This window comes from Cannabis sativa, chromosome 6, assembly GCF_029168945.1.
Source record: "Cannabis sativa cultivar Pink pepper isolate KNU-18-1 chromosome 6, ASM2916894v1, whole genome shotgun sequence".
Classification (NCBI taxonomy): Eukaryota; Viridiplantae; Streptophyta; class Magnoliopsida; order Rosales; family Cannabaceae; genus Cannabis; species Cannabis sativa.
Genome location: NC_083606.1, coordinates 71031506 through 71102597, shown reverse-complemented (window position 1 = coordinate 71102597; position 71092 = coordinate 71031506). Strand labels below are relative to the sequence as shown.

The 71092-nt window shown below is 31.9% G+C and overlaps 9 protein-coding genes across 9 annotated transcripts; 5 read left to right on the top strand and 4 right to left on the bottom strand.

Annotated features, from left to right (window-relative positions):
• Positions 1 to 20297: 20297 nt before the first annotated feature.
• On the top strand, positions 20298 to 21716 carry LOC115695759 (uncharacterized). The gene has a single exon (XM_030622842.2). It carries the CDS (start codon positions 20811 to 20813, stop codon positions 21540 to 21542), a length of 732 nt encoding a protein of 243 aa, XP_030478702.2. The 5' UTR covers positions 20298 to 20810; the 3' UTR covers positions 21543 to 21716.
• A 7941-nt stretch (positions 21717 to 29657) lies between these two features.
• On the top strand, positions 29658 to 32869 carry LOC133039397 (uncharacterized). The gene is made up of 4 exons (XM_061118287.1): positions 29658 to 29837; positions 30036 to 30113; positions 30223 to 32146; positions 32275 to 32869. Exons 1-3 carry the CDS (start codon positions 29658 to 29660, stop codon positions 31123 to 31125), a joined length of 1161 nt encoding a protein of 386 aa, XP_060974270.1. The 3' UTR covers positions 31126 to 32146; positions 32275 to 32869.
• Positions 31125 to 32610, top strand: LOC133039396 (nonsense-mediated mRNA decay protein 2-like). Its single transcript, XM_061118286.1, has 5 exons — positions 31125 to 31145; positions 31231 to 31521; positions 31624 to 31965; positions 32066 to 32146; positions 32275 to 32610. The coding sequence occupies exons 1-5, from the start codon at positions 31125 to 31127 to the stop codon at positions 32608 to 32610; spliced, it is 1071 nt and encodes a 356-aa protein (XP_060974269.1).
• Positions 32870 to 32979: 110 nt separating the features above from the next.
• LOC133039520 (uncharacterized) lies at positions 32980 to 33997 on the top strand. The gene is made up of 2 exons (XM_061118420.1): positions 32980 to 33485; positions 33617 to 33997. Exons 1-2 carry the CDS (start codon positions 33028 to 33030, stop codon positions 33804 to 33806), a joined length of 648 nt encoding a protein of 215 aa, XP_060974403.1. The 5' UTR covers positions 32980 to 33027; the 3' UTR covers positions 33807 to 33997.
• Positions 33998 to 34275: 278 nt separating this feature from the next.
• Positions 34276 to 36481, bottom strand: LOC115695506 (uncharacterized). The gene is made up of 4 exons (XM_061118285.1): positions 36219 to 36481; positions 36065 to 36127; positions 34919 to 35994; positions 34276 to 34430 (listed from the first exon to the last, which is right to left on the bottom strand). Exons 1-4 carry the CDS (start codon positions 36479 to 36481, stop codon positions 34276 to 34278), a joined length of 1557 nt encoding a protein of 518 aa, XP_060974268.1.
• A 6419-nt stretch (positions 36482 to 42900) lies between these two features.
• Positions 42901 to 45718, top strand: LOC115695752 (probable caffeine synthase MTL2). Its single transcript, XM_030622833.2, has 4 exons — positions 42901 to 42996; positions 43369 to 43794; positions 44504 to 44764; positions 45135 to 45718. The coding sequence occupies exons 1-4, from the start codon at positions 42922 to 42924 to the stop codon at positions 45522 to 45524; spliced, it is 1152 nt and encodes a 383-aa protein (XP_030478693.2). The 5' UTR covers positions 42901 to 42921; the 3' UTR covers positions 45525 to 45718.
• LOC115695754 (putative cyclin-A3-1) lies at positions 45712 to 47877 on the bottom strand. Its single transcript, XM_030622835.2, has 7 exons — positions 47265 to 47877; positions 46937 to 47169; positions 46754 to 46829; positions 46582 to 46658; positions 46243 to 46453; positions 46018 to 46152; positions 45712 to 45897 (listed from the first exon to the last, which is right to left on the bottom strand). Exons 1-7 carry the CDS (start codon positions 47550 to 47552, stop codon positions 45829 to 45831), a joined length of 1089 nt encoding a protein of 362 aa, XP_030478695.1. The 5' UTR covers positions 47553 to 47877; the 3' UTR covers positions 45712 to 45828.
• A 1163-nt stretch (positions 47878 to 49040) lies between these two features.
• Positions 49041 to 51157, bottom strand: LOC115695755 (G2/mitotic-specific cyclin C13-1). The gene is made up of 7 exons (XM_030622836.2): positions 50583 to 51157; positions 50250 to 50482; positions 50076 to 50151; positions 49905 to 49981; positions 49604 to 49814; positions 49365 to 49499; positions 49041 to 49247 (listed from the first exon to the last, which is right to left on the bottom strand). Exons 1-7 carry the CDS (start codon positions 50841 to 50843, stop codon positions 49179 to 49181), a joined length of 1062 nt encoding a protein of 353 aa, XP_030478696.2. The 5' UTR covers positions 50844 to 51157; the 3' UTR covers positions 49041 to 49178.
• Positions 51158 to 51543: 386 nt separating this feature from the next.
• LOC133039395 (uncharacterized) lies at positions 51544 to 53064 on the bottom strand. The gene is made up of 2 exons (XM_061118284.1): positions 52522 to 53064; positions 51544 to 52365 (listed from the first exon to the last, which is right to left on the bottom strand). The coding sequence occupies exons 1-2, from the start codon at positions 53062 to 53064 to the stop codon at positions 51544 to 51546; spliced, it is 1365 nt and encodes a 454-aa protein (XP_060974267.1).
• Positions 53065 to 71092: the final 18028 nt, after the last annotated feature.

Here is a 71092-nt window from a genome sequence, read left to right as displayed (position 1 = left end):
CTAGGTGCGCTTGAAGATGAGGGTTACTGTTATAAGTCTATAAACGGAAGTTTGAGGATCATCAAAAGTTCGTTGATAGTGATGGAAGATGAATAGATCAATGGAGTGTATGTTCTCGAAGAAAAAATTGTTCCAACCAAAGAAGCGATTTTAGTGAAAGGGCTATAATTAGATATGCAGTTGTGATATCACATACTTGGGTATATCAGTGAACAAGGCCTCAAAAACTGTACAAACAATGTGTAATTGAAAATTTAAATTCTTGTACCTTACCATTTTGTGAAAATTGTGTTTTAAGGAAACAAAATAAGGTGAAATTCACATTAAAAGGGCATACAACGAAGAAGATACTCGAATATGTGCATGCTGATCTTTGGGGGCTATACAAATAACCTACTCACTCCGGTAAGAAATATTTTCTTTCTATAGTTGATGATTATAGTAGATGTCTTTGGACCTATTTGCTAACAACTAAGAATGAATGGCTAGAACAGTTTAAAACTTGGAAAACTCGGGTGGAAAACTAAACATATCTTAAAGTTAAGAACCTTAGGACAGGTAATGAGCTTGGAGTTTGTCAACTCCGAATTTGACAAGTTGTGTAAATATATGGGATTACTAGAATAGTAGTAAAGACCCCAAAGTAAAATGATATTGCTGAAAGGATGAACCGAACCTTTTTGAACAAAGTCAAGTGCCTGTTGTTTAGCTCAGGATTAGAAAAAAAAAATTGGGAGGGAAGCTCTAGGTACTGCAACCTACCTTATAAATAGGAGCCCAAAAAGAGTTATAAGCTTGAAAACTCCTTATGAAATGTGGTACAACAGAACCCCAAACCTAATGCATTTAAGAACCTTTAGATGTATTGTATATGTACATAAATTTATTGAAAAACTAGAACCTAGATCAGTTAAGGGAACTTTCCTAGGTTATGCCTTAGGTATCAAGGGTTATAGAATATGCATTCCGAAGAAGGGTAGACTAAATGTAGTAATTGTTAGAAATGTGATTTTTAATAATTTGGAATTTTCCCACTTGACAGCCAGAAAAGGTAGTGTGTCTCCATGTGATCCATGAAATTCTGAAAACGAGAACACTACTCACATAGAAATGGAGTACAGAATAAAACGTCTAGAAGAAGGTTCGCAGGTGAAAGCTATTGTGAAATTAAAAAATAATACTGTACAAAGAGAAGTTGTTGTAGAGCCGGAAGATAACATTGACCAAATGGAAGTTCTCGAAGGATCCAGACAGGCAAGTCTAGAAGGTTATCAATTGGCACGGAATAGAACCAGAATATAGATTCACCCTCCGGCAAGATTTACGGAAGCAGACTTGATAGAATTTGCACTGGCAGTGGTACAACAAGCTTAGATTGAAGAGCCCTAAGCGAAGAGACAATTTTAGGTGGAAATAAGTCAACATGGCTCCAGGCCATGGATTAAGAGATGAATTCACTCCGAAAGAACAAGACTTGGGTGGTTGTACAGAAATCAGAGAATAAAAAGATCGTAGAGTGCAAATAGATTCTCAAGGTGAAAGAGGGAATCAATGAGAATGAACCAGATCGGTTCAAAGCCATGTTAGTGGCTAAGGGTTTTACTTAGGTTCAAGGAGTCGACTACACTGAAATCTTCTCACATGTGGTAAAGTACAAAACGATAAGGTTGATGTTGTCTTTGTACCTATCTGGAACACACTTTAAGGAACATGATTTGTCTGCCTGGGACATTCGTCCAGGAAGCGTGCCTCTCATTTGGAGAAGCTTATTACTGAGTTGACGTGGAGATATTTTTACGAGGAGTTTGTTATGTTTGTTAAGTGTTAAGTCGTAACTGACTTAACAACTTAGTTGTTGCAGTCTCCAACTTTGGGAACCATATATCCCAGATTTATAAATACCACCATACTCATCATTTGTAAGAAGTGGTTTTTTGAGGTTGAAGAGAGAGAGAGAGAGAGAGAGAGAGAGAGAGAGAGAGAGAGAGAGAGAGAGAGAGAGAGAGAGAGAGAGAGAGAGAGAGAGAGAGAGAGAGAGAGAGAGAGAGAGAGAGAGAGAGAGAGAGAGAGGTACTGAGAAAATAGAGCGATTGAGTTTCGGGATTTGTATAAAGAATCTTTTGTAAATGAAGAGAATTCTTGGTAGTGTGAGAGATAAATGCTTTGAGAGAATCCACACAGAATCGATCTCGACTGTATTGTAATCCTGTTCTTGCTCAATCAATAAAGAGTTTTTTTGGTGGTGTTCGAGAACTACAGTAGAGTCATAGATCACATCGATTTATAAGATTTGAACTAATATATATTTTGGTGTTGATTTTATTAATTTCATGCTTTATTTTTTTCTAGTTTTGATTGTTCTGTTTTGTCCTGTTTTATCTCTGATTCCTAGTTCATGATTTGTTAATCTTGTTATTACTAATCTTTTCATAATTCAACTTAGTTGATTTAATTCTGCTTATTAGTTGTAATTTTCTAAGAAATTAATATAATATCAACTGTTTAAATTGATATTTCATATTGTGGGTATATTACTTGTAGCATTGTTAGTGATATTTGCTAATTAAGTTGTAAAAAGAAAAATTGAGATGTTGCTGTATTGAGGTTTGGGGAGTGGTATTGGTAAATGAAGAATGAAACTGATAAAGTCACTCCATAGTGTGTGTACATTTACATCTCTAGACTACTTTGTTCGTGAAAAGATATAAATGAGGCAATTAGGCAGGGCCTGAAATGAGATGAAAGCCCATGAGGTTGTTACTGTGTATTGGTTCGGGCCAAAAACTGTTGGTAGATACTTAAGATATCGGGGTAAGTTGAAAAATGCCTCTTTTATTCATCAATTAATTAAATTTACCTCTAATTTTATATTTATTTGAAACATACCTCTTTTTATATGTATTGTACCCAAAATACCCTTACATAAGAGAATCACATGGAGAGTATCTTGAAGTGACAGGGGCAAAATTGGTACAATGTTTAAAAAAAGAGGTAAAAATGATAGATTTTAAAAAAGAAGGTAAAAATAAAAAAGGACAATATAAAAAGGGTATAGAGTGTAATTTCCTCTAAGATATCAAGCTATTGGGCTTTGCTGAAATGTAATGTTGTGATGGCTGAAATGATGACTTTCGATAAACTGAACTGAAGACCTGGGCTGAGCTTTGTTTATAGCTCGATAGAGTTTGGGCTTCTTAAACATTTTAAGTTTAACACCATTTTGTCAAATTTCTAAAATGACACAAATTATCTTAAAACTAAGGTGGCGTTTTGTAAAAATTTTTATTTTTAACTTTTAAATCACAAAAGTGAAAAGAGAAATTTGTTTTTTATTTTGTTTTTTCAAAAAATAAAATTGTGTTCTCTAAATTTCATTTTCATTTTTATTTTTTGTTTTTATTTAAGTCGGATCTGAGTCAGGATCTATAGCCGAGGCAAGATCCGAGGTCCGGAGACCAGGTCCTAGGCTAGGTCTAAGTCTGGGCCAAGATCCGAGTCACGGATTTGGAGTCGAGATCTAGGTCCTAGATTTGGGGCCAAGTCCAGGTTCAGGTCCGATCCAGGGTTTGGGGCTAGAATTCGAGTCCTGATCAAGTTCGAGTCCTAGGTCTGGGGATGGGACTAAGGTCGAGTCTGGGTCTGGAACCTGGGTTTGGGACCAGGGTCTGGGTCCAGGGTTAGGGGTCGTGTATGAGGTGGGGGTCAAGGTCCGGGTCTAGGGCCAGATCCAAACCACAGTTCGGGTCTAGGGTCCAAGTTCGAGGCTATGGTCTGGCGCTGGGGTTCGTGTTTGAGTCTCGGGCTGGGGAGGAACAGTAGCTCTAATGACATGCCTTAAGTTACAGTAGTTGTCAGTCTAGTGTCCACGGCTCTGGTGATAATGGCATATCGCGCTTTGATCATTACTACGACAAGAATTACCTTGTACTTATCAGTTCAAACCGAGAGTACTTACAATAGCTCTAAAGCTAAATATATAGCTAAAATGTTATATTTTTGTGCTCCAAGAGATGAGCTAAATGTACATGTATAATAGCTCACCTCATTTCCTTAACCTATAAATGTGAGCTAAACATATTTTAATCATTTATTTATTTCTCACTTCAAATATATATATATATATTTATTCATTTATTTTGGTTTCTGTTATTTATATTTTATTATAAATAAAAAATTTTAAAGATATAATTTTTTTAATGATGTAGAGAAGTCGGTGTATGGTAAACGGTAAAAATTTGAAGTAAAATAAAGGTAAGATTTTGGTGATATAATTTAAAAGATTTAGGAGTGCTCTTAATAGCAATGAGGTTTGGGGAGTGATATTGGTAATTGGAGTTTGGAGATATCCAAGGACACTCCAATGTTTAGTGTGTATATTTTTATTTACATCTCTAGACTACTTGCTTCCAAAAACATATGGAAGGGGTAATTAGGCTGGGCCTGAAATGAGATGAGAGCCTATGAAGTATGAAGCTGTTACTGTGTATTGGCTCTTGGGCCAAAAGCTGTTAGCAGAAAGAGAAGATATTAAGCTATTGGGCTTGGGAGAGGTATTGGGCCGTATAGCTGCTCAAGAGTAATGGAGTTGGGCTGGGCTGAAACGATCTTTTGACAAACTGGACTGAAGGCTAAGCTTCGTTTCTAGCTAAACAGAGTTTGGGCTTCTTAAACATTTTCAGTTTAGCGCCATTTTGTCAAATTTGTGAAATAACACAAATTATCCAAAAAATAAATATTACCAATTGAGAATAAGTTATTCACTGTAAATTCATAAAAATATTTAATCAAAATCTAATTATAAAACAGAAACAAAAAAAAAATGTAGAATTTCGATTAAGAGATCATCAAAATTTGTGGAAAAGAATAATTATTCAATTATATATATGGTTTTTTTCATTTACACAGGAACTAGTTCACTTCAAGAGGAAGTGATTCCATTTGTTCCCCACTTTATAAAAGGGAATAATTATAACTAGGAATTTTTATTTTTTCTTTGGTCATGGCTTTAGATAATATATACACATATATATGTAAGTATATAATTCATTTTTAAGTATTAATTAGTATTTTTGTAAAACAAAAACAACAAAAGAAAGAACATAAATTGTGGAATCCAAGTCAATAATCCCGAATCCAACGTGTTCTGTATGTGGCAGTTTGATTTAATAGATTGAAAAGAAGTATATATAACTTTGTACAAATTAATTAATTACACTAAACTTTATGTCACACAAGAAAAAAAATATCAAATCGAATCAATTCCTCCAACATATATATACAGTCCTACTCAACTTGACATTGGAAAATCAAGTAATGAAAAATAAAATAAAAAGATATATAATTTATCAATATCCATATGAAAAAACTTAATCTACTTATAATTAGCAGCTTTAAGAGTTTATATTAATTAATTTCCAACAATATTAATTACCCTTTTATCTATCCAATCTACAAAATCTTTAGAAGAAAGAAAGAAAGAAAAAAGTTGGACTAACTAACAACAAAGAGCTTCCCATAAAGGATGAGGAGCTAAGCTATACTACTTTTGATGAATCAATACATTAGATTCCCAAATTATTGTAATGGGGTTAGGGTTTAATTACAAATTATTTTTGATAGGGGTAGTTTGGTCATTTCACAACTCATTATCTATCTCTTTCAACTTGATATAATAATGTTGTAGAGAGTAGAGAGTAGAGTGGGAAATGGAGCCCAAGAAATCTATTGCCCATTTTTAAGTGAAAATTGCCCACCATATATATAAAGCTCAATCATGCATAATGGAGGACCTAGCTAGTGCCCTTAAGTTTAATATTTATGCCCCACTCAATTTCATTTATTAATGTATATAAATATATCTAGGGTATTTTTATGATGTACCCATAAAAGAAGTGTACTATGTATAATTTTGAAAAAAAGTCTAATATATATAAAGAAGATGGAAAGTTTACAAAAACATTGAGGTGTTATATAAATTAACAATTAACCCAAGATCTATTTGTATATAACATAGAACACAATAGTAGTATATGATAATTGAGTATGTGTACCTGATTGATCCATAGCAATTATCTCTGTTTGATCCACAGCAGTTACTCCAATTTGATAGTGCAATACTATCAACTAAGTCTTCCTCCCTAGATCTCTAAATCAGAAGCAGTTTATTTTCTCTGATTATCAAAAGGTATACAATTGTGATGAGACAATATGTATTTATAGAGTTAGGGAGGGGACTTAGCTACAAAACCCTAGTTGGGCTGGGCCTGCTCATCAAAGGCTTCAGTCAACTAGAAAAGCCCACACTTCTGCTTCACCTAGACTTTACTCACAGATGCTAAGCCCATTATCAATTGATCACCAACAACATGGGCTAACTCAGCAAAGAACTATCCAATCAACCCAAGTTTTAATAAAACCAATAAAATTTAATGTAAGCCCAAATAAAAGTCTAACATTCTCCCACTTGGGCTACATTGATTTTAATACATATATATTATATATCAAAATAATTTTGTTTGAAAACGACTCATGGGTTGAACAACAGGAAAACATTTGTGGCCACTTTAAAAAATGATAGTTCTCTGATAGCATCTCAACATACCGGTCCAATTTAACCTTTGATAATGAACTATGACAGTCATATTGTTTTTAACTCAACAAAAGACATTCATAATTACAAATACCAAAGTATTAAATCGACATGGTCAATAAGTCTAGTAGTGTGGTAAGGAATTATGTTCAACATGTGATCAATTTAAAATAACATAATATCCTTATCAGTCCTCAATTTCACTGATACCGTGATGCTTAATAAATAAGCCAGTGAAATTAAACATACACCACTTAAAATAAGTAAGTGTCACTAAACTTGCTTAAAGAATTAAGCCAACAACATATCATTGTCAATAAGCAAATAAATTTAAAAGACAATGATCACAACAATATGAACCACATGCTTTCAATTCAATCATTCTCGAGAATATAACAAAACATAATTGAAAACATATCCATTCAATAATAAAAAATATTGAAACATAAAATGTAGTTCATAACTTTATTCGTAAAATTATAAATAATAATTTCTAAAAACAAACGAGAAAACAAAACTCCCACTAACCCAAAAGATCAAAAGATTCTAAAATGCCCATATGAACAACATGTTTATTAAACAACACGGCACTTAACCCTTTGGTTAGAGGATCAGCTAACATCGACTCGGTCTTGCAATTTTCAATGACAATGTCTCCTTTCTTGACCAAGTCTCTGACAGTGAGATACTTTATTTCCATGTGTTTAGAAGCACTACTAATCTTGTTATTCTTTGAAAAGAAAACAGTAGCATCATTATCACAATAGATTAGCATAGGTGTGGAAATAGAATCAACCACTCGTATCTCCGAAATAAAATTCTTCAGCCACAAAGCTTGCAAAGATGCCCCATAACATGCAACAAACTCAGCATACATAGTAGATGACGTGATCAAAGTACGTTTGACACTCTTCCAAGAAATAGCGGCACACTCGCCAAGGTGAAAATATAGCCAGAAGTTGACTTTAAATCATCTACACAACCACCAAAATCTGAATCTGAATAACCAACAACTTGAAGATTGTCAACATGCTTATACACAAGCATAAAACTCTTCGTTCTTTGCAAATATCTCAAAACTTTCTTGGCTGCAACCCAATGATCAAGGCCAGGATCAGATAAATATCTCCCAAGAACATTGACTACGAAAGCTATGTCAGGTCGAGTGCAAACCTGAGCATACATCAAACTCCCTACTACACTTGCATAAGGGATGTTCTTCATTGCTCCTCTTTCCAAGTCGTTCTTAGGACATTGCTGCTTAGTGAACTTGTCCCCTTTCAGAATAGGAACAGAACCAGCTTTACACAAATCCATGTTGAACCTTTTAAGCACACGATTAATGTAAGCTTCTTGAGATAAGCCAAGAACTTTTCGATTCCTGTCACGATGGATCTCAATCCCCAAAACATAGGATGCCTCTCCAAGATCTTTCATATCAAAATTGGAAGACAGAATATTTTTGGTCTCATTTAGTAGTGACAAATCACTGCTGGCAAGTAAAATGTCATCTACATAAAGAACAAGAAAAATATAACGACTCCCACTGATCTTCATATAAATACACTGATCAAACTTGTTCTCTACGAAACCAAACGATGTCACAACCTGGTCAAACTTCAAGTACCACTGGCGAGATGCCTGTTTGAGACCATAAATGGATCGTTTCAACTTGCAAACTAAGTGTTCTTTTCCTTTCTCCTTGTAGCCTTCAGGTTGAGACATATAGACTTTCTCATTCAATTCTCCATTCAGAAAAGCAGTTTTAACATCCATTTGATGCAACTCTAAATCAAAATGCGCAACTAAGGCCATAATAATTCTGAATGAATCTTTAGTGGAAACAGGTGAGAAAGTTTCAGTGTAATCAATACCTTCTCTTTGAGTAAAGCCTTTAGCCACTAAACGCGCTTTAAACCTTTCAATCTGTCCCTTTTTATCCCTTTTAGCCTTCAAAATCCACTTACAACCTATTGGTTTGAAACCATCAGGTAATAAAACTAGCTCCCATACACCATTTTTCTTCATGGAGTCGATCTCATCATCCGTAGCTGCTAACCATTTTGAAGATTGTGGACTATTAAGTGCTTCACTAAAAGTGACAGGATCCACAAAATGATCAATATCATATTCTCCTTCTCCAAGATAAACAAAATTATCATGACACTTTGTTGACTTCTTTTGTCTCTGAGATCTTCTTAGAGGAGGTACTTCGGAATAACTTCTCTTTGTTGATCATTGTTTTGAATAACATCTTCCACAACCGGAATTTCTTCAATAACGGGATTCTCATTAACAATAGGAGCTTCATCATTAATAGGCCCTTCATCAATAATAGGACCTTCATCATCTTCGATATCGGGAGCAATATATTCATCAACAATGGGAGCATTACCAAGCCGGAGTAGGATGGAGACTACTATTATCATCTCTTGAAAATGACATAGGAATACAAATTCCTTTAGAGGACTCCCCATTTCAAGAGATGTTGAAGGAATTTTTTCAAAGAACATCAAATTCCGAAATTTAGCGGTACGAGATTCAACAATTCGCGTACCACGAGTAGGACAGTAAAAGCGATATCCTTTCGAGCGCATTGGATAACCAATGAAATAACAGCGATTTGTTCTCGGATCTAACTTTTTCAAATTAGGATCATAAATCTTTACTTCAGCTGGACAACCCCATACTCGAAGATGATTAAGACTAGGCTTCCGCCTAGTCCATAACTCAAAAGGGGTCTTGGGAACAGATTTACTGGGAACACGATTTAAAATATAAGTTGCAGTCATAAGTGCTTCACCCCATAAAAACTCTGGAAGATTTGTTCTACTCATCATACTTCTAACCATATCCATGAGAGTGCGATTTCTCCTTTCGGCAACGCCATTTTGCTCAGTGAACCGGGCATAGTGTATTGAGCAACTATACCATTTTCTTGTAAGTACTGCTGCAAAAAGCCCCATGTGTTGTCCAGATTACGTATAACGACCATAATATTCTCCTCCACGATCAGGAATGAACAACTTTGATGACTCTTCCTAATTGTTTCTCAACCTCATTTCGAAAAATTTTGAGTTTATCAAGGGCGTCGATTTTTCTTTAATGAAATAGGTGAATCCATAACGAGAAAAAATATCGATAAAAGTGATAAAATACTTGTTTACGCACAACGTGGTGGAATAAGGACCATCCGATGTCCGTGTGGATAATTTCCAATAAAGATTGATTTGCGGTTTGCGGTCTTCTTTCTTGTTTTAGTCAATTTTCCACGAGTACAATCAACACAAGTATCCCAATCAGAAGCATCAAGTGGAGGAAGTATTTCAGATTTAATTAAACGATCAACCACTTTCTTCCGGAAATATGACCCAATCTTTTGTGCCATAACAATAAGGATGTTTCCTTAATATGAGGTCTTTTACCCACAGTATTCACAACATTAAAAGAGGAATCTAAAGGAGGCAATGACAACTTGTAAAGACCATCAGAATAAAAGCAATTTCCAATAATTCGAGAGTCAAGCATAATGTCAACATTATCATTTGCAAAATGAAAAGAATATCCTTGTTTAACCAAAAGCGGAAGCGAAACTAAATTCCTTTTAAAAGTAGGAACATAAAAAGTATTGTTCAGAATAATCTTATCACGAGACTGTAATTCAAGAATAAATGTTCCAACATAGATAACGTCAACTCCAACATCATTGCCCACTTTAAGCTTGGACTCCCTCTCACTTGGCTTCCTGAGATCCCTTAGCCCCTGTAAGGAAGCAGAAACATGAACAGTAGCACCACTGTCTAACCACCAAGAATCAATAGGAACATCAACTAGATTAGATTCAAAACAAACACATGCTAATGGATTACCTGATTGTGCTTGCTTCTTTTCTAACCAAGTCTTAAATTTGTGACAGTCCGTTCTCCGATGCCCCAATTTTTCACAAAAGTAACACTTCACATTAGAGTATTTCGACTTTCCATTGTTATTCTTCTGTTTATTCTTATGCTCCTTACCATTACCATTCTGTTTAGTAGCACCATCATTTTTATTCTTGAATTTTCCTTTTCCTTTGTTGGGCTTGAGGTGAGAAACATAGTTAGCAGATTCATTCTTTTCCCTTTTAAGCTTGCTTTCTTCAGCTACACACTGAGAAATTAGGTCACTGATAGTCCATGTTTGATTGTAAGTGTTGTAGGCTGTCTTGATAAGGCTGAAAGAGGCAGGAAGAGCATGAAGAACTCGATGAATTATGAAAGAGTCAGGAAGAGGAATATTATGATCTTTCAACTTGGACTGAACATTCACCAATTTCAGAATAAAATCTCGCACTCCTTTTAATTCATCATACTTAATGGTTGTCATTTCATCCATAAGATGTCCAGCTTCAGCGTTTTCACCAGTGTCGTATAATTTTTCTACAGCATTGAAAAACTCTTTGGCATTTGTAGTGTCTGGCAAACCACTCAATAGATGTTCAGGAATGGATCTTTTCATAGTAAGAAGACTAAGACGACTTGACTTTTCCCATTGTGCATGATGAGTTCTCTCGGCAGCTGTACTTGAGTCAGTAAGATCAGCTGGTTTTTCTTCTCGTAGGCAAAAGTCCAAATCCATTATGCCTAAAGTAAATTCCACATCTCGTTTCCATGTCTTGTAGTTGGAAGCATTCAAAATATGGATGGAAGCATTATTGTTGTTCACAGAAAAGGAGACTGAAAAAATTCAAAAATTAAAACTTGAATAAGCAATATGAGCAATGTATTAGAAAATATTGTAGAATCAACTGGTCATTATAAACTCCCCTTTGGGGTGAGAATATAACACACACATGATTTACCTTCATGAAGTTAACAACAAAGAAAAAAATACATATCATTTAAGAATTTTATTACCTTTGGGCAAATATGTATTAATTCAAGCAAAAAATAATAATAAATTTATATATTTAAATTATTACCTTTGGGCAAATAATTAAAATATATACATTTAATATTAACTCACTTCATGGAATGTGAACTAATATATGTAAATACTACCTTTGGGCAAGTAATTACACATATAGTCAACCAAAAATATAATATTTTCTTCAACATGTGAAATTTGGTGATAAAACAATCATTGAAAATTAATAATTTTCAACCAAATTTCCAAAAGAGATATATAATTGCTTTTATTATATTGATAATAAAAAAAAATAAAGTGTCCACCATAACACATTATTTTTATATCAAATAATCAAGTTTTATAACTTTAGAACAACAATTAATGGAAAAATGTGAAATAAAGAATATTGGTGGAGACTACATAGTCAAGATAAATCAAATAAGAGAGTGACTATGTCTAATGGAACGAGAAGAAACCCAAAAAATTTTCTATGATTGACAAATTTCGAAAAATTATCAAAAAATATTTTTAATAATTTTTTTTTAACTACATAATTATCATTAAAATAATAATAATTATTAAACGGAGTCAAAAAATTAATTAAAAATCATAGAAAAATCAGAAATTAAATTCTAAGCACGCTGGAAAAAAAAAACGTCGAAAAACGATGCCCCACGTGGCCGCACGCGCCCCCACGCGCCACCTGCGCGAGTGGGCTTCGCGGCCTGGCTGCTTCTTCTTCTTCTTTGGGCGGGTTCCAGTCGGGTCACGCGACCCGTTTGCCTCCAGTCGGGTCTGGTCGTGTTTTCCGGCCAAAAACTCGACGAAAACACCGGAATTTGGATGGGTTTTGCTCGGGATTGAATTTCTAATTGATCTATGCTACTAATTTCGGGTATTAAAGACTAAAAAACAATAGATCTAAAGAAAAGCGATCCAAAAAATAAAGAGCATAAAAAAAATTGATTTGGAATATCAATCTTAATTACAATACAAAATTAATCATTTAAGAACATTCATAAACAATTAATAATGAGATATCTATAATCAATTTTAGATTAAAAAACCATAAAATCAAAATACACAATTATAATTTCACATTATAATCATATAAACCCTAAAACTTTAAAATTAAAATTCTCTTAATATAGACTATGAATTCAAACATATAATATATCAATTGAAAGAGAATTTAACGATCAATAAAATCCCTAAAGTTTTAAGATTTATAAACAAAAAATTACACATAAAATAATAACGAAATTAATATGAAATTATGGATAATTAATATATGCAAATTAATTATACTAATTATAGGTTCTAAATCATATACAATAGGCAATCTGATACCACATGTTATATAAATTAACAATTAACCCAAGATCTATTTGTATATAACATAGAACACAATAGTAGTATATGATAATTGAGTATGTGTACCTGATTGATCCATAGCAATTATCTCTGTTTGATCCACAGCAGTTACTCCAATTTGATAGTGCAATACTATCAACTAAGTCTTCCTCCCTAGATCTCTAAATCAGAAGCAGTTTATTTTCTCTGATTATCAAAAGGTATACAATTGTGATGAGACAATATGTCTTTATAGAGTTAGGGAGGGGACTTAGCTACAAAACCCTAGTTGGGCTGGGCCTGCTCATCAAAGGCTTCAGTCAACTAGAAAAGCCCACACTTCTGCTTCACCTAGACTTTACTCACAGATGCTAAGCCCATTATCAATTGATCACCAACAACATGGGCTAACTCAGCAAAGAACTATCCAATCAACCCAAGTTTTAATAAAACCAATAAAATTTAATGTAAGCCCAAATAAAAGTCTAACATGAGGGGCATAGTCGTAAATACAAAGTTTATTTTTGTGTGAACAAAATTTATAAATTTGTAATAATACAAAATTTTTTTAAATGAAATACATATATAACTAAATTTTCAAGCTTTAATAACCGTACATGCATGTTACAACTTTGTAAACAATATTTTCAGAACAAATAAAAAATTGTTACAAGTTGTTATATAATTTTTCAATTTCTTTAATATAATTTACAGTGTTATTTAAAACATGATTTTGTAAAATTTCATAAAATTCTATAGAAATTATTATATAGTAGGAATCAATAAATTAGCTGTTTTAGTTGTTTTATGTACCTATAAAATAAATAACGGAAAATTTACAAAAATATTAGAATTTGAGTTAATTTTTACAAAAATACTGTCGCACAAAAATCTTTTCAAAAATACTGTGTTTTTGTAAAACACCGGTAAAACACGAAGCAGAACAACTCAAAACAACAGTAAAACACCAGTAAAACACCAGTGAAACCTTAACACAGTATACTGCAGTATGAAACTTATAAAAAAACACAGTAAAAAAGTAAAAAATTCCACCTGGCAGTATTTTTGTAAGAAAATAACAAAAGTTAGTATACCATGTAAATTTCCCTAAATAACAGTGTGTATTAAGAGATTTTTCACAATTTCTTTATTAAAAAAAAATTATAATACACCGTGATCAATATTGAAATAATAACTTGTTGCACATATGCTTATTTTTAGATATTTAAATGAGGGTGCAATAATAAGTTGTTTGATTAAATGAAGATTTTAACATCTTAAATTATTTAATTTTTATTTTTTAAAAATAATAATAAAATTATGGTAAATTAATCACCTACAACTACGTAAATTATCTAGTGTATATATCTACAACTTATCTATATACTAAAAAAAACTATAATATTTGTGATTAAAAACATTCACAAAAAATCTATTATAAAGTTTTGCTATTACATAAATTAAACATATATACACATTGTTATATATAAGAAATTTCTTTATGAAAAATAAAATAAAATTAGATTAATTGCTCTTCACTAAGTACTAGATTAATATATATATAATATTCATTAATCATCAATAATTTCCACTATACCTTGATCTCTATTAATTAAAATCTTAATATCTAACGTATTTATAAAAGTGATTTCTTAATGAGACAAAACACACTTGGTAGTTGTACAAAGACAAAAACATATTAATCAATGAAGGATAATGACTAGTGCTTTTATATTGTTTTGAGGGGTCCATTTCTAAAGTAAAAAGTTTTTGGTTTGTGGAATAGATTTTTGTGGGTCACTTTCATAATTAAGCTTATTTAGTAATTATATATATATGGCCTTTATTTTCTTAGTTTGGTTTGTAATACTAAGACAAGAACACTTTGCCAAGTGGCACTAATTTGGTCCAAAAGTTGGATAACTAAAGGGAGTGGCATTATAGTTATTATCAAGCCTTGAAAGACTAACTGAATTAATGAAGCTTTTTTTCAAATCAGAAAAGGGTTTTTTGATAGAGAAATAAATATATGAAATGATCTACCGTGCAAATATAATATTTTTTTATAAAAAAAAAAAAAAAGATAAAGAAAAAGATTATTTGCCAAACACTTAAAGAGTTTCAGAAAAAGAAGGAATTAGCCGTTACGTGGCATTTTCTTAGTAAGTAAGAAACTAGAGCTAAGACCAATAAAAGTCTAGAACATTTTCTAATATATGAATATTGATTGTGATTTGTGACTTTGTTTATGTTGGCCACTTGGCAATCAAATCAACCATATTAATTTGACTCTAATAATAAATTAAGACTATATAATTTAGTGTTTATATATTTGCTAACATTATTAAGATAAGGTTAATTTGGTAATTAAGTACTTTTTGGTTTTGCTGTACATGAGTGCAATTCTTATATAATCAACATATATAATTGATCAAAATTTATTAGTTTTTTTTTTTTTTGAAAATGAAAATTTATTAGTTAAATAAAATGATTTGTGATCTTCATATTCATAGTTCATACAATATAATCAATTATTCAGTCGATATCCAAACAAGTATTTATACGTACTTTTTTCTTTTTCTTTCCACACCCAATTTAAATAAGCTCCTCATTATAAATGTTTAAAAATTCTTCTCACATTCTAAAAAATATTTAATAGAAAAAATATCCTTAGTAAATAATTTTACTTTAATTTTCTTCATATCTATAATTTATATATTATTTAAAAATAAAATAATTATATAATATTTGGTGCTCTCAATTAAAAAGTAATATAATTTTTTAAGAATAAAAGAACATAATTATTTGTTCAAAAAAAATAAAACATAATAATAATCAAAATTCAAATTTTATTTTTAACTCAAAATAAAATGAAAAAAAAAATATATTAGCATAAATAATTACAAATTTGTTTCCTTAGTATCAAAAATTATAAGTACAAAAAAAATAGTTAATGAGAAGCTTATCCCACAATATTATTGTTGGGATACCATGTTGAGAATCATGGTGTTTCATTTTAAAATTAATTGGGGATAACTGGAGTAACTCATATTATATATATGGCTCAATATTTTATCATTTAGGCTAATTAGCAATTTTTCTTATCAAACTTTGACATATACCAAATCATGCTTCCTAAATTTTTCTGACCGTTAAAAATTCCCCATGAACTATTGAGATTGTTAGATTTAAGAACTTTGATCTATTTTCATACAATTTTACTGTTTCAGTGATTGTTTATGTACTAAAACATGCTCCCCAGACTTTGATATCTACCAAATCATGTCCCTCAAACTTTGATATGTACTAAATCATGCTCCCTGAACTTTCATCCATGTTAAAAAATTTTTACTAAGATTAGACAAAAGTCCTTAAATCTAACAATCTTGATCAGTGGAAAAAATCTCGAGAAAGAAGTTTGTTCCTGCGTTTGATACTTGGTATCTTTTAGATGGGGCTGAGCTATGGTCTAAACTAGGTTATGAAAGACTCAAACTAAATATTGATGCTGCATTGTTTGATGATGATGAAAGGTATAGTTTTGGTGGAGTTGTTCGGGATCACAAGGGTTGGGTGGCATGGGACTGCAGGACTGTGGATTGGGCAAGTTATATTCCAAAAAATGTTAAAGCCCCCATGACTCTCAAGAACTGTTATCATGATTGAAGCATGATCTTTTGAATGTTATAGTATTATCCTGATTGTCTAGTATTGGTAAAAGTTGTTAGAAATTTGAATGTTTTATCATTTACTTTTAGTAGTGCCGTTGAGGATTGTAAGCAACTTTTATTTTCTTTAATTTAGGGATATTTTTTTACATTTTGTCAAATCGTCTGCTAATCAGGCTGCTCATCTTATAGATAGAGCACACATCTTGTTTATATATATGTTGATCGTATTTTTTTTGAAGTATAATCTCTCATTTAATATTGTGCCTAACATTGTTAATGTTGAATTTGTCAACTTTAGAAAAAAAATTAGTCAAACTAGGTCATTTAAAAAGAATTGATTAGCACAAAGATCCCATTACTAATTTTATTCTTATATATATAATTGTAAAATATATATATATGTCATGTGAATATTAATTTAGTATATATGTATCTTCTGGAAACGAAAAGAATTTAAGAAATTTGAAAAGAATTTGTTCAAAGTGCAAATCCTCTCGATCGTCATGATATATATATGCATGTATAAAGATATATAGTTATAACTAGGTGATTGTTACGTGCCAAGCCACGTAGTGTTAGTTTTATTTAATATTTTAGTTTTTTATTTTAATTAATAATTAAAATAGTATTGTTGACCGAGATTTTCGGCAACTATTAAAATATGATTATAGTAAAGAGCTGTAAGAAAGCGAGATGAGGATTTTTACGTGGTTGGGGCGTTAATGAGCCTTAGTCCACGAGTCTTTGTTATTAATGGATGTATTTAATATAGATTCCACACTTGAGAGAATGTTCTTCTCATAAATACAGAGAATGTTCTTGGTGAGTATTTTCTCTTCTTGCTCTTATGCAACCCAAGATTCTCGACCCCATTAAATGAGCTTTGAGGGGGTATTTATAGTGTTTTGGTGGGGTGATCCCTAGGTTTGTTCTTACAAACGTATCTGTAAGTATCCATAAAGTTGGGTATTCCCAATGAATATACTATGGGTGATGCATGGTCAAATCCCTAGGCGCTGTAGGGTTTTTATGAGGAATGTCCTTTTTGCCTTGTGATTGACGTGACTCTTCGCAGAGTAGCCGTCGCTAGACTTAAATGATCATTCTTTGCTGGCCGTCTTGTTTGGGGGTTGTGCCGTCAGACTTTATTGCGTGTTACAGTCCCAACACGCTTCCTCCCATGCGGCATTAAATGCGACTTGATTGCTCAGGAGAGACCTGACACATCCCGGAGAGGCTTCATGCTATGCGAGCTTCCGGGAGTACCTCGTACTCCGGGTGCCTCCTCCAGGACCTATGCCCAGGGTGCTTCCTTGTGGCGTACAAAGACTTATCAAATATTTGCAAGTTATCTGATCCACGTGTCCCTTTTCGACTGGTCCACGTATTTTGGGCGAATTCAGGGGCAACAAGTATAATTATTTGAATGATTTGTTTTATAAAAATAAAATATGTGTCAGTATATTTAGTAAGTAAAACATAGTTGTGTTATAATAATGTAAGTTATTAATAGTAAAATGTACATTAATCTTCTAACTGAAAAAAGTTCTATTATTTCATTTCATATCTAATAATAGCTACACAACTATATATTTATAGATTTTCACATTCTTTGCAAATTACTAATAAGCACCAATAATATTTTCATATTCTAATATTTTTCAACCTTCTCCGCTTGGTTGTAAAATTAAAAATAAAACTAAAAATAAGCATAATCATATAAGGTAAATACTAATTACAGCCCATTTCATCTTCTTTTTATTTTTTTAAGCTATTTTATCTTTTCTAGACATTTTATCTATATTTTTCTTTTTTAAAAAATAAATAAAAAAATTATTAATATTGTTTTTTTAAGATAGGTTTGTTAGAGAGATATGTGGCTAAGATGATTTTTTTAATTTAAAAAGAGATTATCAATATTTATAAGATTGTTTGATTTTTTGGGTTTAATTATTGGGTTTATTTGTTAACGGGAGATCAAACCTAATCGTTAAATTTAACAGAATATTCTTTTATTTTTAAGTATATTCTGTTAAACCAAGAAATGCCGTTAGATAGGCACTTTTAATATATAAAGATATAAGAAATTTTAGAATAACATGGCAGTATATATATATAAGAATCTACATATATATACAATATAAGTTAATTAATTAAGTCGTAATATGTTCTGTTAACTAATAATCAAAATATTGAATATTTTAGTTATATTCTATTCCTTCAATTTTCAAAAACAAAATAGTAATTTCAATATTGTATATTCACTATATTAATAAACAAATATTTAAAAATAAATTTTAGTATATTATATAATATATATATATATATATTGATTATATAAATCAATAACGAGTACACATATAACAACAACAATAGAAAATAGGCAATAATAGAAAAGTTAATAATTTGGGAGAATAAACTATATACGCAAAAGAAAAAATTGAGAAGAAAAAAAAAAGAAATATTATATATTTAGTGATCTTTGGAAATTAATTAAATTCAGAAAAAGAATTTGTGCAAAGTTAAATTCTTGTGAGATATGCATGTTACGTTATAGTAAATAATATTATTTGTGTGTTAGAATATGTTGATTATGGGGAATAAGATCATTTATGATACTAATAATTTTGTCCTTGATTGTGTGAATGTGAATATTTTAAGAGTCAAAAGCTGATCAAGCTAGTAAGTCAGTCATTAATTCATTCTTTAAGAAACAATTAATCAAGAATTAATAACAATAATTCATCTGTGAAAAACACATCGATAACATATGTATATCCTAAGATATACTTAATTATATTTTAAATTTTTATTTTTGTTATGTATACTTTAAAATTTTATAAATGAAAGAAAATCACGTATTAATAATATTTAAAATTTTCAAAATTTGAAAAAAAAAAAATATATAAAGTTTTAAAATATTAAAATTAAACATAATATTAACATAAAAACAATAATAAAAAATTATAATATTACAAATAATACTATATATTAATATTTATATATTTAAATTAATTTAAAATAAATAATATTAATATTTATATGGACACGACCGTGATGTACTTTCACGGAATATTCTGTGATGTACGACAGCCGTTAAATGGAAAGGTTATTTGATCTGAGGGCTAGAGTTGATCTATGAGTAATTAGGGTTAAAAAATAATAACGTACTCTGGCTCCCACATCTAATGTATCCTGAGACCCATCTAATGTACCACGAAATACAATTCGTGAAAGTACATCATTGGACAAAATCGTGTCCCAATATTTATATATATATAAAACTAATTAAAATATATTTTTATATTCTTAAAATATTTTGTTAAATTAATAAAAATTGTTAAATTATTACATTTTCTGTATAAAGATGTTCATTCAATTATAAATAGAATAAATATGTTCACAAATAGTTATAATTAACAAGAACAAGAAAAAACACAATAATAATAAAATAATAAAATAAATGCGCATCTTTAAAATATAAATTAATGAAAATCATAAATGGGATAATGTACAAAATCTAATGTGTGTGGCTTCACTTTTATTGTCATTATAATTTAAATATCATAGCTACGTGGGTTATCATGAGTTCATATAAATATATATATATAATAAATATTATTTAATTTTTGTAAAATAATGAGTTTATTTTATTGTATTGTTGGTTTAGAAAGAACATAGCTTTCAAAACAGCATAATAGAAACTCGAATAATAATACCCAAACAGCCATTACCAAACTTCAAATAAAGATGACACATGGAATATAATTCAAAACAAAAAGCTTTCCTTTAATCAAATTAATAAATAAAATATTTTCAAAAAAGAAAAGAAAGAAAAAAAGAAAAGCTCAATAATATATTCCAAAGAATCCAAACTTAATATTCCTAATTTACCCTTCTATGCACCCAAAACTTAAATTGCTCACAACAACACTATAAATACACAAACAAGCAGAGACACTCCAAAAACCCAATTTCACAATCTAATCCCAAAAAAAACACATAACAAAATCAAACAAAACACAAAAGAAAATCTATAGAGAAAGAGAAAGTTCAATCATTTTCTCTCTATTATATTATTTTCTTTTGTTTTCCATCATATTTTCTATGCTTCCAATCACTAAAATCTTCACTAAACCCACTATTTTCATAGTAGCTTCACTCTTCTCTCCTTTACAATTATAAATGTCCTTTGCTAATATTACCTCAAACCCAAGTGAGTAACCGAAACCCGACCCGGTTCACTTCCAAACCCGACCCAAATCAGAAGAAGTATTGAAGCTTTTTATTTTATTTTTTTTGGGACAAAAATGGATTCCATCAATTTCTACAACATCAAAGCAGAGAAAGCCAACGCCATACTAAGATACAATCAGCTAAAAAAGCTAGCGAACTTGTTCAGATTAGTCGAGATCGTCGTCGTCCTCGTCCTGATCTCCCGGATTTGGTTCCACCACGTTCCGGTAGCCGTGAAAAACTCCGGCGGATATCTCCGGGAATTCTCCGGCATCCTCTCGAGTCCTCGCTTCGTTTTCGTCGTCGGAAATGTTATAGTGATCACTCTTTTCGTCAAGTCCGGCAAGTATTCCGGCGAAGATTCCGGCAGGAAAAGGATCTCGCCGGAGTACGATCTTTACGACGAATTCGTTAAAAAAAGTAGTGATCATCAGAAGATTGTTCATCAGAACTTATTAGTCAGTAGTACTTTACCAATAAAATCTTCAGTACCCGAAAATAATCTTTTTGCGTCGGTCAACACGTCAGTCAGTAAAAATAATAATAATAAGAATTTTGAGAGGAGTAATTCAGAGATTGTGATCCGATCACCAAAGAAGACTAATAATAGTGAGCTGAAGAGATCTGAGACAGAGAATTTTGGGAAGAAGATGAAGAAGAATGATGATGAAAATGGTAAATTAGGGTTATTGTATCCTGAAGATAAGATGAGTAGTGAAGAGTTTAAACTCAAAGTTGAATCTTTTATTGCTCGTCAACAGAGGTTCAGAATGAAAGAAGTTTATTCTGGTAATGATTTTCTGTAAGAATCATATATATATGATTAAGAGACTGATCATCATAATTAGATTTTCATAATCTTAATTAATTCTCTCTTTTTTTTTATGTATACTGTAGTTTATACATATGTGTACGTATGTAATGTATGTACTTGTATTTTGTACATTTTTAAATCAAAATTAAGATGAATATTTTACCCATCTCTTTTTTTTTTTTTGTTTATAATTTTAGTCGACAAAAATATATACTTTATATTAATTCGTTTGGATCATATTATGTTTTGCTAAATTATATATTTAGATTTTGCTGCAAAAAAAGTAATATAATCCAAATATAATAGTGCTCAATTATAAATAGGGATGCATATTTTTCTTACGGGGATAGCCCTGCGGGGACACGCTCTTAATGGAGTGGGAATTCTCTGCCTAAATGAGAAACGAGGTGGGGACGGGGATTACTTTTTGTCCTCGAATGTTAAACAAGGCAGAGACGGAGATCACACTCCCCGTACCGATGGAAACCCGTTTAGTATTTTATCTTATATTTTTAGTAATATTTTATAATTTATGTTTGTATTTTTTTCGTATATTAATATTTTTTTTATGAATTTTTAAGTTGTGTTTTGGATAATAATTAGTTTATTAAATAATAATTAATGTGTAATATTTTAATTTTTATGTAGTTTAATATTTTTATATATTATAAATTTTATTTTTTTATTAGGAGATTTCCCGTCCCGTCTCCGCCTCCATTAGGGGGATTTTCCGTCCCATCCTCGATGGGGAATAAGCAGGAATGAGGATTAAAATTCTTAACGTGGATGAGGACAGGGGAGCACTCCTCGCAAATTCTCTGTCGCGTGTGCATCCCTAATTATAAATTAATCGACTATTATTTAGTTTGAAATATATATTATTGTATTGAATTATACCATTTTCTCAACTCATTGCAATATTGCTATGAAACTTTGACTTATTAATAAATAAATCATTTACCAATTGTTTTTACTTTGATGTTATAAATCCACATTAAAACAAAGAGAATGTTTTATAAATACATAAAAATAATAAAAATGATATATAAAATAGGGTTGTATAAAATTTTAAATATTTATTTATATTTTTTATGATTTAATTTACGAAAATATAGTCTTTTGATATATATTTATGTTGTACTTTTATTAATTTATTGTTGATTTATTATTAATTTTTTGTTATTTTTTATATTTTTTATTTAATTTTTATGTTATTTTTATGTAGTATTCTTGTTATTTTCGTGTTAACATTTTTATAGAATAATTTAAAAATATATATAAAAAAATCTTTAAATGTAAATATGTAAATTTTTTTTACAGAAAATAGTATTTTATAAAATGGAAGCAAACACAAACTCAATTTTCTTCTGGGTTTTTTGTTTTTTTTGTTTTTTGTCAAAATATATAACTAGTAATATTCTTGATATATTAAAATATTTAGTTTCCAAAATATGAGAAATAATATATTTAAATCAAAATTGATCTAATAGATGCTAATATGAATTTATATTATGCAATTCAATTTAGTCAAACCACGTATACAGTAGTGGTGATACTATTTAATATTTATACATAATTTATGAGAAATTGTTATTGGATTATTATTTTTGAGATTTTTATAACATTGCAAAGGTCAACACACTACAATAAAACATGTATTAATTAAAATGTAATCATGTAATTGTATAAATAATTCCCTAAAAATACCAATCAAAGTGCTCTACCTAATTGCTTTAAAAAAAAAGTGCTCTAGCTAATTCAATTTATGACTTTACTAAAAGTAATATTTAGCTTTAGGAGCAATTTGGATTTGGATCCTAAAAAGTTGGGCATAACACTAAAACTGTCTACTAGTATTGTTATTTTCAAACAGAACAGGTCACTTTGAACCAATTATAGAAAGAGAAATTCTAAAAAATGTTGGTGATCAGCACTTTCTTATATATTAATATCGTCATTAGTTCAATTAAGCATCGAGTCTCACATAATTTAATATAATAATTTTTAAAGAATATTATTAGCTAATCATAAAATGACATGTCTAAAGGTGTTAGGCACTACTAGGGACGGACCCAAGTGTATTAGTTTGGGGGCTATAGCCCCCACTAACAAAAATATTGTCTTTTTAAAAAATTAAATGTAATTTTTTAAATTTGATAATTATAGATCAAAATCGTAGAAAAATTAAAGCCCCCATAAAATTAAATAAATCTAGTAAGAATGATTATAATATAGGTATAAATATTTTTGAATGATAAATAAGCCCCCACAAAATAAAAATTCTGGGTCCGTCACTGAGCACTACTAATTTCCAACAACAATACTCTTATAAAAATATCTGCTAAAATAAAAATAATTAATTGCAGATAAATATTAATTATAATCCATATGCAAGTTGGAGAATAAAATAATTTGAGATAAGAGAATTTCCAGAGGGATTTTCCATTTTTCAGGTATGGGTGAAACAAATGGTATATATAATATGTTTATTATTATTATTATTAGGGGAATGTGTTCTAAGTTCTGATATTAATTTGTGGTGATGACAATATCAATATATATTCCAGAAACTTTACATTGGACTGTCAATCTCAACAATCCATACATTATTATGGATAAAGCTTAGCATCTTTTCTCTTTACAAAACAAAACCATTCTAAAATAAGAAAAATTATATTTAAAAAACGGGGTAATAATAAAAAGAATAATTAAATATTTGTCTCATAAATTTTTTACACTATAAAAGTTGTGTCTCCGACTCGGTAATAATACCCTTAAAAATATAATTTTTACAATAATATAGTTTTTTTATTATATTTTATTCAATTTTATCGTGAAAAAAATAAGTAGTGGAGGATATAGTTAATAAAAAATATAAATTAAAAATTAAAAATAAAACTATGAATTATTATAAAAATGAAAAAGTCTTCTATCCTATTATTAACTAAAGGAAAAAAAAAAGAGTTAAATGTATTTAATTTTAGGGTTAATTTCACTAATGCACAAAAATAACAAAAATACGGTTTCACGGAATTTTTAATATTTTTACGATTTTTTTGATTTTATTTACATAAAATACGGTCTTTTTATGTTGAAATTTTGTTCATTTGTTGTTAATTTTTTGTTATATGTATGTTATTTTTTATTGTTTTTTTTTTGTGTTATTTTCATGTTACTTTTATGTTGATTTTATGTTGTTTTCGTGTTATTTTTTGGAAAACCGTAAAAATGTAAAAGAACATTCTTTGAACGTAAAAATGTAAATATTTTACAAAAAAATAGTTTCTTATGTAATTACACTAGGTGTCAAATTTGGCTATTTTTTTACATTTTTAATGCTTATCAATTTTTTAAACATTTTTACAAAACCATTTTTACCTTTTTAAGCTTCAAAAAGTATTAAATTACAAAAATACTACATTGATGATGTCTGCACACCATTTGGTTTCTCTCATTTTGTCTCACGTGTCTTCTCTATCACCAAATCTTCATAACCATTTTTCTCTTTCTTTTCTTCCCACAATTAATCTGTTGAAGCCAAACTCTCAAGCCCTAACCCTTACCTTTCCCCCATTGTCGTTCAAATAATGTTTGTAAGATCATCTTCATCTTCTTCTTCTTCTTCTTCTTCTTCTTCTTCTTCTTCTTCTTCTTCTTTTGCTAAACTTACAAGAATAAAAGTTTAGATTTGATAGTTTTTATTAGAGTTTGTTGTTTATTTGCTTATTAGTTATTGATTTTTCTATTTTGCTCATAGATTTTATGAATTTTGTTGTTATTCTAAATGTTGAGTTTTTGTATATATACATATAAAAGTACACCTGCTAGGTGTTTGGTGAAATGCCCAAGAGAATTCAATCTTTTTCACTAACTTAAAGGAAAGAGCCATATTCAAATGTGATTTTATTTAAACTTTAAGTTAAGCATTTTCGTGCTATTTTTTTGATATTACTTGTGTTGATCTAAGTTTTATCTTTTTTATGAATTAGAGATTTTATCTAAATATTTTAAATGGGTATGTTGCTTTAACGTTGTTTATAAGTTGTTTTATAGTTGTTTCATCTTTTAGTTCATCTTGTTGATGTTGTTTCACCAAGTCATTAATTGAAGAGTCTATAAGGGTAAAAAGGCGAGATAATGATGTCGATGTTGCAACTTAAAAAATTAATGTATAGTTTTTGTTGTCTTTGTTTAGTTCCAAAGACTTGTTTTGTTATGTTTATGTATTTTTTTTTTTGGATGTATTTAGCAAGAAGAACTGTTGAACCTTAAATGGTTTATGTCTCTCACTATTTTCTGTTTTTAATTAGTTGTTTTTTAGTTTTAATTTAGTTATTATACAGTTCTTATTATAGGGTTTTTAAAAAAAACTATATCATTGGGTTAGGTCTTACATTAATTAGCTATATTTGAGTTTTAATTGAAGTTTTTTTAGTTTCATGTTTATTAAGTTTTACAATTACGTTATTTTTTTGTTGTTATATTGTTATTTTTATGTTGTTCAGTATATGATATACTTACAGTTTTGCTTAATTATTAATCGTATTTTTATTGATTAATTGTTTTATTAATTTTGTCATCCTAATATTTTTAGGTGCGTGATAAAACCTTTGATGGTGTTGACAATAACTTATTTTTTTTTATTTGTCTTGTTTGAAATGTTTTCCGGTTGTATTTCATTTATTTGAAGAAAAAAATCATAAAGGAAAGTTATTTTATAGTTTGTTTAATGTTGTTTTGATGTTGTTTTAACTGCTGCAGGACTTAATTTCTTGTGATAATGAACTTCAAATTTGATGAGAATAAGCTTGTTGTTCATTTCTATTTCTTTGGTAAAATAAAGTGAGTTGCATACATTGAAAGTGTCGAAGAAAATGTTCAAAAGTCTTCTAACAAGGTTGAAGCTACTATGCATGGATTAATGATTGAGAAATGTGTTTGGTTTTGGTTGTATGCACTGAAGAGCAACATATTTTTAAGAAATGTTGGTTTTATATTTTTGTAAATTTTTTTCTACTTAACTTCTAATGTATATTGCATGAGATATAGAACATTATAATTTCTTTTGAATTTGTTTATATCTTTTAGTACAGGAAGAAACAACTTTTATTATATTTTTAATTTCTACATGGAGTATTAGTATATTTATATTCCTTTTTTTTTAGAAAAAAGATAATAATTGTTAATAGATTTTTTAACTGTTAACAGCTATTTAACAACAATATGAACATAAAAATAATTGTATATATAATTTAAGAAATCTATAAATAACTACTGAAATTGATCAACGTACAAACAACGTGAAAATAACATGTTTAAAAAGTAACAATTAAACATGTTTAAAAGTAATAAAGTTAAACAACATGTTTACAGCTTTAAAACAACTATAAATTAAATAACAAACAATGTTATTACTAAATATAAGTAATTTTTTTTATATTTACAATCTCTTTCTATCATTGTCCCACTTGATTCAAAATTAACATAATACGTGTTCTCTTACTATTTTTCATGTCAATATATAAGAGATAATAAGATAAGTTTTTATTTTAACATGTAAAACCCTATTCTTTTAATTATTGAACAATCGGTGTAATGTATAAATAATTCATAACAAACTTTACAACAACTCCTTTCAAAAAAAAAAAAAAAAAACTTTACAACAACACAAGAATAACTTGATTTTATTTTTAATTTGAAATAAAATGTTACAAAAACAACACAAAAGAAGCTTCACAATAACATGAAAATAACTTAATTATTCTTATGTAGATATTATATAATTTTATTTTTGTTATTTTAACAAAAACAATATCAATTGATGAACAAATAATTATGAATTCTTCAATATTCAGCTTCTTCGGGGGTTTGCTTTTGGTTGTTTTCTTGTTGTTTTACAGTTGATTCTATTTTCAAAGTGCCAAATTGATCCCCTCCTTGGAGCAGATAAAAGTTGTTTAGATGTTGTTGTTGTGTTGTTGTCAGGTTGTTGCACAGTTCAATGTCCTAAGTGATGTTCACTTCGATCCACTGTCATATTGTTGCACACCGTTGCTTGGGTAGCTACCTAAAAGGATTGTTATTCTATTTTTCTTTGTAGTTGAATGTGTTCACACACAATAGATATCGTGTGAAATCGGTTTTCTTTGTTAATAACTTTATGTAATATAACAAACTTTTGTCATTCTTGATTTAGAGTGGTTGGCAACTTTCCTTCAGTTGGTATTTCAATTGTATTTGAGTTGTTTTAGAATTTGTAGTCTAGTTCTTGCAATATTATCTGCACTAATTAAACATAAGTGTAATCTCTTTATATTGATTCTCCAGTTATTCGTAATTAACATAGTACTTGTTGTCATCTTAATGACCATTGCTCTGTACCAATACTTGCAGAGATTCCATTTATATCCTGAAATTTTTATATTTGTTATGAGTATCAATATTTCTAAAAAACTATTTTAATCCATAAAAACAACGCATAAACAACTTTTCTTGACAACAAACAACAAATGACCTTAAATACACCAGTAATAGTTGTTCAATTATAAATTGATTATATTAATTTCTTTAGATTAACCAATTTACCCTATGAATTATGCTTGATATGATTAACAAACACTATATAACAACCTAATTATGAAAAAAAAAAATACTAAAATATTATGTTTCATAAAAAAAAGGTTTGGTTCAGAAAAATGCTTATGAAAGAATACAGCATGATAATTCTGTGTATGAATACTAAAATACACTGGCACAATACAGTACTTTCTGTATGTAAAATCTCCATAATATGTTAAGAATTTATACTGAAATATTATGCAAACATCAATAGAATAGCTTCCACATTGGGGTGTATGGATTAGGGAAAATGTGAGAATGAATCTTTATCTTAAAACAGTTCAAATTCAGATAAAAGAAAAATAAATAAAAAAATCTACTATATTTCGACATCAATGATGCAGATGGGTATAAGCGATTCTGGTGTAACACTCAAAGAGATAGTTAGTGAAATGGAATAAACAAGTGAAAATCAACAAATCTTGCATTGTGATCACTAATTATGATTTGGCAGCGATAGCTCCCAATAGAGAATAACAAAACATCAAGCTCCATCCAGTCACTTTGAATTCATGGATTATTAATGCTGTCATAATTGCTCAACCGAATTCTCAGCTTCAAAAATTTTGCAGAACAAGGCAAAAAGAAAAAACTTGCATGTAATTTCCATGAATCAAATAAAAATAAAGGCTTACGCATGCAACCTCGAAATACATTTTATCCGAGGAGGGTATCTTCAAACGCAGTAACCAGTGAAAGTGAATCCCCTTCCCATGATTATATAACAACCAATTTCTGGTTTACCTTTTTATTTTTGGATTTGTATGGGTCAATCATTTTGTTGTTGAGATCTACTTTGCGACCTTGTTATTACACAGCTTTGATGTTTTTTTTTTTTGAAGTTGAAATTGTGCTTCAGTGGGAGAGAATGCTTTGGTGTGGCTAAGAATGAAGGAGGAAGAAGATGCGGACTGCTCAGTCCGTATTTTTGAAAAAAAAAAACTTTAAATTTTCTTTTTTGTTTAATTTTCTTTTTCAAACTAAAAATGTAAAATTTGGACCTAAAATATCTATTATAGAAAAAAGCCCACTTTAATATTCAAGGATTTTTTGCTTTACACTTGTCACGATAGGGTTTTGCCACGTTTTTTTTTAAAAAAAAGAAATCATTTTTTATTTTTTGATTTGACGGTTTTCTACTCTTATCAAAAAGGTTATGTACTTTTATGTATTTTTTTTAGTTTTTTTTATTTTTTTCGAATATAAAATTTTTTACTATAACCCACTCTCCTCTCAACTGTTCATCTTCTTCCCTCATTTTCAGTTTTCATTTACAGTTTCGAGTAGTGGGTGGTTTATACATTTGAAATAATTTCAAATCTCATCCCACTTTCTTAAACTTCCCTCTCATTTTTCCCCCCATTTTTCTTATTTTTGTCTATAAATACCTTCATAATTGCTTATAATGGTCGTTACTCGTTCATCTCCTTCTCCGGCTAAAGCTACAAAACCCACAAAACAATCCTAGAAAACCAGACCCAAATCAAAAATGGGTAAAAAAAATATTAAAGACAACCCTCCTAGCCCCACTTCCCCTTCTGCTAAAAGAAAAACTCATGGTGGACCTTCGAAGAACACTCGAGGGAAAAGACCTCGAACTGTGGTTGAAAACTCAGACTCAGATTTTGAGTTGGAATTTGAATTTCTTAAGTCACCTGTCTCTGTGAAGGTATTTTACTATTTATCTTTTGTTGTTTTTGATTTTTTTTTTTTGTTAAATTCGATTTTTGAAGTTCATATAACTGGGTATATGTTTGTTTTTGTCTTTGTATTTGTAATTGTTTTATATATCTTGCTTGATTTATTTACGTGTTTTTTTTTTAATTTTTATTTGTTGTTTTGTTGGTGTTGTTTCGTTTTATTTTAGGGCAAGGGTAAATCCCCTGTAAAGGTGTTGCCATCATCAGGTGTGGCTGAGGAAATTCCTGTTAATAGGATTGCTGAGGTTTGTCATGTTATGCATTATGTTCTATGTTTTTTTTTATTGTTTTTTTTATTGTTATTTCGTAGTATTTTATGGTGTTTTAGCAGTGTTTTTATTGTTCTGTTTTTAGGATTGGGAATGCAAGTACACCCGATCTCAATTCTATCATTCTAGAGTAGTTACATCTGGGTATTACTCTGTAATTGGAGACATTAAGAGAATTCTAACTGAAAGCCAATTGGAAATTTTTTCAAAATCTGTGTTTGGTTATTTTCTTCGGATTCCGGAGTACATAATTCATTACCAATTGCTTCATTGTTTGCTGTTGAGGGAGGTTCAGCAGCCTAATGGGTTGGAGTTTTGGGTTTGTGTCCAAGGGAAATATCTTAGGTTTAGTATCGAAGAGTTTGCGTTGGTCACCGGGTTAGATTGTCATGTTGATTCTGATTTTTATCAGTTTAAGCAAGATGATAATGAATTGGTCAAACATTGTTTTAAGGGGTACAAAAAAATTACCAAGGGTGCTATTCAGACTGCTTTTATTGCTGACAATCTGAAGGATAACGACGATCTTGCAGTCAAGTTGGTTGTCTTGTATTTTGTGCAGTGTTATTTGTTGGGTGGTCCCCCGGGTAAAGTTGTTTCGTCTGAGGAAATAGATGTTGTCGATAGTGGTCGATATAATGAATTTGGTTGGGGCAAGCATTGTTTTGATATCACTATGCATTCTTTGAAGGGTAAGATAGATTCTGGTTATAAGAGGGTAGTTCGTAGTGACGAGGATGGTGGGTGTTACAGGTTACTGGGTTTTCCTTTGGCTATTCAATTCTGGTTTTTTGAGTGTTGCCCGTACGTTATTGGGAAACTTTCGTTGTACTCAAATGTTGGCATTCCAAGGATTTTGAATTGGCCTAAACTACCCAAGGACAAGGAGGGTCAGGTGAAAATGGATGTCATGAACACCCTCATTTTCGATCGGTCTTTGAAAGAGGTAATTCTGTTGTTTTTTACACTATTTCTACTGTTGTTTTAATGTTATTTTTGTGTACATTAGTTATACTTTATGTTTCGATTGTTGTTGTTATTTTATAATTTCAGTTTCATGTGCATACTTTTTTTTTGGTTTTTGTTGTTTCAGTTAAAATTACGAAACATCACTCCAACTTCTGTTGAGAGATTGAGTTTGAGCCTTACTGATTTTTTCTCTGGTGAGACTACTCCTGATGCTGTCAAATTCAAAATTAAAGGTGGTTCCAAGTCTGTTGGTCAACCTGGCTTGATGGGTGCTTCTTCATCATCTGTTCATGAGAATGTCTCCCGAGTTGAGTTTGAGGAATTAAAAAAGAGTCTATCTGTTGTTGTCAGCCAGCAAGGGATACTTATGAAATCTGTTGCTGAGATGAACAAGAAGTTGGACATTCTTATTGAGGTATTTTTTTAATTGTCTTTACTTTTTTCTGTTATTTTTTTAGTAGTGTTTTTATGTTGTTTTATACAGTAAATTAATTTTTAAAGTTTTTTTTGTTCTCAGTCATCCCAAGGTGGTCATACTCACAATGGATCTCAGTCTGAAGATGCTCTTCGTTCTTCAGAAAATGAGGATGATGAAGATTCCACTTCAGAGGAAGATGAGGATGATAAAATCGAGGATGACAAAGGAGATGAACATCATGAGGATGAAACTGATGATGATGATGATGATGATCTTGATGGAGCTGGTATTGGTGCTGGTCAGGATGAGGCTCACACGGGGGATGTTAGTAATGATGAGGGTGTTGTTGTCCCCGAGATTGTTTCGAGGGATGATGATACCGGCAAGGTGGATGATGCCAAGAAGTCTGACCCTGTGGAACCTGTTGCAGAGATCAAACAGGTGTATTTCTTGTTTGGCCATCATTTTTTTTGTGCCCTTTGTGTGGATTTTGTGTTTTGAGTTTGTTTTAATAGTTTTTTAATGTTGTTTTTGTTGTCAGCCTGAACAGTCTCAAGGTGGGGAGGAGAACATTGATGTTGATGCAACAATTGCATCTGCTGTTAAAGCTGTGGAGAATTTGGTTTGTATTTCTCTTCTTTTTTCTTTGTAATTTGTGTTTAGATGACATTCTATTGTTGTTTTAATAGTGTTTTGATTGTACTTTTTGAAAGAAAAAATAAGTCTTCTTTTTTCCTTTTTCTTTTTTAGATTGGTTCCTCAACTCATGTCCCTGCTTCTGTTGAGACTTCTGAGAAGACTGATCTTGAAATGGTTGTTTTTCAAGAGACTCCTATTTTACGTCCTCAAAAGAGGGATCGGAAGAAAGGAGCTGTTTTGAAATCTCCATTCATTGAGCTTGCTTCTGGTGCATCTAAATCAGGTTCATCCTCAGTTTCTCCTGATGATTCTGTTTATAAGGTCGTTAAATATGTGCGTGGTTTGTGCCCGTTGGACAACAAGATTGGTGAACCTGTCGATCCGCAATTGGAAGCTGAGTTTGTCACGTGGGTTGATACAGGTCTTAGAAAGCATAAATCTAAGTAAGTATTTTTGTAGGTGTTTTCAGTTATATATCTCTTATTGTTTTCCATTTAGTTTTTAATTTTTTATTTGTGTTTTGATATTTTTTTATTTGTTTTTTTTAGCACAACAACTAATGTGTATTGTAAGGGTAAGGACACAATATTTTCGCCATTTCGTTTTGGTGTTGAGGACATTAGCAACAAGATGTGGTTTCACAACCTTGCCTACCCTAATTGTTTCCTTACCAATTCTGTAAGTTTTTTTTTAATTATTATTATTATTATTTATATATTTTTGTTATTTTTTTTTAAGTAATTTTTTTTATGTTTTTAAGTGTCGTTCTGTTAGTTTTTTTATAAGATTGAATGAATTTTTACTAAATTTTTTTTTCCTGTACAGCATATTGACATTATTTTCTACTATCTTCGTAAGAAAATAATGTACTCAGCCGAGCCAAAAATCAAAGTCACCACAACTGATTGCCTTTTTTGTTCTAGCATAACAAGTTTGTATGAGAAGTTTGTTGAGAAAAACAACGATATATCGGTGTTGTCTCTTTCTCACAATGTGGCCCAGTACATCCAAGGTGGTAAGATATTATGTGTCACTCCTTCGAATTTGGTTGATCATGTTGTTATGCCTATCAATGTAAAATTACAGGATCATTGGATTTGTGGTCGTCTAAACATAGTTGACAGGCGGATATATCTGTACAATTCATTGCGTTCTGGAAGGTATATGACAGCTGCAAAAGAGGCTTGCAAGCTTTTTTCTATTATTTTACCATATTATTTCTCTATGTTAGACTTCAAAGGCCTTCGCAACGAAGTTAAGTTTAGCACGATAGAACCGTTTCCTATTGTTGCTGTTGATGGTTTACCCGAGCAGGTCACAGCGTAAGTTTTATGTATAGTGTTCAATGTTTTTCACTGCTTGTTTGTATTGTTATGTTTTTCTTATGTGACTTTGATTTTTATTAGTGTTCTCATAGTGTCTGTTTTTGTGTTTTCTTATTGTTTTTTTCCAGTGATTGTGGTGTTTTTGTAGCATCATTTGCTGAGTATTTCATTGATGGCAAACCCATCCCATCCTCTGGTTTTGATGTGGAAATTCACCGCGATCGTTTGGCTGTGTTATTTTATCATTATGGCATGAAGAAGCAACTTGAGAACATTGAAAGTGAATCTGAGGCCCCTCCCGGCCTTCCCAAGAAGTGATTTGTTTTTTCAATCAGACTGTCATTGTTCTTATGGTTTTTTAATGTTGTTTTTATAATTTTTATGTTATTTTCAAAAATAAACATTGGTGTTCTGTTATGTTTTCTTACGTTTTGTGTGGACAATATGTAATTTTTATTTTTGTATGTTTTTTTTTTCCTTCTTCTTATGTACAAACAAGTTGTTATGTTAAATTTGTTAGTATTTTCATTTCACATCCCTTCTTTTTATGTTTTTTTTCCTTATAGTTTCTCTGTTTTTTTGAATACAAATATTCATTTCATTATTAAAAACACAAACTGTTTCAATAATAAACTTCATATATATATATATATATATTCAATTTAGTATCCAACATCTTTTAATATCCAATATAAAGTATCATCAAATCCCAATGTAATCAATGTTTTCAAATAAAAACTGTATTCCCTTTGTATTTCAGAAATTTAAATTCCTCAATATCTCATTCTCAAAACGTATGTGTAGTTTTCTTTTGTTTTTCCACTGTTGTTCTGTTGTTGTTTTTATTCCCTTCTACGTCTTCTGCTGCATGTTCTTTTGTTATGCCCCAGTTCACCACATTTGCTGCACTTGTTGTGTTGATCCTTTTCCCATCCAGCCTTCCTTCATAATGTTTTTGGTCTTCCTGATTTTACTCTTTCATGCGGAGGCAAGACTATAATATTCTTCACTTCTTCCGGTACCTCCCACTCACTTTGGTGTCCTATTGGGTAAACTGTCCCTGACTAAGTTGCCAGCCAATTTTTTTCTGTGTAGTTTTCTGAACAGTAGGTGTACGGGTCCATGTTCATCTCTCTCATCACGGCCACAGCGTGCCCGCATGGCATTTTATCTATTTGGAACCTGTTGCACGTGCATGTTCTTTTTTCTAGGTCTACTTCCCACGATTCTTTCATTCTTGTTACCTCAAACAAGTAATCTGTTGTTGCTTTAACCTGTTTTAAATTTTATTACAAAAAAAAAACATAGCTGATATTGTTACAACAACAATACAAAACTATTAAAACAACACTACAACAACACATTTACTTACTGTTTGTTTAGTTTTTTTTTTTTAAAAAAAAAAAAAAGAAGCATAATTAATATGTTACCTCCATTCAATGAGTATGTGTAATTTTTCAAAGAAAAGATGTCTTCTCCAGTTGGTGATAGCTTAGTGAAGGTGTTGTGTGCTTTTGTCCTATTAGTATGCGTCCATTGTTGCACCAATGCTCTCAAGCATTCTAGCAGCGTTGTAATTAGTAGCTCCCTTGCTGCCAAATTTGCGGCGTTCAGTGATTCTGATATGTTTGAGGTCATTGTAGAATACCTCTTGTTTTGGCTATGAATTCTTGACCACTTTTCATAACTGACTTTTTTTAGGTAAGGTCTTATGCGTTTGTCCAATCTATCCAATTCAGCCATGTGGAACTCGAATTGCTTTTCTGTGTAGGCTTTGACTGCTCCAAAGAATGACAGATTGTATTTGGCAGCATGTTGTTTGAAGCTTGTTTTAAGGTTGCTCAAAATGTGGTAACCGCAGTAACTGTGTGTAATTTCTGGATAGATTTCTCTTGCTGCTTTGATGAGGCTTTCATTCCTGTCTAAAATTAGGCATTGGTGTTCCCGGACCCCATACGCTTCTTTAAATTTTTTGAAGAACCATTTCCAAGATTGGTCATTCTCAGAATCTGCAACACAAAACGCTAGTGGAAAAATATGACCTGCTCCATCTTGTGTGCATGCGCACAACAAAGTTCCCCCATAAGCTGCTTTGAGGAACGTTCCGTCCACAACAACTATCGGTCTGCATGCTCCCCACCCTTTTATGGATGCATCCAACGCCATGAAAACAAAGAGCAAGCGGTTGTCTTCTGTTGTTTTCAGATCGACAAATGATCCCGGGTTTATTTTTTCCACCATGTGTAAGAAACTCGGTATTAGGCTGTACGAGTCACTAGCATTACCTCTCAAGTCATTTACTGCATGTTCCTTACTTCTCCAAGCTTTCATATAGTTCATTTTGATGCCATACATGTATTTCAACTCCACTTTTATGTCCATCGGTGTTGCCTTTGTCTTTATGTTCAAGAACTTCGGTTTTATGCATTCCCCTACCAGTTTCGATGTTTCTTGCCTTTGGTCTTCATGCCTAATATTTATGGGGCATGTGTGGATATTTGAGAACCTATTAAAACAAAAATAACATTAAAAATCTATTAAAACAAAAACAACATTAAAAAACTATTAAACCAAACCTGTTGCAGATATCAAACAGGTGTATTTCAGTACAAAGTGTGGGAAAAGGGCATTTGTTCAGGCTGACCACAAAAACAACATTAAAAAACTATTAAAACAAACCTCCTGATTATGAATGTGTTTGTTGGGCCATTTCTCGATGCTCGTAGTGACCAATTGCAGCTTTTGTGAACACATTTCAGACTGCACTCTTGAGAGCATGACTTCCACACTTTGTACTGAAAGTTGTTTTTGATTGCGTAGTAGCTGAGGACATTCTTTAGAGTTTCCTTGTCTTTGTATGCCTGTCCTTTTTCCACTTCGGGGTGATGCTTGTCTGTTATTAACTTTGCATTATTGATGTCGATTTCTGGATCCAGTTTTTTACTGGTGTTTTCAAGTTTTTCTACCATTTCTTCAAAGAACTGCATTTGCATAGTCAATTATGTCGAATTTGTCGTTCTCATCTTCTATTGTTTCTGACTGTTCCCCTTCTTCTGTTTGCTGTCCCGTTGTGTATGATTCTGTTGTTGTTATGTTGTTTTCAAGCGTTGTTGTGTTGTTTTCGATCATTGCCACATTATATTCATACGGTGTTGTTGTGGATATCAAATTTGGTGTTGCAGCAGGTGTTGTGTTGTTGTTTTGCTGGTTGACGCATAGTGGATATGTGGTGAAATCTGTTTCTTTGATTTTCAATTCCAAGTAAAAGTAGAGGCTTCGATCGTTGCATATTTTATCGGTGGTATTCCTTCTTTAGCTTGGTACTGTATTTGTAGTGTTGTGCTGGTGTTTTCGCACCCCAATGAAGTAAGCAGTATTTGTAGTAGCTCTTCGTAGTTGCATTTTGTTGGTATGAATTCTCCACTAGCCACATAGTTCACATAATTGTGATCTTCATTCCATTGTCCATTACTCTTGATGAGTACTGGTAGACGTTCCATTGCCTGTCATTCCAGTGTCTTATTTCATGTTAAAACAATAGTACAACAACAGTAAAACAATAGCAAAACAACAAAACAAAATCAACAAAAAAATAATACAACAACAATAAAATAACAGAAAAACAACCAAATAAAACTACCCATTATATTTTTTATAAGTTTTTCTTATTCTATTTGTTTGATACATATATTTAGGAATGTTTTTGTATTAATAACCGCAAAACAACATTAGAACAACCCTAATTTTTTGTATGAACAATTGTAGTAATTTGTCAACTATTTTTTACGAATCATTTTGTGTTACAAACGACAAATTAACAATAGAACAATCCTCATTTATCTTCTTTCATCATAAATTAAAGAATATCACATTTGTGTTTTTGTTTTTTTTGTCTTAAACTTCAGATCTAAATCTGGGGTTGTTTTTTTTTTTTTTTAGTTTCTTAAGAATTAAATTATTTTTGGATTTTGTTGTGTTTACCTCTGTTATTTGGGGGGACAATGTTCTGTAATTCTTGTTCTTCGATTATGCTTTCATTTACCAAAAACTCTTCTCCGGATTTAATGGTTTTTTCTTGGTTATCTCCGACTCCGGCGACTCCCCACACACGAAGCAGTTCGTTTTCCCGTGTTTTTTACTGTTCACAGTATAAATGTTAAGTTGTTGGGCTTGGGCAGTACAAAGGTAAAGAAAATGGGCTTGGGCAGTAAAAAAGTTGTTTTTGCCTTGTCCCAGTATTTTTGTAAAATTTTGGTCCAAAAACAGTATATATGTAAATTTTCTAATTTTAAAATATGGAACATGTATGTCGAGCCATAAAAAACATAGTCTGTGTGGTGTCATGTCATAAAAAAAATACAATTAGTGTCGTGCCATGCAACAATTTTATAGGGTAGGCTCGGCATAGCCTGTAAACCTAGTAATTTCATGTCATGCTTGATTTGTGTCGTGCTTTATTTGGGCCGATTTATTTAAGTAGACCAACCTATTATCTTATACGGACTTGAATTCGTGTTTTATATTTTTGCATTTTTATTACAATTGAAAAGCTAATTACTTTTATAATTTTAATTTTAATTACTTTTACATCTTTTCTTGAAGACCGGCTAGATATATACAATTATCATCAGACTAAACTTTTATATGTTTTAGTAATTTTAAATATGAAAGCATTAGTTATGAATATATGTTAAAAATCATGATAACAGTAAATCACTTGAATAATACTATTTCATGCGGTTTAAATGCTATGATAACAAACAGTACCCCTTAATATTTTATTATGATGAGAGCCAATAAAAGCTTTTGGTTATGACTAAAATGGTAAATCAATATTAATAAAAATAAAAGCTAGTGTATAATGCAGGGTCTTTCTTCTTAATTATAAGTTCTCTAGAATTAATTAATGGTCTCGAGATCGAGCTATATTTTTTTGTCTTATTGAATTATATTCTAAATCTCTATTGGTGAGTACAAGATGAAGAATAGATTCTAAATCTCTAATTGTTAATGTATTTGGTGTTTCTAGATCAAATAAGCACTATACCAAATCTCATTATTATAATATATATGTATATATATAGTCAGTCCTTTTCTTCTTAATTTCCTAAAACTTTAATTTGACACATTAATTGTTAGAGAAGCTAATGTTGCTCAATTAAACTTAAAAAAGAACTTTTATGAATTCATGATTATCTTCCATACTCTCTCATTGTAAACTTTGTGTGCTTAATACTTTAATTAATTAATAAGTTCTCTATTTCTCTCCAAAAAAAAAAAAACCATATTAATTTAGATTAAATACATATTATTGTTAAGCATTTGATATAATTTTATGTGCAAAAACATTATATATATAGGTTACCTAACTAAAAAAAAATCTATTTTTTTAGTTGTTTGCAGTACAAGTAAATATGTACAAAATTGCAAGTATATAAGATTTATAAAAATCAACCCAAATCATGTAATTAATATTTGTGTTGATTATTCCTTACAAAAAAAAAATATATATAGATATTTGTGTTGATTATTAGTTGGTGATAGTGATTCTAGGAATATCATAACATGTGCTTTGTATTCAAATATCAATTCCCAATTAATTGCTAATTATAAGTCGTTGACAATTTGCTTATTATATGTTGTCTAACATCATAAGAAATGATACTTTACGATTAATTAGTGATAATTTTTTAAAAAATTATTATCTTAAGTTATATGTAACATGATACTTAATTGTACCAATAACAATATGACACTAAAGAAAGGGTGTTAAATATCATTAGTACATTTTAGCATTTCTCGATTTAGAGTTAGTTGGTACTTTGTATTATAAATTGTGTATATATATAGTAAAATATCTATTTAAAAATACACTTAGTACCAAGCAAATTATATTCTAATTGAGAGGTGATAATTAAAATAGAGTTACACTAAAAAAAAAATTAAAATACTAAAAAATATCAATGAACAATAATAACAATAAATAATCGTTAATATTATATCATAATAGAATTATTTTTAAAAAAATATAATATTTATACATGTTAGAATAAAATTATTAATTTTACGTAAATAAATTTACAAAATATATGTATATATTTTATTAAGATGTAATTATTTTTAGGGATATTGGCGGCTAAACCACTTGAACTTTACAGTTTGTAACAGTTAACCACAAAAACCGAAATTTTGGCGGCATAACTACCTAAATCCTGGTTCCGTTTTGCTCTGTACCCCTCCATCCAAAAATCACAGTTAAGTGCCACGGTGGACTGCCTGCAATTGAAATTCCTGGGGAGTTATACATTTGTGTATTGATAAGACCATTCACTATTTCTTGAAGCTCGATCTCTCCCCGTATGAACCATATAGCCAAGAGAAACCATGAACCAGAATAAAAGAGCTTGCCCCGCCTATGAGTAAATATTTCATAGTAACCTTATTAGACCGTACATCTTTCTTGGTATATCCAGATAATAGGTAGGAGCATAAACTGAAACATTCTGGAGCTACAAAAATAGTTATTAAATCGTTAGCACCACTAAAATTTTCCCACGTGTACTCTTGTGTACACGTAAGCAGTCCACCGTGTCACTTAACTGTAATTTTTGGACAGAGGGTACAGATCAAAACGGAATCAGGGTTTAGATAGTTATGCCGCCAAAATTTTAGTTTTTGTGGTTAACTGTTACAAACAGTAAAGTTCAGGTGGTTTAGCCGTCAATATCCTTTTTTATTAAACGAATTATTTAAATTAATTTTAAATTATAAAATAAATTTAACTAATAAAAAATATTAGTTTTAACTAAATTTTTTAAAAAAAATACATTAAAATATACAAAAATAAAATCATTCAATACAAAGTAGATCGGTCAATGTTTTTTTTTATTGAAGAAGCTTAAGTTTAGTTCAGAAATTATATAAGTAATTATAAATTATTATTTTTAGTCACAACAAAATTTGTGACTAAAAATAAAAAAAATTATATAAGTAATTATAAATTATCATTTTTATATTGTGAGTAAAAAGGTCCGTGATTAAAAATATTAGTCACAAAAATTATAATTTATTGTGAGTTTTTAGTCACAATATTTGTAGTGACTAAAACTAAATTAGTGATAACTTGTATCTAAATGTTATGTTTTAGTCACAAATAATTTTTTGTTGTGAATAAAAGTTACATTTAGTCACAAAAAATTTATATTTTGACTAAAAAATTATCAACACTCTAAAGGTAACAATTTTTTGTAGTGATATTACAAAACTTTGACAAACACAAATCTTGATGGAAATTAATGGTTTGGTTTCTCAGTGTACCCCTTTGTAGAAGCCTCAAAATCTCGTGCGGGACAAAACGAAGTTCAATGCCGCCAATGAATGAACATCGTCCATGGATTTCGGGTTTTTTTTGCCACAATCCACAACAAGAAAAGCTACATTTAGTGGTAACTTTTTAGTCACAACATAAATGTTTAGTGACATAATGTGACTTTCAGTTACAACAAAAAGTTACTTATGACTAAAACATAGTATTTAGAAATAAATTATCACTAATTTAGGTGGCGTTTGGTAACACTTTTTTAATCAGTTTTTTATTTTTAAAAGTAGAAAAGTGAAAATATTTTTCAAAAACATGTTCTATAAAACTCTTTTTACTTTTCAATTTTATAATTAGAAATCAAAATTTTAAAAACAAAAAAAAAAAATCACTTTCAATATTTTCTTAAACAGTTTTTTTTCTTAATCAATCTTTTAGATTACGACCAGACCCAGACTCAAATCTCCTCCCTACGGCCTTGGCGCTAAACCCGGCTTTTGACTTGAACCCGAATCCGACCCCAGACCTAGACCCGACTTAAATAAAATCAAAAAATAAAAATAAAAATGAACTTTACAGAACACACTTTTGTTTTCTGTTTTTAAAATTGAAAAACAAAAGTGGTTATAGAACGCATTTTTGTAAGGGAAATTTGATTTTCTATACTTAGAAAATCAAAAAATTTGATTTCTAAACCAATAATTTAAACCCTAAAAAAACTATACCTTTTTTTTCAAAACCCCAAAAATACCCCCCTCACAATATTCTCTCTCTCTGCATCATCTCTCTCTCCCCTCTATCTCACCCCAACCGCCCACCCTCACCCGAACCACCCTCACCCACCCACGTCAACCCCAACGCCGATCACCACCCTCACCCCCGTCGACCACGACCCCAACCCCTCCGACCCCAACCCCAACCCGAAAGAGCAACCCCAGTCCGACCCCAACCCGTCCGACCCTCTGAAACTTTTTTTTTTCCTGCGATTTGAGAGAGGGAAGAAGACAGAGGTCCGATGGTCGGACCCATCGGACCCCAAGGTCCGACCGTCTTTTAATTTTTTTTTTTTTTTTTTTTTTTTTTTTTTGCGATTTGAGAGAGAGAGGAAGAAAGAGGTCCGATGGTCGGACCTTGGGGTCCGATGGGTCCGACCAATCGGACCCATCGGACCCCAAGGTCCGACCGTCCGTGAAATTTTTTTTTTCCCGCGATTTGAGAGAGAGAGGGAAGAGAGAGGTCCGATGGTCGGACCTTGGGGTCCGATTGGTCGGACCCCATCGGACCCCATGGTCCGACCATCGGACCTGGGGTGTGGGATTCTTGGGACCGGCCGAGATAGAGAGAGAGAGAGATGTTTGGGGGTATTTTTGGGGTTTTGAAAAAAAAGGTATAGTTTTTTTTAGGGTTTAAATTATTGGTTTAGAAATCAAATTTTTTGATTTTCTAAGTATAGAAAATCAAATTTCCCTTTTGTTTTTCAAAAATAAATTTTTTAAAAACAAAAATTTTACTTTCATTTTGTGATTAAGAAATTAAAAAACAAAAGTATTACCAAACGGTACCTTAATTTCAGTTATTTTTCAAATTATAAATAAACAAATTAATGTGCACCTGAAGCTTTATCTTTTTCATAAATTCGAATCATCTCATCTGAGAAATTATTTAATATACGATACCTAGTTTTATGGAGAAATGTGATAATAAGTCCACACCTACAAATGTATAGACCTATTTGGGTTTTTTTTCAATATTATAATATACACATTGAAAATTATATAATAATTCAGAACTCTTTATTTGACTGAAAATTAATTTGATATCATAACAAAAATGGATTGTTTTAAATTTGTAATGATTATTCTAGTAGGCAAATTAATTATTGTATATGCATGGTTTCACATGCTTATTATTCTCTTATCTATTATAAATATTATTTTAGTCCAATATATATGGCTTCAAAATTAGTTGTCATGCAATGCACATGTTATAAATTCTATTTAATTATTCCATCAGATATAATTTTTAGGTGGTAATAATTAAATAATCAGGCAATGCTCTATTATAAATAGTCTTATTAGTTTTCTCACAATTCTTACATCAAATTAGAAAAAGAAAATGAAGGTAGAACAAGTTTTTCCCATGAATAGTGGTATTGGCAAAGCTAGCTATGCAAACAACTCCTCACTCCAAGTATGTGCCCATTAATAATTATGATCACACTAATTATTCATTCAAATTTTTAATTAACAATCTTTTTTCATCTTATAAATACATATATTCTTGTATAAAATGATTTTGTTCCATCTCAAAACCGATTGGTGATGAGTAAAGTAGTTCATATTCTTATATATGGCTCAATCCTTTATCATTTATTCTATGTGGGACAATGTCCACAATATTCTCCTCAAGATCAATCTTGAACTGTATTAAAATAGACATAGTCACTATCTATATAGGTGCAGATCGGATAAAATCACTTACCCGCAAAAGATACATTTTCTTTTTTTAATATTCTCATATCAATATATATCACATACATATATATGTTTTTTTTCCTAATAGAAAACGGTGATTTCCAATGTAAAAGCAAGTGTGGAAAAGAGTGCCTTGGAGATTTATTGCAATAAGTTGCCAAAATGTATGAGAATAGCTGATTTGGGCTGCTCTTCAGGCCCAAATGCTCTCACTGTTACATCTTACATTTTGGATGTAATAATGGCCCAAATGATAAGTACTAATAAGAACAAGCCATTCACTACATTTCAAGTGTTCCTCAATGATCTTCCTGGAAATGATTTCAACACAGTCTTCAATCAATGGCTTCCAACCTTCCATGAAAAGTACCTGAAAAATAATAATAATGAAAAATTAGGAAAGAAGCCCTTATGCTTTGTCATGGCCATGCCTGGGAGCTTCTATGGAAGGCTTTTTCCTAATGATTTCATTCACTTCTTCCATTCTTCTTATAGTCTCCATTGGTTGTCTAAGGTAAATATGCTAATTAATTAATTAATTAAGTAGAAATTGCTTATTTTATGAATTTTTATACAATATACTCAAAAATATGTTGTTTTTCCCAAATTTTTTAGGCTAATTAGGATTTTCATCCTCAAACTTTGACTTGTACCAAATCATGCCCCCTGAACTTTTCTAGCCGCGTTAAAAATTCCCCCTGAACTATTGAGATTGTTAGATTTAAGGACTTTTGTCTAATTTCATTCAATTTTACTATTTTACTGATTATTTATGTACTAAATCATACTTTGATATCTACCAAATCATACCCCTCGTTGACATGTACTAAATCATGCCCCCTGAACTTTCATCTATTTTTTTATTAAAATTTGATAAAAGTCCTTAAATTCAACAATCGCAATAGTTCAGGGAGCATTTTTAACGACCTTAAAAGTTCAGGAGGCATGATTTAGTACATGTTAAAGTTCAGAAGGTAAAAATCTTAGTTAGCTAATTTTTTAACTTTGTTTTGTAACCAGTTACCTTATATTGTTTTCAAAATCTTTAAAAATTTTGTTTTTTTTAAAAAAAAAATGATATTTTTACAAAGTCTTGCCCTACAACACATAAAAATGAAAATTTCCAATTAATTAGTTAAATAAGAATATATAATATTGAAATTTACCCTTTCTGTTTATAAGGTTTTAGTTTATTACTTATGTGAATTAATGTTGTTTTGAAGGTTCCAAGTGGTTTGGTTGGGGAAACAGGAGAAGCACTTAACAAAGGCAACATTTATATTACAAAAAGAAGCCCTAATTCAGTTGTGAAAGCTTACTTGAATCAATTTCAAGAGGATTTCACAAGCTTTTTAAGATGTCGTTCAGAGGAAATAGTAAGTGGTGGGAGTATGGTACTAACCATGATGGGAAGTGTTATGAGTAATGATCCTAAACATAAGATGGAAATAATGGGAAGAGTTTTCAATGACATGGTCTCCGAGGTAAATATATATAAATCTACACTACAAAATTTTTTACTTTTAGTTACAACAAAAGTTATAACAAAGTGAAAAAGTCGTGACTAATTATAAATCATTATTTTTATGTTGTGACTGAATGTGTTTTAGTAACAATATGACTAAAATTAAATTAGTGACAACAAGTAACTAAACATTATGTTTTAATCACAAGTAAAAAAAAAAATTGTTGTGACTCAAATAATTTGGTTTGTTTTGATATTATTTGTAAAATGGCCACCCAAATACTCTTATCTGAATTCTAAAGAGGTCATTTGACAAAACTTATTAAAATAATGTCATTTTACATAGTAACTTGTAACTAATATGTAACAATATTGTGTTATTATTTTAGGGCATAATTGAAGAGAAAAGTGTTGATAATTTCAACATGCCAGTGTATTGTCCCACTGCCAAAGAAGTGACAAAGATTATTGAAGATGAAGGATCTTTCAAGTTGAAAAAGCTTCAAGTTTACCAACTTCCTTGGGACACTGGTTTTAATTATGATAATAACATTAATGTTGATGTTAATGATAATGATGATAAATACAATAGAGGAAAGTATGTCTCAGATTACATGAGAGCAGTTATGGAGCCTATTTTTGAAAAACAATTTGGAGAAAGTGTCATGAATGATTATTTTGAGAGATTCACTCACAAGATCATCGAATCAATGGCCAATGAAAATTGGCAATACATAAACTTAGTCATTTCTTTAACAAAAGAATCAAGGTTAAATTAATCTCAAAGTTATTTAACATTTGAACACTAATGAGAAATTGAATCTCATGGAGGAAGATTAAATAAAACAGTTGTGCTAATTCTTTCTTTTCTCTGTTTCAATTGTTGCTCTCTTGTGTTCTTTATCATTTGGGTTTATTTCTCCTTTATATATAATATATATAACATGATTATATATAAAACTAATATGACAAACATGTTTTCATTTCAATTGACTACAAACTACAATATCATGTACAATTCTCTTCAATTGGTTACACTATAAAGAGATCAATTGATCTCAATCAAAATCAGTGGCAACTACTTCAACATACATCTTCAAAATAAGAAACTGGTATCTCTGGTGGAGAAGGCAAAGTGGCCACGCATTTGAACTGTGTATTCCAACCAAGCATAAAAATCAGAATAAGTAAATTGGGTTCTGAATTTGATTATCACTTTACATATCAAACGAAACAAAATCAATTTCAATAAGACATGAAAATGAAGGTTACCTTATGCTGCTTGTATTTATCTCTAATTGAAAGAAGAGCTCCTCCTCTTCTACCAAAGTAAAGATCATGGATTACAAGTACACATTCCTTCAAATCAACTGGTTTATATCCAGAACACTTCTGCAGTTTTGGGCACTGAAAATGCACAAAACATCTTATTGACTGCTAATGATATAACTGTAAAGATATAGCTGATTGAAGTATATTTTGGTATGAAAATCTTACCCAAGGATTAATCTCTGGATGGAGAATGAAATTTGCAAGAAAAGTAACAGATGCAGCCACCATTGAAGGCAAGAATTTAAGGCAGCTGTAATCCAAGAGACTCAACTCAGCAAGATAGTACCCCAAGAATTCCAATTGCAAATTGATGGTTTGTGTTTTGGTCTTATTTGTAACTAGTTTGCATCTTTCTTGAGCTATATTAGTAACTCTTCTGCATAACATAATAGGGAAAGAGACAAACAAACAATGAGTAAGTATAATAGTAAATAGTAATGGTTATGAAAAATCATTAATTGATTAAATGAGCATTATTAACAAAATCCTTATTCCAATCCTTACCTTAAAAATGCTCGGACAGTAGGATTTCCCATTTCAAACTTAAGTGTCTTTAGTATATCAGCTTCCATCTTCACAACCTTTTAAGATTACAAACAAAGTTAATACTATGAAAATCAATAAGAAAGTTATTGAACAAACCCAATTCTGATATGGAATGGTAAAGCTTAAATACCTCATCTTTTGTGTATGTGTTATCTGTGATATAACAAAACTCATCCACATTTGGAGGATTAATCTCTTCATACTTTCTAAACAAGTGAAACCAAAGATAAAAATCAAAACTTTATATGAATAAACAAATCAAATTCAACATATCATCTTCATTAACATTAGTTCAAAAGGGTTAGAATCTTACGAGGCAACGAGCAAAGAAGAAACACCCAATAACTGAAGCTTATTCCTGGCAATGGTGTTCAATGACAAGAATCGATCAATATAAGAAACAGATAGGTAAAGAGTCTCTGAACCAAGTTTGTACTCCTCTGCAACTTCCACCAACCAATCCACCAATACTCCTCTCATGTTGGCACTAATTTCACTCTGAACTTTCTCAAGGTAACTCGGCGATGGCCTTCTCTTTGGTTCAATCTGAGTATCAGAACAGATCAAAACCCATTATCAGAAATTTACCAACAAAACAAAAATCAAAGGAAACCCCCAAAAAAACAAAAATCCAAAATTACCTCCATTTGATGAAGATACTCATAAATGCCAGATACATAAGGACCACACATTTGGGGATCTTCATCTTCATCTTTATTTGTATTCTTCTGTACGACCTTCTTAACCTTCTTACTCTTCACTCCAGTTTTAGGGTTTACCAGAGGAGAAATGGCGGCGTTAGTCAAATTCCTAAGCTCACCCAATACAACTCGTCTCTTACTAACAAAAGGGTCTTCATCAGAAAATGAAGCCGCTTCCTCCGTAGACCTCTTCTTAGACAAACGAGTTATTCGGACTTGGTCGGCCATGGCAGAAGAAAAAGAAAAGAGTTAGCTAGTCAGATCTAAAATGGGTCTGTGTTGTTACGTTTGAAGGAAAGAGAAGGAGTTGGATTGGAGGGAGAGGAAAGTGAAGAAGGAAATAGTAGATTTGTAGAGGTATGAAAATGGAGGGAGGTTGGGAGTTTTTTGAAACTGAAACAAAGCGCCATTTTTTTTTTCTTTTTTTTTTTGTTTTTGGCTTCGTGAAATCGATTTTGGCCAAAACCCAAAGGTTAGTTTTTGCGCGCTTACACAGAGAGAAAGTTAGTCTATTTTAATATTTTTATTTTTATTTAATTTTTAATTGGTATTCTTGTCTCTTGTGAATTGGGCATCCTATTTAGATTTTTGGTTCGAAAAATTTGAAATTTTTTTTTTGACCATTTTGGGAATTATTTGGTGCTTTTAATGTTTGTTGAACTTTATATTAGGAGAGTTATGTAAAGGGTAGTAGTGGTCTTTATTCTTTAACACAAAAAGTTAAAGGATGTTGATATAATTCGTGAAAAAATTTTGCTAATATAAACTAAAATTTTAGGGATTAATTTGTGAAAAAATTAAATTAGGGGACCAATATGTTAAAATTATTTTGGTCCTTAAATATATAAATTTTGACAAGTTGTTCCCAAAATTTATTTTGATAAATTAGTCTCCAAGGTTTTAATTTATAAGCAATATTACACATTTGGTATTGAGATGGTGCATATAGGCCATATCAACATTTTGTGAACCATATAAGTTAAAATTCAATAGAAGTCTTATATTTCAGAATTATGAGTAGTTCAGCAAATTTTTAATTGAAAAATAATTAAGAAGTGTAATTTAATAGATTAAAATTCAGTTGATAAAAATTTTAAATAGCTTTATATATATTGTAATTTTTCATTGAAATACAACATATAAATGATTGTTATATCACTAAAGAATTATGTTCTGAGTAAATAATTGTTACAAAAGACTACATTATTTTGTAATGTGTTGCTAAATAATTCTCTTTAGGCACAATTACAAAGTAAAAAATTCATTAGTTACTACAAAATATCTTCTTATCACATAAATGCTGAAATTAAAGATCTATCCTTTTTAAAGTATTGATAACTTTATAAACGTTTTGGAGTTTTAGAAAAATCTCTATAGTCTGTTACATTAACTAGCTTCTACATTTTATAGATTATTTCATTATGAGAAATGCTTAAAGGCCCCAATCTTAAAACATCATCTAATATTGTTGATACACACTACTAATGCTTAATGCCAATGCTTTTTTATATTACACTTGAAGAGTTCTATAAAAATGGATAAGTTGAGAATTGAGTACTTCGAATTATGCAATTTTTTGGGGATACTTCAATTTTGAAGAAGATTGAAGCATTCAGTGTTATTCTTTCTTTTCTCTATTTTAATTATTGCTCTTGGTGTTCTTGAAGTTCATTGTTTGAGCTTATTTTTTCCTTTACAATGGTATGCTAATTGAACTTATACGACAAAATTGTTATTGCTCTATTGAGATTGAAACTCATTCAATTGAATACAAGGTTGTATAATGTATAACAGCTCTCTTCAATTGGTTACATTATGAAGAGATTAGTAGATCTCAAAATCAGTGGTAATTACTTAACATAAATCTTCAAAGTAAGAAACTGGTATCTCTGGTGGAGAAGACAAACTAGCCACGCATTTGAACTGTGTATTCAAACCAAACATAAAATAGGGTAAGCAAATTGGTCACTTTACACATCAAACAAAATCAAATCAACAAGACATGAAAATGTGACTGATCAAAATGAAAAATAAGGTTACCTTATTCTGCTTGTATTTATCTCTAATTGAAACAAGAGTTCCTCCTCTTCGACCAAAGTAAAGATCATGGATTGTAAGTACACATTCCTTCAAATCAACTGATTTATATCCAGAACACTTCTGCAGTTCTGCACACTGAAAATGCACAAAACAGTTTAGTGACTACTAATCATATAATTGTAATGATATGGATGAACAATAAACCAGATCTGTTACACATTTTGGTATCAAATTCTTACCCAAGGATTACTATCTGGAAGGAGAATGAAATTTGCCAGAAAAACAACAGATGCAGCCACCATTGAAGGCAAGAATTTAAGGCAGCTGTAATCTAAGAGACTCAACTCTGCAAGATAACACCCCAAGAATTCAAGTTGCAAATTGAGAGCTTGTGTTTTGGTCTTATTTGTAACTAGTTTGCATCTTTCTTGAGCTATAATAGTGAGTCTTCTGCATAACAAAAGAGGCAAATAATGAGTATAATGGTAATGCTTATGAAAAATCATTAATTGGGTAAATCAGTATTAACAGAATCCTTACCTTAAAAATGCTAGAATTGTAGGATTTCCCATTTCAAACTTCAGTGTCTTAAGTATATCAGCCTCCATCTTCACAACCTTTAAAGATTACAAACAAAGTTAATACAAGAGAATGAGTAAAAAAGCTATTGAATAAACCCACTTCTGATATGGAATGGTAAAGCTTAAATACCTCATCTTTTGTGTATGTGTTATCTGTGATATAACAAAAATCTTCCACATTTGGAGGATTGATCTCTTCATACTTTCTGAAAAAGTGAAACCAAAATAAGAAAATCAAAATCTGATATGAATTAATGAATAAATCATCTTCATGAACATTAGATCAAAAGGCTTAGATTCTTACGAGGCAATGAGCAAAGAAGAAACACCCAATAACTGAAGTCTCTTTCTGGCAATGGTGTTCAAGGACAAGTATCGATCAATATAAGAAATCGATAGATACAGAGTCTCTGAACCAAGCTTGTACTCCTCTGCAACTTCCACCAACCAATCTACCAATACTCCTCTCATGTTTGCACTAATATCTTTCTGAACTTTCTCAAGGTAATTAGGCAATGGCCTTCTCTTCGGCTCAACCTGAAGATCAGAACAGATCAGATCAGATCAAATCAGATCAGAAATTCACTAACAAAACAAAAATCAAAGCAAACCCCAGAAAATAAAAACCCCAAATTACCTCCATTTGATGAAGATACTCATAAATGCCAGACACATAAGGACCACACATGTGTGAATCTTCATCTTCATGTACAACCTTCTTAACCTTCTTGGTCTTAACTCTCCGTTTAGGATTTTCAACAGCAGCTGAATTCCGAAGCTCACCCAATACAACTCGTCTATTGCTAATAAAAGAGGAGTCTTCATCGTCGGAAAATGAATCGGCTTCCGCCGCAGACCTCTTCTTAGACAAACGAGTAATGCGAACACACTGAGACATGGCAGTAATTAATCGGATCTAAACTGAATTTCTCTCTCTCCCTCTCTGACTCTGTTGTTGGGTTTGAAGAAAGAGAAGGAAAGAGATAGATGGAGATGGAATTGGGAAATGGTGGATTTGTAGAGGTATGAAAATGGAGGGAGGGAGGGAGTTTTTTGAAAGTGAAACTCAAAGAAAGCGCCATTTTTTTTTGTTTTGTGTTTGGTTTTTGGGTTCGGAAAGTGGTTTTTGGACAAAACCCAAATCTAGTTTTTGCGCGCTTAGACAGAAGAGAGAGAAAAATGTTTTTTTTTTAATTAATATTCTTTGGAATTGGGCATCCTATTTAGATTTTTGGTTCCAAATATTTGAAAATATTTGACCCTTTTGGGAATTATTTGGTGCTTTTATATTTCTATTTTCAAGTTTTTATATTTCGAGGGAAATGTAACGGGCAATAGAGAGTAGAGATTTCACTTTTAACACCAAAAATAATAAAAAGAAAATTATAAAATAGATTAAAATTTTTAAAAAGATTATAAAAATACTTTAACACGAAAAAAAATTTATTTTTACTCTTTTGAATTTTTTTTATTTATAGAAATATCTCTTCCGTAAAAGTAATAAATTGTTTTTTGGTTGTTTTTATAATTGTATTATAGTTAGCATAAAGTTATTTTTTTTAGTTGCTTTACATTTTTTTTTTTTTTGAAAGAGAAATTTAATACTGAGCGACACTAGGCACATCCGCTAACAACATAGCAGCAACACAATTTGGTAACAATTCAGTCCACAAATCGGACTTACGAGTCAAACGACTCCAACTAGCTAAACTATTAGCAACTTTATTACAACCTCTAGGAAAAAATAAAAAATTTAAAGAGTGAAAGGAACCCTTCAAAAGCTTGATTTGATGCACCAACTTCCCCCAATCTGTGGGATTCGTAGCTTCGGTAGAGAGAGCTTTGATAATCGTTTGACTATCAGATCCCACTTGGACGTTCGGAATGGACCATCGCCTAGCCAATTTAATGCCTTGAAGGATTGCTTCAGCTTCGGCTAAGAGGACAGAAAGACAACCAGGGAGAAAAGTTGTAGCAGCTACCACCAAAGATCCTTTAGAATCCCTTATGACAGCACTAATACCACAACCTGGTCTACCATAAATCAAGGAAGCATCAGTATTAATCATGTAGACACCATTGGGAGGAGGTTGCCAAGCCGTGACTGGTTTAATGGTAGGAACTGTTAGCAGTTTCTGGTGTGGCTCCAAGTGAATTGCAAGCAGGTCTAGAGCCCAATAAATCCAAGCTTGGTCATCTATGGATTTATTTTGGAAAACAAATGAGTTCCTTCTTTGCCACACCAACCAAGAGAGGCCTATGAATTTGAAAAAGTCCTCTTTTGGAAGGTGATCATGAAGCCACCAAAGAACATCAGCCGCCTGAGAGTTATGTTGGGGTATGATCTTTGTGAAACCAAGTTGCTTCCATATGTTTTTAACCTTCGGGCAAAGCCATAATGCATGGCAAATATCTTCATCCTGAGATTTGCACAAATCACAGCAAGTGTCAATAGCCATACCTCTTTTATTAAGCTATGCTTTTGTGGGAATCCATTGATTGAAAACCCTCCAAATAAAGTTCTTCATTTTTAGAGTAAGATGAGATCCCCAAATTAGTTTCCACCATGATTTGACTTTGGACAAATTTGAGCATTCGGGTAGATCAGGATTTTTGAATCGGAGTTTGTAACCACTAGCAACCGAGTAAATTCCATTAGGGGTCATACTCCAAGTAATCCAATCCGAATTGTTAACAAGTGGTGTTATTCCAAGGACCCAAGGAATATCATCTTGGTGGAACCCCCTTTTAATTTCATTTTCTTTCCAACTTCCATTAGGGAGCAAAAGAGTATCTATTGTTGTCTCAGGAGGGATTAGCACTTTACATCGAATAGTGAATGGATAACTTCTTGGGATCCAAGGATCTTCATTTATTCGAATTTGGCGACCATCACCAACACACCATCTTATACCTTGTTGTAAAAGGTCTCGGGCCCATAGAATACTGCTCCAAATCGACGAACCATAGTGTCCAAGTTTAGCTACCAAAAAGCTTTCCATCGGGAAGTATAAGGCTTTTAGGATTTTTGAAAGTAAGCAATCTGGATTATTGAGGATTTTCCATCCTTGTTTAGCCAAGAGAGCTTTGTTAAAATCTTCCATGTCTCGAAAATCCATTCCCCCTTGTTCTTTTAGTTTGCAAAGTTTCTTCCAATTACCCTAATGTATCTTATGTTTATCCTTCGTTGAACCCCACCAAAATCGGGCAATTAATCCTTCAATCTCATGGAGAATTCCTTTAGTAATTCGAAAACAACTCATGACATAGCAAGGTAAGGCTTGGATTACCGCTTTAATAAGGATTTCTTTCCCGGCTTGAGAGAATAACCCCACCTTCCAACCTTGGAGTTTTGCTTCTATTTTGTCTCTTATCTTTCCAAAGACTTGTCGTTTGTTCTTTCCCACAAAGGTAGGCATACCCAAATACTTGGTATGGTTCTTAACTAATTTAACCCCCAAGTTGGAGGCTAGATTAGTTGCTAGTGAATCATTAACTTTGCATCCCACACACATCTCCGTTTTTTCAAAGTTTATGCATTGGCCGGACATCTTCTCATAGGTAGCAAGAACTTCTTTCAAAGCATTACTGTCCTCCATGTTTCCATCCAAGAATACTAAGCTATCATCCGCAAATAGTAGGTGGGAAAGCCTTTGAGCCAAATTACCGAATCTCAGCCCATGAATTTTGCCCGCCCTTTCGGCTTCAAAAATCAAACAAGAAAGACCTTCAGAGCATAAAAGAAAGAGAAAGGGAGAGATGGGGTCACCTTGTCTCAACCCACGTTCGGGAAAAATTAATCCTTTAATTGAGCCATTGATAAGGATTGAGAAGGAGACAGAACGCACACAGTTCATTATCTTAGTAATCCATTGAGAGTCATACCCCAAATGGATCATCATAGCTTCTAAAAAGTTCCATTCGACCCTATCATAAGCTTTCGACATATCTAATTTGACCGCCATTTTTTTTCCATTACCAAACCGCCCTTTCTTCATACAATGAAGACTTTCAAACCCGATAATAGCATTGTCCTGGATGAGTCTACCACCAATGAAAGCACTTTGATTCTCCGAAACCACTGAACTTAAGCTTTGTTTCATTCGATTCGCTAGACATTTGGACACCACTTTATAAATCACATTACAGAGGCTTATAGGCCGGAATTCAGACATCTTTGTAGGCTGTTTCACTTTGGGAATAAGGCAAATCAATGTTTCATTTAATGGTTGGCAGTCGGCATTTTCGTTTAAGACTTCCAGGCAGGCTTTTATCACATCCTTCCCAACAATGTCCCAATATTTGTGGTAGAAAGCCCCCGGCAAGCCGTCTTTTCCAGGTGCTTTTAGTGGGTGAATTTGGAACATGGCAGCCTTCACTTCATCACATGTAAAAGGTTCTAAAAGAGCTTCATTTTCAGCAATGCTTACCCGGTTAGGAACACATCTTCGAAGAATATCCTCAAGATCGATTCCTCTATTTGAGTTGGTGAAGAGTTGCTGAAAGTATGAGGTGGCAATAAGTTCCAGATCCTTAGTCTTTGTTTTCCATTGCTGGTTTGCATCATATAAGCCCTCAATTGTGTTCTTCTTTCGTCTATTAGAGGCTTTAAAGTGAAAGTACTTGGTATTTTTATCCCCATGTTTTAACCAAAGGACTCGACTTCGTTGCTTCCAATACATTTCACGTTTTGCTTCCAAACAGTTGAGGTCTTGTTCAAGGCGGTTTTTAAATATCCAATCTTCCACTTTAACTGAATTTGCTAAGCTTCCAAGTTTTTCCTTGATATCCTTAGTTCTGGCAGTCGAGGTCCTTTTCTGTTGAATATTCCAGGATTTGAGTTTCTCTCCACACCTATTAATCTTTTGGGTAAGCTTGTTGATAGGCTGAATTATATCCGCTTGTCTCCAAACCTCCTCAATGATCTTGTGACATTCTTCATTCTCAGCTCATGCTTGTTCGAAATGAAATCTAGTGCCCCATTTTTCAGTGAAAGCCTCATCTTTATTTTCAAAGTGAGCTTGTAAAAGTAAGGGTCTATGATCCGAATTCCACCAATTTAGGAGTGTCACCTTGTTCTTTTTAAACTTCTTGTTCCAATCCGAGTTGCAAAGAATTCGATCAAGTTTTTCAAACACTAAGTTTGCTGTCCGACCATTGCACCATGTGAGCCCATCACCTTCAGCTTTTATTTCTCTAAGTAGACAGTTAGAAATGGCCAACCGAAAATTCTTCATTAAATAATCTGGTTTGGGGCCTCCTCCTTGTTTCTCTTTGCTGTTTGTAAAGTCTCCACCGCAAACCCACGCACCATAGAACATGTTTTTAAGGCGATTTAAAAGTTTCCAACATTCCACTCTTCCTCCCGGATTAGGGCTGCCATAAAAACCAGTAAATCGCCAAGTAAAACCGAGATTATTTTCAACAAGGGCGTCAATATGAGATATCGTAAATGATTTTATCTGAACTCTATAGTCATGGGACCAAAGAAGAGCCAAACCACCACTTTTGCCCTTAGCATCCACTGTAAAACAACCATCAAAACCAAGTTGAATTCGAACAAATTCCATGCGAGCACTAGTTAGCCGAGTTTCAGACAAGAATATCATCCCGGGATGACAATCCTTGACATGGGATTTTAGAGAGTTTAGAGTCCAAGGGTTCCCAAGCCCTTGGACATTCCAAAATAAGGCATTCATGGCTCTCGGCGACCCAGACTTGCTGAGTGCGCCGCTTCAATGTTCATTGCTAAGGTCAAATCATTAACAACTGAAATTTCCTTAGCATCCTCCTCCATCCCTTCCACTGTAGAGTCCCTCAAGATTGTCTCATAAGAACTATTTCCCTTCTTATTCTTGTTTCTTTTAGGTACCACTTTTCTTCGTTTGGATTGCCCCTCCAGCCTCTTGAAATATTCCTGGTTATTGACAAATTCAATAGGCACATCAAAGAGATTCTCTTGATTCAATTGTGGTATGTCAAGCAAAGATTTTTGATCAGGTGAATGAACTAATGTTTCAGATAACTTATGTTTATTGCCAGTGATGTTCGGTTCCACATTTCTCGACACACCACTTCTTTGATCTTCATAAAGACTTTCACTCATCTTTTTCATATTCAATCGACTCCCAAGATTACCATTCTCTTTTGTATAAAGTTCCTGAGCTTTTAAATTACAAACAGGGGCGTCTGTAACGATGGACTTACCCTTGTCTGCTGGTGTTAAATTGGAAATCCCAGTATTGATCAAGGGAGGTATCCTATCTCCAATACCGACATCATGGCTATTCTTAGAAGAGGGACTTCCAACAATATCCTTCCTCTGGTTAATGGATATAGAATCACCTTGGGGTAAACTTGTCACCGGAAAACCAGGAGGATGATTTGTTGGAAAATGATTAGAAGACCTCTGAAAAGTTTGAACCGGACCTCCTCTCTTCTCATCCACTTTTAACCAAGCCCCATAGCACGGCCGTTGGTTCCCCATCTCATCCTCGATCAATTTGATTGGCTCTGCACAAACCCGAGTATCATGGCCCACAAAACAACATTTAAAACACATGAAGGGTAATCGATCATACCTGAATGGAAGCCAAATCTTTCGACCTTCACTTGGAAAAAGAAAGCCTGGGCAGATAGGATTTGAGAGATCACACCGAACCTTAAAAGTAAAGAATCCCTTCATTACAATCTTGGTTATATCAGCTTTTTGAACTTCAATCACTTCCCCTGCAATTCCTGCCAGCCGCTCTAAGTTTCCTTGAGTTATTGATCAAGTTGGTAAGTGTAGAATACGCCCAGTAAGGGGGAATCGAGTAAGAATTTTGCCCCAAGAGTGGGGTATATTAACCAACCTTTCAACAATTAAAAGACCATTATTGAGAAACCAAGAGTTCTTGGTCAAAATCCTATCCAAATCTTGAGTAGATTTAAAGGAGAAGACCAAGAAACTTGATTCTTTGGTTGTTAGTTTAATCTCAACTCCCCAATCTCTTTCGGCAATACCCCACACACGGCCCAGAATCGTTCTCAATAGAGAATGACTAAGTGGTCGATTAGAGCAATATCTCCCCATAGCACAGATCGGAGCCACATCCGTCCCTTCAGCTGGGTTAATTTCCCATCCTTCTTCATCTAGAACAGTTAGGTTATTCGTTTTCGATAGCAGTTCCTCCATGATTGAGTCGGGCTTGTCCATTGTTACACCAGGCTTTTCCAGCATCTCTGCAGGAAGGCTCTTCTCGGAAGAGAGCATAGTCGTTCTTGGAGCGATAAAAAATTATTTTTTATTAGTTGTTTTACATTTTATTTGCAGTTAATTTATAGTTGTTGTGAGGTTGATTTCTAGTTATTTTTTAGTTGCTTTCTTACTTTTTGTTGAGGAAAATATATTTTTGTAATTTAAAACTTTGAAAGTGTATTTTTGTAAATAAATATTTTAAGTCGTAAAATTGTAAATAAAATATTAAAAAAATGGCACTTTTGAAAAAATTTCTCATAAAAAATGTGTATCGATACACCCCTATTTCGGTATTCACGAGAATTTTTTAGTAAATTTTTTTATAGACGTGTATGTTATAGTTATTTATGACATCTGACAAAATTTTGAAAATTTTAAAATATATTAAATTACTTACCTTAATCTATCAAACACTAAGACGATGTCCATGGGTTTAACTTCAGACCATTCCAGAACTCGACCTAGAATAGTTTTTTGAGTAATAAAAAAATAAAGTAATTTGCAGTATAAATACATAAGTTTAACTCCTAGTTGCAATTAAATACTTAAGTTTAATTTTTGGCGGTAATAATACCTGAATTATATTTCTAGAACTCTGTAGGTACCTGAACATTAAATGTCAAATCATTATCTACATGCAATTAAAAATTCATGACTTGAACCAATTAGGGATTGTCACATGGCAATTTACTTAATATTTAACAATTAGGTACCTACAGAGTTTTAGAAATATAACTTAAGTATTATTGCCGCCAAAAATTAAACTCAAGTATTTATTTGCAATTGGGAATTAAACTTAAGTATTTATGTTGCAAATTACTCTAAAAAATATATGGTTAACGAGCATCTTTTCCATTGCACCTACAAGCTTCTCATTGACCTCATCAAATTATAGAGTCAACTTCTTCACCTTTCACTTCAGGAGCTCCTCTTCAACACACACCCCAGTATAGGCCTGTCTTACCCCTTTTCCTTTTCCTTTATTTTTACGTGTCAGGCCTGCTGAAGAGCTTGGAACAGACAATACAATTTAAAAATTGAAAATATTATTAATAAAGTAAAATATATTATTATATTTAAGATTGGAAATTAAACATGACGTGTTTGTGGTGCGGGTGGCGGTTTTTGACTATTTTTTCAAACCAACCCGCACATACAATTTTTTTAATTTCCCAAACCGTACTCGCACCGCGAAACTAAAAAATCATAAAAATCGCACCGCAAAAAATGGTGCGGTGAAGTGCGGTTTATGCGGTTTTTACGTTTGGACTATCACTAAATAATTAAACTATCACAAATACAATAAAGTTTAAGCAACACTTGTCAAAAATACCATAAGGCTTGAAAATAAATATGAAAAAAAAAAAATTCAAGTTTAAACAATACAATAATTAGTGGGCTTAGTTTGGGCCTTCACATATTGGACCTAAATAAATATGAAAATTGGTATTTTTATAATATGCGGTGCGGTTTGAACCGCATATTAATAATTTAAAACCGCAAACCGCACCGAAAAGAATTTCAAACCGTATCTTTTTGCGGTGCGGACAGTTTGAGCGGTTTGATGAACACCCCTATCAATTAGGAACTCCAACAAACTCATCCAAACCTTTCCTAAATTTCACTGACCGTCTATTGACAATCATCCCGTTTATACAGTTCGACATGCTCCTAACAAATAATAATTAGTTTAAAGCTTATGATGTTTTAGATCAAATTATGAACTTTTTAACTTATATTTTCTATTTCTAATTATTTATTATTGTAGTTAATAATTAGTTTAATTTTTTTTTCAATTCAAAAACTAATAAATTTTTTTTTAAAAAAAAAATTAAAAGTATTCATAATTGTTACTTAGTTATTATAATAGCATACTTCTTTTCCAACTATTCAAAAGTTTACAATTTTTAAACACTTTGTGGTTCTAATAATTATTAAGTAGATAAAAATTGCTATTTAAACAGTTAGATTAGATTAATGGAAAAATTAGAAAAATGAATGATTGTTTCATTAAATGAGATGGGCCTCACGTGAAAATTCGGCCATGGCTTTAATTTTTGGGCCATTATCTTTTTCTAATTAAGCCCACATAACTTAAATCTAACCCTAAATGAGGCCCTATATAAGGAATATGATAAAATTTTAATTTACATCCTTAAAATAGACACTAAAAACCCCAACTTTGAGTGATTCAGAGAAATCTTTATTCCTTAAGAAATTTTGAACTCTCTCTCTCTCTAAACAACTATTATTGAGTTGAGTGTCAGCTCACACTATTTAAGGGTACTCAGATCTTTGGGGAAGATCTTAAAGATTGCTCTTGTCGGATTCAAGAAAGCTATCCATGTTCAATACTTAACAATATCTTGCTACATAGTAGGAATCGAGGGTTAGAGTAATTAAACGGAAGGAGTCACTATAGAATTATGTTCCTTTTACATGTTAACTTGTCGTTTTATGATTTTTCATATTTTAGGATGTTGGATTATAATATATTAATTAAACATACATGTTACTAAATTAAGATCCTAGCAAAATAAGTTCTAAACATCCAGATCTAGTTATTTTTTTGTATGCATGTGCCGGTATAAAATCGACGGGTATAGTGTTGGCGACTTTTTATGTGCCGGTTTAAAATCGACAGTTATAATGTTAGCGATTGTTTATTCCTTAACGTGTTGGAAAATTGTTGTGCTTCAATAGAAATATCAAACCAACAAAATTAAAATTCAATGACAAATAATACAAAGGACAAAAATATAGATTAAATAATGTTACATATGAATCACAATATATATATATATTATATAAAAGAGATGTGAGAGCAATCTCAACACCACATACACCACAAGTGTATAATAGGGGAATCACAAAACTTGAACAAGGTCTTACACCTTTGTCCAAAAGCTTATTTCCCCCTACCACAAGCACTTAGGGAAAAGAAAGAATGGAAATAGCTTTCTGGATTTATCAAGCCTTTAGTGTTTCTAGCAATGTGCTCTTTTGATAGAAACTTGTTCTCTCCAAAGTAAACTCAAGACCTTTATTTATAGTGTTTTGAGGATCACATTTGAAAATCAAATCCTTTCATCACATGGCTGTTACCTACACTTTGATTTGTGTTAATGGGATAAAAACGTTGGACAAGAGAGCTGGAAACATGCTCAATTAATTTCTATACGTTTATGAACGTTTTCAAAAATCTGGTTCCAGATGTTCGAAAACAACCATAAAACAACAAACAACTATTAAACAACTGTTTCCTGAGAGCTCAAAATGTAACTCCTCTCCGAGTTAAATCATTTCCCAAGGTCCCAATACCCATTTAAATGATATAATTGAGTATTGTAACAGTTTCTAACAGCTAGAAACTTATCCCATTAATTCCATAACTCTCATATGTAACAACTCACATAATTACATATTTATCAATTGTGATCCTTAAGTTACAATCTATTTTCAGATTTGTAACTCATCATATGTTACAATTTTATGTGTATTATTATACTATATATGATATAATATAACCTTCAACACATAATATATATTAATCTCCTATTAATATATAATTTGTCACATTTAAATATTTCAATCTATATTATATTATATCAAATAAAATAACATTCCCCCACTAGATTAAAATTTATGACACACCATTGAAACATTATTTAATCAATCAAATATTACATATATCCCCCACTTTGATTGAATAAATCAAACACTTTTATAGAGATCTTGCTTAGATGCATAAAGTAAAATGTCTTTCGACTTGAATTTTACCTTAGTGTAGTTACCACAAAGTTTGTTGAAATTTTGGTTGCCGAAGCATTGAACCAATATTCCTTTAATACAAACCGGTGATAACACACACATCTTTGCTAGAGTTCACTTGAGACCTCATTATATCTCGCTTGTGCACCGTTAATGGCCACGTGCAACATCCATTCATTGACCTTTTGAGAAAATATACTCCCTACTTCTCATTTAGGAGGGCACCACCCTTAGGTCAATATAGGTAGAATTCTTACAGTATTTGTTACCAAAATACTTGTTTTCCAAACTGAATTCTATTAAAGACTTTAAAAGTCTAACCCTCAAATTGGTAACTCACTAAGTACTTTCACAAATTTGTAAGATGGGACATATAGTACTTATCACATTTGTTCACACATTGATTTTTTCTTACCTATTGAACCTAACACTAGTAAAGTTACTAGTATCAAGATAGGTTACCCTCATTTGTGAACCGATTTAGAGAGTTTTAGTCCCATCCCTTTAGAAGTCTTTTCCACTAAATCTCTAGTTAGTGGCTTCGTAAACGGATCTGGCTGCCAAGTTTTCACTTGGTCTCACATAGGATATTGAGATGACTCCTCTTTGAATCAAATCACTTACATATCCATATCTTAGACTAATGTGTCTAAGTTATACTCAAGTCTTAGGCACCAAGCATGCCTAAATTTCACATATCATCCATTCTTTTACCAAATTACTTGATAAATATTGGATATATCACCCCCCATATTTTCTCACATTTCACTATCAAGATAATATCTTGATTTTAAAATATAGAAGACCTCTTTGTCTCTATAATTTCTCTTTAATTTCTTTTTTCACTAAATTTTGACACCAAAATATGTCAAAATTTCTCATATGCACATAGCCAAAATGGATTTGGAATTTGAATTCCAAATCAAATAACTAATCAACAGTGTCTCATCACATTTTGATTAAGTTTGTGGCTCACCCCCACATTTCGACCAAGTGCATATAAAATATCACTTTTATGTATTTTTCTCTTGAGATGACTTTTAAGGTCACTTTAAAAAATACTATTTGACATCTTTAGTTTTCTCAACAAAACTAAAATATCAAACTCACATCACCATTTAAAAAATAATGTGATTATTTTTTCTCATAATTTTAAGGTTATCTCCTCATTGAGATTAGCCCAAAATTATACCAAAGTTGACAAAATTCTCATCAATTTTGTTCACTACTTTGATTATTTAAGATTCAAAATTGCTTCTCCAATTTTGTTATCTTTTCACAATTTTTGAATCCACCATGATTCACTTTGATTTGAGTCTAAAATTGCTCTTCCAATTATGACTCATTTTACAAGTTTAGATCCACTTTGATCTATGTACTCTTTGGCAAGATAAACCCAAAAAAGAGTAACTCTCATAGTTCACTTTCTCATCTCTTAAAATGAGATAAAAACCACTAATGGAAAAATAATTCCAAAACTCTTTATTCTCAAAAAATGATGAACACATCTTTTCCATCATCATGACTATTACTATTATCATATACATCAAATATGATTAGTTACACATATATTGTTAGATACTGATAATATATATAACTCTCATGCATAAAATTATATATGTTACTATCATCTCATACATAACATATACTCATCATAATATATATCATCTCCACATAATATATATTATATATGTATCACATACATAAATATTCTCATCATAAAATATATATTATCATATGCTCAACATGTATAATATATAATTCATATACATGTTATATATTATGCATATCTCACATATACATATTAACATGTAACATATTCAAATATCATATTATATATCACTCTATTTATATGATATATACATCCACGTATATATATAACTCATTTATATATATCTCAATCCACATCTCAACTCAGAAAAATATGTGTATATATTTTACTAATATAAAAAATAGTAAATCACAAAATATCACAATTTTTACCATTGTATTACCACATGTTGATTTCTTACATTCCATTGAAGCGAGGTAGGAAATGTTAAGCTTTTGACTGTTGGAAAATTGTTGTGCTCCAATAGAAATATCAAACCAACAAAATTACAATTCAATGACAAATAATACAAAGGACAAAAATATAGATTAAATAATGTTACACATGAATCACAATATATATATTATATATATAAAAGAGATGTGAGAGCAATCTCAACACCACATACACCATTAGTGTATAATAGGGGAATCACAAAACTTGAACAAGGTCTTACACCTTTGTCCAAAAGCTTATTTCCCCCTACCACAAGCACTTAGGGAAAAGAAAGAATGGAAATAGCTTTTTGGATTTATCAAGCCTTTAGTGTTTCTAGCAATGTGCTCTTTTGATAGAAACTTGTTCTCTCCAAAGTAAACTCAAGACCTTTATTTATAGTGTTTTGAGGATCACATTTGAAAATCAAATCCTTTCATCACATGGCTGTTACCAACACTTTAATTTGTGTTTAAACGGATAAAAACGTTGGACAAGAGAGCTGGAAACATGCTCAATTAATTTCTATACGTTTATGAACGTTTTCAAAAATATGGTTCCAGATGTTCGAAAACAACCATAAAACAACATACAAACAACTATTAAACAACTGTTTCCTGATAACTCAAAATGTAACTCCTCTCCGAGTTAAATCCTTTCCCAAGGTCCCAATACCCATTTAAATGATATAATTGAGTATTGTAACAGTTTCTAACAGCTAGAAACTTATCCCATTAATTCCATAACTCCCATATGTAACAACTCACATAATTACATATTTATCAATTGTGATCCTTAAGCTACAATCTATTTTCAGATTTGTAACTCATCATATGTTACAATTTTATGTGTATTATTATACTATATATGATATAATATAACCTCCAACACATAATATATATTAATCTCCTATTAATATATAATTTGTCACAATATTTTAATCTATATTATATTATATCAAATAATATAACATAACGACCATTCAAAACTGTCGGGAATGCTCATTATTGACTATTTAAAATGACGCCTATACCATCCTATTTTGCGTCAGTGGTATAGGTATCGATTTTATAGCCAAATGACAACAAATTTACCGACTATTTTAAACGGTTGGTGTTTCCCTATTTTGTAGTAGTGTACAAGCCTTTTGAAATAAGTGTTTATTAGTGTACTGTAGACCCATTTTAAGGTGATGTGGCATTAGAAATTTATTTCTATGTAGGTCGAAGATGCCCTAATTCGGCACTAATGCCAACTTAAGTAACGTTTGGTTGAAAGGAACGAAAAAATAAAAATAATATAGAATCATATTTAAAATTTATAGAAAAAATTGTTAATAAATTATTAAAAAATTTCTCATCTTACATTATTTTTTTTTTTTTGTGAATAAACCAGTACATAACAAAAGTATTACATAAGAAGAGGCAAATCACGAACTCCTCCATCCCAAAAACTAGAAGTTTTACAACCTAAAACATTCTTAGCTATCAAATGTGCCACTTTATTATTAGCCCGCGGCTGATAAGTTACACCAACAATATTATTCTTTAAAATCAACTGCTTAATCTCCTCCACAAGCAGATCGCATTCTCCACACAACTCCGGTGGCCTCCCTAACATAGCAACTGTCAATTACAATCAGACGAGATCATATATACAACGTTCTAAAGATAACAAGCCAGCCATCTCAATCCCATGTTTTATAGCTGACAACTCAGCTGCTATAGGAGAAAAAGGCCTATTTAAGAACATACCTTGCGACACAATAACCTCCTCGACATGATTATGAACCACCAATTAGTACTACAACACCCATCAACCTCACCAATTGCAGCATCCACATTAATCAACATCCCCCCATCTTAGGAGGCTGCCATTTGCATTTTAGTTTAGCTTCAACCAAACGCTCCCCCGCAGTTTTATCCCAAAACTCATGCAAATATTCAGCCACCCAATCCAAAGCCCGATCCATAGAAGGAACCAAAAGACCTATGTAACACACAATTTTGCATATACCAAGCTTGCCAAGTTAATACAATAAAAAAATCAAACCTGTCTTTTGGCACCACCAACCTGTCAATGCGACATAAAAAAGCTATCAGATCTTCACCATCACACATTTTACTAACCTTCCCAAAACCAGCACCTTTCCACAATCTTTTAACCTAATCACACCACAAAGAGCATGATACCAGTCTTCATCTTCCTTTTGTAACCCACATCTACAACATCACGCCACATCTTGCATCCCCCTCTTTCTTAGCACCTTAAAGGTTAGCAGCCACCCATGACAAAGATGCCAAAGAAAGTGTTTACTTTCAAACCCTAAACTTGCCTCCACCATTGTTCCACCCCCGTCGTATCCAACCATTCCTCTACCTCCTTCTTCTCGATTGCCACCTGATACCCACTTTGCACAGAATACTCACCATTTTTTTTATAGTGCCAAATAATTCTATCTTCAGAATCTAATGAGGCAGGCACCATACCAAGAATAAGTTTGACATCCTCATGACAAAAATTAGCTCATAAAATCTCCAAAACCCACTCCCCAAAAGCCAACCTCAAGTTCACCACCATAAGGTCAGGCGGTAGCACATGCTTAACTAGAAAAGAAAATCGCAAAGGCCTAGGCAACCATCAGTCTTCCACAATACGAACTCATTTGCCCGACCCAATACGCCATCGATACCCATCTAAAATAATCTCCCTCCCCCAAAGTAAACTCTTCCACACCACCGATGGGCAAGAACCCACCTTAGCACTCAACACATCACTTACGAAAATAAGAATTTTTTAGAACTTGAGCCACTAAAGAATTACCATTACGAACCAATCATTACACCTACTTTGCCAACATCTTTTGTTAAACAACTCTAGATTTTTAAGCCCAAGACCCCCCTCTCATTCCTTTTACACAATCCTTCCCACTTACACAAATAAAGTTTCCTCTCCTTTTCAGTAGAACCTCACCAAAATTTAGCAACTAAACTAGGAACACTGTTTGTAAAATTCTTTGTAAGCCTGAAGCAACTCATATCATACATTGGCATTCCTTGAATGACATCCTTCACCAACACCTCCTTCCCCGCCAACGAAAAAAGAGACCTCTTCCATCCTCGAATCTTATTCTGAATCCAATCTTTAATGTACTTAAAAATATCATTCTTTTTTCGTCCAATAAAGCATGGCATCCCTAAGTATCTTTGAAAATGAGGTGTAATGGTAACCCCAAAAATTCCAGCCAAAGGGCCATGAGAATTTGAGTCAACCCGACTACCAAAGCAAATCTCAAATTTTAAGAAATTCACTATCTGGCCAGTTACTTCGGAATAGTCATGGAGCAATCGCTTTAGACAATGACACTCTTCACTATTAGCCTTTAAAACATAAGACTATCATCCGCAAAAAATTAGTGTGACACCTGGACTCCGTTTCTACCAAATTGAAGCCCATTGATATCACCACGAGCCTCCGCAGGTTGAATCAAACAAGATAAGGCCTCTCCACAAAATAGAAAAAGAAAAGGGAATAAAGGATCTCCTTACCGTAGACCCCGACTCGGAATAACATTACCCTTAACTTCCCCATTGATAAGGAAGCAAAAGGATACAGAAGTAACACAATTTATTATCTTAGCCACCCATCATTCATCATATCCCAACCTTTTCATCATCACTTCAACAAATTTCCACTCCACCCGATCATACGCCTTTGACATATCCCACTTTAGAGCCACCTTCTTCCCATTTCCAAATCAATCCTTATGCATACAATGCATTCCTTGAAACCCAATGATAGCATTGTCATGAATTAACCTCCCACTCACAAAAGCACTTTAAGTCCCCGAGATAGTATCGTGAAAGCTTAACTTTAATCTCTCCGCCAAACACTTGGAAACAATTTTATAAACAACATTACACAAACTTATTGGACAAAATTTTTCAATCTTAAGAGGCTTCGCAGTCTTTGGAATAAGAGCAATCAAAGTTTCATTAAGATGTTGCAGCAGAACATCATTATTAAGCACCTTAAGACAAACTCTACAAACATATCTCCAGGAGTGATCTCCCAGTATTTTTGGTAAAACAAAGCAGACAATCCATTCTTCCCCAGAGCTTTAATTGGATTCATACTTTTCACTGCCCGAACCACATCCTCCTCCTTAAAAGGCTCTAACAATATCACATTCATAACATCTGAGACCCGCGAACGGAGAACCTGGACCACCTCCTCAATCTTTTCCAAAGTTGGTTGTATAGTAGTGAAATGAGAACTATAATACCTCTGAACAACCTTAGAATCCCCTCCTCGCCACGATGTTCTCTTCCCTGCTCATCAATAAGGTACTCAATATGATTTTTCTTTTTTCTCTGCAAAGCCTTATGGTGAAAGTACTTAGTATTATGATCCATACACTTCATCCAAACTGCCCTACTACGTTGTCTCCAGTACAATTCTTTCTTCCCTAAGATCCTGTTTAATTGTTTCTCTTCCTTCTTTAACAGCTGCCAAGAGGTTGGATTAATATCTCGAGATAACTCTGAAATTCTATATATGTTGACACACAACAATTCAATTAACCAACTCCTTCCTTCTAGCAATATACCACTAAAGTAACCCTTTGCCACAACTCAAATTTTTTGCCTTTAACATAGTAGGAGTCACACAAGAAAGCCCATCAAGCCATTTATCTTTAACAACCATTTCACACTCCTCCTCATCACACCAAGCCTCCTCAAAATAGAATCTAGGGTACTTCCTACTCCTAGAACCAACACCATTCTGATTCACATCCTGGCCAAAAGAAATAAGCATCGCTTTATGTTTAGAACACCACCAATCTAAGTACTAAAAATCCACTATGTAAAAGGTCTCAAGCCAGTCCATATTAGCAAAGAGCCTATCCAATTTCTCTAAAACAAAACCAGCACTATCCCAGTGACCATTACACCAAGTAAAGGTATTATAATCCTTAGATAAATCCTTCAGTGCACAATAGTCCAAGGACCACCGAAACCGAGCCATAGCTTCGAAACCCCTTGGAGGACCTCCATGTTTTTCAAAATTATCCAAGATTTCATTCATATCCCCACCACACAACCATGGCCCTCGCACACCCTCACCAAAGCGATCAAGCAACTGCCAAGTTAAGAATCTTTGAGATGCATCAGGATTACCATACATCCCAATGAATCTAAAGCACAAACCATTAGTGTCATGAATCACAGAGTCAATATGGAACCTCGAAGAAGACTCAATACTAATACCAAGCACTTCCTTCCACATCAACAACAAACCACCACTTAAACCAATTATATCAATAGCAAAAAAATAGTCAAACCCAAGTTTCCTCACCACATCTTCAGTCTTTCTGCGAGTCAATTTACTTTCAGAGATAAAAATAACATTTGGTTTCAACCCCTCATAGTGGGAATTAAGATTAGAGAATGTACAAGAATTTCCCAAACCTTGTACATTCCAACAAAGGATTTTTATTGTTCTCAGTGGCCTTGATCGTCAAGGCTTGCCATTTCAGAATTAATAGGAAAAGAAGAACAATCACAAGAATTAGAAAGTACCTACTCTGAATTATTTTGAGCATCGTCCACCTCAAAATGAATTGCCACACCTTTAGAGCTACACAAATCATCACCATGACCACACAACTTCGCCACCAACTCACCTCCTGACTCATCTCCCATTTTTCTAGCTTGCTATTTAAGAGACAACTTCTTTTTATTACCATCGTCCAACCCAACAACACCTTCCTTCGTAGTACTACCCACCACTAATTCCCCATGCTCTTCTCCTAATTCCAAGGAAAAACCATTATTTTCCATTTCTCCATCTCTCACTAACTTCTTATTTCCTCTATGAATACTAATGAAACCCGTCAAACAAACCTCCCCTAAGCTCCTTTTATATCACTCGACTAGGACCCCAAAAGAAGTACTATCAGTCACCGTCGCACAAGAACTAGTCCTCTTCCAAGTTGAACGATCTGCAATTTGACCATCAAAGTTAAAAGAGCCCCGATTCTTCTTTAACTAAATTAGAATTGGGCTTTGAAGCATTAAAAATGAACCCAGGCCCATTAACATTTTTAGTACCCATAAACTTATTCACCACATTCACTTTGGCCACATCACCCATAAAAACCTCATTAGCCACCTCATTAGTATGACCATTGACCGAAGCCACCTTAGCAAACCCAATTTCCATGTCACCTTGTGCCATGTCATCACTCACCACTCTTCCTTGTTGTGCAAGTTCAGTAATCCTGTTCAACTTCTTTGCCGCGATCACTCTCTTTGAGCTCTTAGAAAAATTGTAAGCGCCGATGAACCATCGCCGCCATGGTGATTCCGACTGTCATTATCAAGATCCAATCCACAACCCAAACCACTCCCTTGCACCTTACGAATCCCAAAATCTGGCGTTGTTCCAACCGAGAAGCAATCTTTCTTATCGTCATTAGATTTCAACCAATCACCATAAAGCAACACCAAATACCCCTCTGTATCCTTTTTCATAATCCAATGAACCTTACAAATTCTATAATCATGACCCTAATGACCACAACAAAAATAGAGCAATGGAAGATAATCAAATTTGAATTGAACCCAAATCTTCTTCCAATCAACCAGCAAAAACCTTCTAACAAAGGCAATTGAATGAAGATCGAATTCAATCAAAATTCTAACTTCCTGTTCCATCATCATTAAGAGAACATTATCCCATCTAAGATCAAGAACTTTCCCTACCAATTTCCCCAATTTCATAGCGTTATTTTTTGTGCACTTTGGGGTGGAAATTGGTCATGCGAACCCAACAAGCAAAACTGTTCAACCGTGCATCATGCCAATTCCTTGATTGAGGCCACAACTCGCAAACCAACAAACCCCCATTAAACGTTCACAGAGCTCTATCAAGAATTCTTTGATGTAACTATTCATCATCGAATGTAAAGCCAACATAGGTACTACCATCCTCATAAGGAAACACCTGAACATCCCACCCCTCGGACACTTCCCAAATTTGTGCAAAAATCGTTTTAATAAAATTCTTTTTGCATTTACACTTGTAAAAAATTCGTCCTACCACTGACATCAAAGCTAGTCCATCCACTGGCGTTTCGTTACATTCCCAGTCATCCTTAACCGATAACTGTAATGTATCGTTGACAATATCATCCACTGATACAGTCCTTAGAAGCCATGACAACTGAAAGCTTTACACACCAAGGTTTTTATAAAAAAAAAAACCACCATAGAGCACAGAGTTGTAGAAGACCAACATTTTTTTATATTTCTCATCTTACATTAGAATAGTGATTCTTTCAATTTCAAAATAGAATACTCATTGTACCTAAATGATGGAAAAAATATTTTATTTAAAATGACATTCTTATATTTTAAAATGCAATCAAACAAATTAATAACTTAAAAATTATGTCTTTTTTTATTCTATTTTATTTTATTACCTCCGCAATATTATTTTTCATTAAGAAAAAATAAAATTGATTAGTTATTTTATCTTGGTACCCATTTTGTCCCTCTTTCTTGGTTAGTATTGTTGGTGCTCTCATAGTGCAAGAATATTTTAGCCAGCTAAATGTGATATATTAACTTGTTGTTCTGATCACATGGTAGAGATTATAATTACTTCCCCAATTCTTCGATAGATTAGACATAAAAATGTTAACGCAATACAAAAAAATCTTACTTTTAGTCACAACAAAATTTGTGACTAATAAAGATAAAAAAGTTGTGGCTAATTACAAATTATCATTATTGTGTTGTGACTAAAAGGTTCGTAGCTAAAAGTATTAGTCACAAAAATTACAATTTGTTGTGAGTAAATGTATTTTTAATCACAATATTTGCAATTAGTGACAACTTATAACTAAATACTATGTTTTAGTTACAGGTAACATTTTGTTGTGACTAAAAGTCACATTTAGTAAAAAAAAAATTATATTGTGACTAAAAAGTTATCACTAAAAGTGACAATTTTTTGTAGTGACAGTGAGGCAGTTTATGTTGACAAGTACCACAAGAAGGTGACATACATTGGTATTAAATTAATATTGGTTCTATAATACATA

Bases quoted from the DNA above. Each gene is read 5' to 3' on its own strand.
- LOC133039396 (XM_061118286.1), top strand. From the start codon at position 31,125: ATGTTATTTTTGTGTACATTA. The intron at 31,146-31,230 runs GTTATACTTTAT...TTGTTGTTTCAG, and splicing joins TGTTATTTTTGTGTACATTA to TTAAAATTACGAAACATCAC. The intron at 31,966-32,065 runs GTGTATTTCTTG...TTTTGTTGTCAG, and splicing joins CTGTTGCAGAGATCAAACAG to CCTGAACAGTCTCAAGGTGG.
- LOC115695754 (XM_030622835.2), bottom strand. From the start codon at position 47,552: ATGGCCGACCAAGTCCGAATAACTCGTTTGTCTAAGAAGAGGTCTACG. The intron at 46,830-46,936 runs GTAAGATTCTAA...TCACTTGTTTAG, and splicing joins TCTTCTTTGCTCGTTGCCTC to AAAGTATGAAGAGATTAATC. The intron at 45,898-46,017 runs GTAACCTTCATT...TGGAATACACAG, and splicing joins ATAAATACAAGCAGCATAAG to TTCAAATGCGTGGCCACTTT.
- LOC115695759 (XM_030622842.2), top strand. From the start codon at position 20,811: ATGGATTCCATCAATTTCTACAACATCAAAGCAGAGAAAGCCAACGCC.
- LOC133039397 (XM_061118287.1), top strand. From the start codon at position 29,658: ATGGGTAAAAAAAATATTAAAGACAACCCTCCTAGCCCCACTTCCCCT. The intron at 29,838-30,035 runs GTATTTTACTAT...GTTTTATTTTAG, and splicing joins AGTCACCTGTCTCTGTGAAG to GGCAAGGGTAAATCCCCTGT. The intron at 30,114-30,222 runs GTTTGTCATGTT...TTCTGTTTTTAG, and splicing joins CTGTTAATAGGATTGCTGAG to GATTGGGAATGCAAGTACAC.
- LOC133039520 (XM_061118420.1), top strand. From the start codon at position 33,028: ATGTACTCAGCCGAGCCAAAAATCAAAGTCACCACAACTGATTGCCTT. The intron at 33,486-33,616 runs GTAAGTTTTATG...GTTTTTTTCCAG, and splicing joins TTACCCGAGCAGGTCACAGC to TGATTGTGGTGTTTTTGTAG.
- LOC115695752 (XM_030622833.2), top strand. From the start codon at position 42,922: ATGAAGGTAGAACAAGTTTTTCCCATGAATAGTGGTATTGGCAAAGCT. The intron at 43,795-44,503 runs GTAAATATGCTA...GTTGTTTTGAAG, and splicing joins GTCTCCATTGGTTGTCTAAG to GTTCCAAGTGGTTTGGTTGG. The intron at 44,765-45,134 runs GTAAATATATAT...TTATTATTTTAG, and splicing joins TCAATGACATGGTCTCCGAG to GGCATAATTGAAGAGAAAAG.
- LOC115695506 (XM_061118285.1), bottom strand. From the start codon at position 36,481: ATGCAAATGCAGTTCTTTGAAGAAATGGTAGAAAAACTTGAAAACACC. The intron at 35,995-36,064 runs GTTTGGTTTAAT...TTGTTTTAATAG, and splicing joins CTGTTTGATATCTGCAACAG to GTTCTCAAATATCCACACAT. The intron at 34,431-34,918 runs GTAACATATTAA...AACATTATGAAG, and splicing joins CACATACTCATTGAATGGAG to GAAGGCTGGATGGGAAAAGG.
- LOC115695755 (XM_030622836.2), bottom strand. From the start codon at position 50,843: ATGTCTCAGTGTGTTCGCATTACTCGTTTGTCTAAGAAGAGGTCTGCG. The intron at 50,152-50,249 runs GTAAGAATCTAA...TCACTTTTTCAG, and splicing joins TCTTCTTTGCTCATTGCCTC to AAAGTATGAAGAGATCAATC. The intron at 49,982-50,075 runs GTATTTAAGCTT...TAATCTTTAAAG, and splicing joins ACACATACACAAAAGATGAG to GTTGTGAAGATGGAGGCTGA.
- LOC133039395 (XM_061118284.1), bottom strand. From the start codon at position 53,064: ATGGATTTTCGAGACATGGAAGATTTTAACAAAGCTCTCTTGGCTAAA. The intron at 52,366-52,521 runs GTCAAATCATGG...TGCAAATCTCAG, and splicing joins AATGCTCAAATTTGTCCAAA to GATGAAGATATTTGCCATGC.